Source organism: Jaculus jaculus, chromosome 6 (assembly GCF_020740685.1).
Source record: "Jaculus jaculus isolate mJacJac1 chromosome 6, mJacJac1.mat.Y.cur, whole genome shotgun sequence".
NCBI lineage: Eukaryota > Metazoa > Chordata > Mammalia > Rodentia > Dipodidae > Jaculus > Jaculus jaculus.
Genome location: NC_059107.1, coordinates 154,382,708 through 154,453,446, shown reverse-complemented (window position 1 = coordinate 154,453,446; position 70,739 = coordinate 154,382,708). Strand labels below are relative to the sequence as shown.

The following is a 70,739-nucleotide window of genomic DNA, read 5'->3' as shown; positions in this document are numbered from 1 at the left end:
CTGGTGGGCAGGGAGGTAGGGGGATTCCAAGCAGATTATGTAACCTTTATTGTGATTGGCTATATGGATCAGAGGAACTTTGAGCAAAGTTATTTTGAGCTAACTTATCTATAACCACAGGAAGGCATGGTGCAGACAATCCATTCCCTTATCAGGAAACTGACCTTGCTGGGAAGCAGAAACTTAGGCCTATTGATGATTCTGAGGCCTATTATGGCTTCCTGAGGCCTTCGTTAACACGGGTTGTAAGCCTTTCCTTCCTTTAGCAGATAGAGGATAGGGTTTGCTCTTAACTACTTCTGATTGGTTAAGCCCTTTTAACCATCTCCTCCCCGTTAAAGGATGTGCAGTCCACCCTGGTTGCTAGCTTCTGGAGGTTTCCACCCTCTGAGCCCCCCAGTTGCTCCTTGGCTTTTCTGTCCACCATTCTGTGGGATTTCATCTCTGTGAAGTTTAGGGGGGTGGTAGACAGGAAAGGGGACCCAAGGTTTCTTTCTCTTTGTCAAAGATTTCTTTGGGAAATCTTTTCAAAGGGAAAATATAGGAGTTCACCCTTCAAAAAAACAAAAACAAAATCAAAAGGTCAACGCTTATTTCCTCTGCAGAGGGGGAGGGCTTATCATTACCTCAAAGAGCTAAAGCTTGACATGGCCAGGCGTCACCTGAGCCAAACTTCATGATGGCAGGGCATGAACAGAGGCTGGACATCACAGTCTTGCCACAGCAGGTGGCAAGTAGCAGTAAGAGAGTAAGCTGGATTTGGCAAGGGGGAGCTGGCTATAACACCCCTAAACACACCTCTCAGCACATACCTCCTCTAGCAAGGCTCTACCTCCCAAAATGCTACCAGCTGGGGGCCAAGCATTCAAAAGCATGTGCGTTTAAGTGAGACATCTGATTCAAACCACCTCAATGACCTTGGACCAAGGCCGCTCTTGGGGGTCTGGAGGCACCTGAGTCTCTCTAGAAGAGGAGAAGGAGGTCTTTTCGAGAGTTAAAGGACTCGATTATGTGAGCTTTGGGGCACAAGACAGTCTTAACTCGGGACAGACGACCCCACAATGCCAGTCCTCATAGCTTGACTGCAGTGAGAGATGTGAGGAAAACTGAATGGAGTCTGATACTCAGTGATAACCTGGACTGTCTGACCATCCTGAGATAGCTAAGGAGCTTCTGTGTCCAGTCCGAGGCCTGCTTGAAGGAAGGACGTACAATAAAGGGCTTCAAAGGGGCTGAGGCGGATTTTAGACTTGGGAGTAGTATGGGATCTGACAAGTCTACTTAAGAGAAGTGTGGATGGGCCAAGACCAGAGACTTCTGATGTGAGCTTAGTGGGAGTTTTTTTTTTTTTTTTTTAATTTACTTATTTATTTGAGAGAGAGAAAGAGAGAAAGAGGCAGTTATATATAGAGAGGATGGGCACGCCAGGGCCTCCAGCCACTGCAAATGAACTCCAGACGCATGCACCCACCCCGTGCATCTGGCTTACGTGGGTCCTGGGGAATTGAATCTGGGACCTTTGGTTTTGTAGGCAAGCATCTTAACCACTAAACCATCTCTCCAGCCCTAGTAAGAATTCCACCGCCCTCCAAGGTAGGGTCTCACTCTAGCCCAGGCTGACCTGGAATTCACTATGCAATCTCAGGGTGGCCTCAAACTCATCGTGATCCTCCTACCTTTGCCTCCCAAATGCTGGGATTAAAGGCGTGCGGCACCACGTCCAGCCCTAGTAAGAGTTTTTATATGACTTGGATTAGCCCTTTTGTTGGGGGAGTGGGCACGTAGATTATGCTTACCTTAGTACCAGGTTGAGGAGAGGCAGCAGTTTAGTCTTACCTCTTAGATTATTACGGAGTCAGCACAAGCAGGTCCTTAAGACAGTTTGTAGTTTATTTTTATTTTAGTTTTATATTTTTAAAGAAAGCTTAAGCTTTTAAAAATATTTATTTATTTATTTATGTCAGAGAGAGGCGGGGGAGGGGAGGGAATGGGCACACAAGGCCTCCAGCCACTGCAAAGGAACTCCAGACACATGCACCCCCTTGTGCATCTGGCTTATGTGGGACCTGGAGAATCGAACGGGGATCCTTTGGCTTTGCAGGCTAACACCTTAACTGCTATGCCATCTCTCCAGCCCCATTTGAATTTTTTTAAAGTATTTATTTTTTATTTTTTTTACTTTTTATTTGAGAGCGACAGACACAGAGAGAAAGGCAGATAGAGGGAGAGAGAGAGAATGGGCGCACCAGCGCTTCCAGCCTCTGGAAACGAACTCCAGACGTGTGCGCCCCCTTGTGCATCTGGCTAACGTGGGACCTGGGGAACCAAGCCTCGAACCGGGGTCCTTAGGCTTCACAGGCAAGCGCTTAACCACTAAGCCATCTCTCCAGCCATAAAGTATTTTTTATTTAAGAGAGAGAGAGAGAATGGGAGCACCAGGGCTTCCAGCCACTCACACTGCAAAGGAACTCCAGATGCAGGCACCACCCAGTGCATCTGATTTATGTGGGTCCTGGGGAATTAAACCTGGGTCCTTTGGCTTTTCAGGCAAGCTCCTTAACCATTAAGCCATCTCCTCAGCTCTCTTAGGTCATTTTGGATTGTGGACTTTACAGTTTCTCACCCCCACCAAAGGCACAAGTAACTAGAATAGTTAATATCTATTTCACTAGGTTATGTGAGTCATGAAGTCTCCTGATAACCTTTGAGAAAACAGAACCTTATTGAATCTATTAGCTACATCTCTGCTAACTGGCTCACTGTTTTCTGTTTCTGTATTGATGACATTTAATTTTGGGAGAGAAGCCTCAAAGCATCACCAAGCTGTCACAGTCTGTAAGCCTCCTGCCTCCAAGCTACAGGGTCTTTTTTGTTTTAATCATGAGCTTTGGAAACTAAGGTGACAGCAATAACTTCTTTTGGGCTTTTGAGCATTCCCACCAACACCGCTGATTACTATACAATTTTTTTATAAAGGGCACATTGATGAAGACAGAGAACTTAATTGATTGATGTGTATTGAAAAGCTAGCAGTTTTACCAGTCCTGGCAGATCTACCCAAAGCACCTGGCAGTCTTCACAGTGGAGCATTTTTTTTCTTTCTTCCTTTTTCTTTCTTTCTTTCTTTCTTTCTTTCTTTCTTTCTTTCTTCCTTTCTTTCTCTCTTTCTTTCTTTCTCTTTTTTTTGAGGTAAGGTTTCACTCTAGCTCAGACTGACCTGGAATTCACTATGTAGTATCAGGATGGCCTCAAACTCATGGCAATCCTCCTACCTCTGCCTCCCAAATGCTGGGATTAAAGGGGTGCACCACCATGCCCAGCTTCAGTGGGACTTTTACCAGGGAGCTCTGGCCACATCTTTGTGGGCCGCCATCATGGGACCTAAAGGCTCATCCTCCCTTGGGAAGGTAGGATGTCATCATCACATTGTTCCCCCTCTTTGCAGAAGGAGCTAAGCCTTACTTCCTAGAACCCTTCGGAGGGCACCTCATTATTATTTTAGTGCCTTGGTTTTCCATAAGTGTGAGAAGTATTTTGCCCCTGTGTAGCCCTCTCTGTTCAGCCTGAGGTCTCTCAGAAGCGGCAGGTGCTTACCTCCCTGGGTACCTCCCTGGGGGAATGTATTATTCTCCAGGACCAATGTGATCAAGCGAGCTGGTTTCCTTGCCTGGGATCTTTTCCCCTTGGCCTTCCCAACAGCCTCTACTTGATCTCTAGTGTAGAGAACCCCAAAGGTCAAATTTAAAAGTTAACTTCAGCCGAGTGTGGTGCACACACCTTTAATCTTAGCACTCACGAGGCGGAGGTAGGAGGATTGCTGTGAGTTCAAGGCCAGCCTGAGACTACATGGTGAATTCCAGGTCAGCCTGGGCTAGAATGAGATCCTACCTCAAAAAAAACCAAACCAAAACAACATCAACAGAATAACTTGGAGTGGTTAGGGAGATGGCTTAGTGGTCAAAGGCGCTTGCTTGCAAAGCCTGAAGACCTGCCACCCACACAAAACCAGCTGCAAAAAGTTGCCTGGTGTTTGACATTCTTTTGCATAGGTAAGAGACCACACACACACACACACATAAGTAAATAAATAAATAATTTTTAAAAGTTGTTTTTTTCCTAATGTGTGGAGGAGATTGCAAAATGAACTAAGTATTTAGCAATAACCTGACCTTAAGAAAAGCAGCCTTTATTAATAGTAAACTTAATCATATCAATGCCATCTTGTAAAAGTTTTATCTCTTATAAACCTTTCCATAACTTGGTTTCTGTTACATGCCTAGGTGTTTTGGTTTTGTCTCCATTCTTTTCTATTTCTACTTCATAGTAATTCTTTAAGACAAAACCACCTTCTGAAATTGTTTCTTATCTGAATGGATAATCGCTTCTTATCAGAAATGAGTTTCCTTTTTTCTCTTTAACCTTCTTTACGAAAAACATATCTCACATCTATAACGTTTTATATCTTTTTATACTTGTTGACTGCTGTTGTCTTAACTTTAAAAAATGTTTTATGTATATATGTATATATACATATATACATACATATATATATGCATGCGTGTGTGTCTATATATACATGTATATATATGTGTGTATGATGTGTGTATGTGTATGATGATGATGATGATTGATATTTGTGTGATGTGTGTATGATGTGCAGAGGCATGATGTGCGTGTATTGTGTGTGTATGTGATATGTGTATGTATGATGTGTGTGTATTGTGTATGTATGTGATATGTGTATGTATGATGTGTGTGTATTGTGTGTGTATGTGACATGTGTATGTATGATGTGTGTGTGTATGGATGTGCACTTGCCACAGCACACATGTGAAAATTTGAGGGTCTCCTTTGATTTTGCGCAAAACAGGATCTCCCTGGTAGTTGTTTTTGTTTTATTTTTTGTTTGTTTCTTCTTGTCACGTCGTGTGTGCCAGTCTAGATGGCACGGGGGCTTCTGGATTCTCCTGGTTCCACCTCCATTGCTGTGGGTGTGTTGAGATCCAAGGCGCATGCTCCACTTTGCATCCAGCTTGACCTGAGAGCTGGGGAGTCAGACACAGGCTGACAGGTTTGCAAGCAAGTGGCCTTAGCCACTGAACCATCTCTCAAGCCCCTGTCTTATTTTAAAGAATATTTTTATTTAATTAGTTGCAAGGATGAAGAGGGAGGGGTGTAAGGTTCAGGTTGCCAAGACCACGGAGACCACTCTGAGGCAAAGATGGCAACTTTTATTCCGGAAAATGCGAGCTGCCAGGGCTGGCTCTCAAGAGCAGAGCACAGCCCACCTGAAATTCCAGATAGTGTGCTATATGTGGTTCCTCAGTTGGGGGAAGGTGAGAAAGGGAAATGCTTAAAAAAAAAGGTTTCTTTAGGGGAGATCTAAGATAGCCAGGGTGTGACAGCAGAACAGTGACCACAGATAAGGGGGCAGAAAACCTAGACCTGGGGCAATGTTAGGCAAGGAAAGGATAATCACTGGGTGGTTTTTTGGGGAATGTGGAAGACCCACTTCCTTATGTCTATTGTGACTCCATTTTGTCCTGACCTAATAGGGTATAGGGGGGAAGAATGGGTGTGTCAGGGCCTCTTGCCACTGCAAATGAACTCCAGATGCATGTGTCACCACTTTGTTCATGTAGCTTTATGTGGATATTAGGGAATCAAACCCAGGCTGGCAGGCTTGGTAAGCAAGTGCCTTTAATCACTAAGCAATCTCCCTAGCCCTGTCTTTTAAAAATAGGATTTCTGATGTAATTTAGTTTGTTTTCTTAAAGCCTAGAGACATAGGTCACATCTGACCACTTGCTTTTATAAGACATATCTAGTTGGAGGATGGTGTTAAAGCTTGGTAACATCAAACTTAAAAATTGTGTGGCCAGGCGTGGTGGCACACGCCTTTAATCCCAGCACTCTGGAGGCAGAGGTAGGAGGATCACCATGAGTTCAAAGCCACCCTGAGACTATATAGTGAATTCCAGGTCAGCCTGGGCTAGAGCAAGACCCTACCTCAAAAAAAAAAAAAAAAAAAAAAAAAAGTCTGGTGACATCATTTAGCTAATGCCAACTTTACTCCTCCCCCATCCATAAATTTAAAATAAATAATTTGTTAGACATGTTCACATTTTATGAATTAAAAGGAATTAGGACTAAGTTTACATATACTCTTATTTAATAACCAACTTGAGTTAAATCCTTTTGGAGCTCATTTGCCATGTGAACATCACACAACATACATCTAAAGGTGGATAACAAATATCTCAGATCATAGACACAGGCTAACAGCTGGCAAGCAGACAAAATAATACGTAGGCAACTGCATGAAAACATCTATGAACACTCTAACAAGAGTCTTAAAGAATCTATAACATGATTACATTTAATCTGTATGCTCCCTTAGAAACAAGGTAGATGATTTCTATCTTAAGAGCATGGCATGGAGAAGGGCCCACTGAAGGCCAAAGATAGACAGTGAGGTTTGTTACGTAGATTTTAAGTTAAAGGACTGAGCCAGTGTGGACTAGCTAGAGATGTTTTAAGGGAGGGGAGAGCAGCTTTTAACTGTTTGAGTTAGCATCACGAAGTTCCTAACCAAGTATGTAAGGCAGAGAGTGCACTCGGGCAGGAATCTAGAATGTGTGGAGAGAGCCCCGGTACCGACATGAGGGGAAGAGAGGAGAGACAGAGGAGGAGAGGTCATGGGGTGGGGGGAAGCCAAGATGTGGCTGGAGGCACAGCTGCCATCTGCGGGCTACAGGGAAGCCTGGAAAAGGGAGACCCGTTGCAGGTTCCTACTGATGTAGGGGGTGGAACCCGCTTTTGGGTTGCACTGACATTGAGGGGATACTCACAAACAAATGAGCCACAAATCAACGGCGAGGGAAAGGGGAACTCAGCTTACTGGAGAAACAGAAAGTCTGTCTACCTGTTAGTCTCTGAGACCCAGAAAGGAGACCTGGAGGTGGAAATGCCCGCCTGTTGCTCCAAAGAACTGCGGCCCTCTGGGTGGGTCTGGAAGGGAGCGAAGGGAGAAAGGAACCAGGGAGTCTTAACGTGTGCATTTGACCTGGAAATCCCTCTGTTGTTCCAGCGTTACCAGTTGAGAATGGGGCCAGGGGCTCCCAGAAGGGAAAAATGTAGCCCCTTTTGATACCAGCTAGGGAGGCTGGGTCCATTTTCTCTACCGATTAAAGAATGAAAAGGCATGGAAGGGTTTTAAAGAATAAAGTTTATTCCTTTTCTTCTTCTTTTTTTTTAATTAGTTATGTATATAGGGTGAGTATAGCAGTGATGGTACCATCGTTAGTCTTGTCCCTGTTGCAGCCCCCTGTGGATTGTGGGTGTTGCATTGTGGGGGTGGCCTTCAGTTATAGGATAGAGGCAATGTTTCTATGGCTCTAATGGTCCCCTCCCTTCCACAAATTTCTCTGAGCCTTGTTGGGTTCACTTTAGGTCTATTTCAGGGACGGCAGGTCTTGGGAGTCTCTTTCTCTGGATCTCTGATTTGGAAGGAGTTGAGTGTTCTCTGTGTCTGTCTCCTTCGCCCCTGTGCTGGTACCAGGTTCACTGAGAAAGCATCTCTTCTCATCACCCCACTAACACTATGGCTTCAGCCAGAGCCCAGGTGGGGTGGAATAAAGTTTATTTCAAAGTAAAAGAAAAAGAGAACTCCAGGAGGGGAAACCATCCATCTCACAGGAAACTGGACTTTTATTATCAAATGCGGGAAGCCGGCACTGAGCCAGAGTCCGTGATTGGTCAGCTTGAATGAAGACGAAGGCTCTGGTTGGTCCATGAGGTATCCAGTTCTGTGCAGGTCCTAGAAAGCCTCCAAGCACCCTCCAAAGAGAGAATTCACTTTAGGCCAAGAAGGAGGAGGAGGAAGTGGGGGTCACACTCTTCACCATGTTGCGTTTGAATATAGCCACCTATCATGGGGCCGCTTTCCCCTATCTGTCAGGGCTGCCTAGCCAAGGAAAGTGTCTCCCATGGGCTTTCGCTTCACCCTTAGGAGGAGCCAAAAGGAACATCTTAGCTTGTTGGGCCACTCAGCACTAGCTATTGTAAAGAGGGGCAGGGAAGTCAGGAGAGAACGGGATCCTTGAATACATAATGGGGCTGCCAGAATTGGAGTGTTAGGAGGAATTGTTTGGAGGAGTCGGTTTTCTGGTGCCGTGACAGAACGTGGGACATGGTATTTTATTTATTTATTTTTACAATTTATTTATTTGTTTGCAAGGAGAGAGAGAGAGAAAGAGAGAGAGAGAGAGAGAAAGAGAGAGAGAGAGAGAGAGAAGAGAGACAAAGAGAGAATGGTCACGCCAGGGCCTGCAGCCCCTGCAAACGAACTCCAGACGCATGCACCATCATGTGCATCTGGCTTACTTGAGTCCTGGGTAATTGAACCAGGATCCTTTGGCTTTGCAGGCAAGTGCCTTAACCACTACGCCATAACTCCAGCCGGGACATGGTATTTTCAAACGTGCACTTCCAAAAAGATTAAGAGTAAAGACAGTAATAAAGGGTAAAAAGCGTTACTTCCCATTGCCAGGGTTGGGAAGGAGATCTTGCCAGCACTAAGACGCAAGAACCTTGCAGCCGCCACAGTCGGGGGCAGGAGGGGAAGGAGATGGACAGCCTGTCTCTCCAAGGGTCAGGGAAGATACACTTTAGAATTCGTGCCAGTCCACCTGAATGCACCTACCCCGGGTGTCCCAGCTAATCGGCCTGCGGTTAGAGGAGAAATCTACCCACACCTGGGCAGGGTGCAGGCTCGAGAGATGTAACTGGGTGAAACTGGCAAACACTACATCCAATCCGGGCAACTGAAGCAGGCGAGGCCAGCTGGGATAGGTGTGGTAAGGGAGACAGAGGGTCAACCTGGGAGACCTCCCATAAGGGCTGTCCTCTTCCTGCCTAGTCCAAGAAACTGCCTGCCTGCTCCGGAGCCCTCACGGTGGCGGTTCCGCGGACGGAACCCAGGGCTTTGCTCCTGCTAAGCAAGCGCTCTGCTGCTGAGCTATGTCCACAGCATAAAAGAGGATCTCTTTTTAAATTTATGATTTATTATTGGTAGATTGATTTATATTCCTGTTTTATATACCTACATAGCCAGGGTTGCATAAAAGAAATTCTTCAGGCTGGGCTGGAGGGATGGCTTAATGGTTAAGGCATTTGCCTGCAAAGCCAAAGGATCCAGGTTCTATTCCCCAGGACCCATGTTAGACAGATGCACAAGGGGGCACATGCATCTGGAGTTTGTTTGCAGTGCCTAGAGGCCCTGGCGTGCCCAATCTCTTTCTCTCTCCCTCTTTCTCTCTGTCAAATAAATAAATAAAAATAAAGCCTGGTGTGATGGCACACGCCTTTAATCCCAGCACCTGGGAGGCAGAGGTAGGAGGATCACCGTGAGTTCGAGGCCACCCTGAGACTACATAGTGAATTCCAGGTCAGACTGGGCCAAAGCGAGATCCTACCTCAAAAAACCAAAAAAGAAAAACAAAATAAAAATACATAAATGAATATTTTAAAAAAATTCTTCAGGCCAAAAGAAATCATGAATGGAACAAATTTAAGGCCTGCTGCATAATACTCCACCGAGGGACAATGTGGTGATATCTTCATTTATTCCACTGCAAGCACACCTCGCCAGTTGCTATCACGTGTTCTGTGACCTGAAGGCCATCGGCCATAGCCTGTCTTCATTCAGCCTATTAGATAAAAATGGTCGGAGAATACTTAAGTGACTGGGGGAAAAAAATCTGAAAAAGGAGACAGTTTCGTAACCTGTAGAAATAATGTGAATTATTACACGTTCAGTTTCCACATGTAGCTTGGTGGGAGCATGCCTGCGCTCGTTCATCGCGTCCTTAGGGCTCACGCGACGTTTTTGCGCTACGGTGGAAACGTTCAATAATTGAAGCATTGACTGTATGACCTGCCAAGCCACACTTACCCTATGTGTGATCATTCATAGACAGGCTAGGCAACCCTGTTCTAATGCAGACATGTAAATGGCATCTGACAGACTGTGAAAAGAAAGGGTGACTTCCAGTGAGAGGGGCAAGGGAAGGCATCCAGAGGCAGAGGCTGGGCACTAAGCTGTGAAAGGGGATATATGACTCCGTTTAAAAATATTTTATTTGGGCTGGAGAGATGGCTTAGCAGTTAAGGCACTTGCCTGCAAGGCCAAAGGATCTTGGTTTGATTCCCCAGTACCCACGGAAGCCAATGCACAATGTGTCTGGAGTTTGTTTGCAGTGGCTGGAGGCCCTGGCATGCCCATTATCTTTCTCTCTCTCTCTCTCAAATAGTTAATTAATTAATTTAATTAAAAATATTTTATTTATTTATTTGCAATTAGAAAGAGACAGACACAGAGCAGGGGGTAGGCACTCTAGCTTCTATAAATGAACTCCAAGATGCATGTGCCTCTTTGTGCATCTGGCTTTATGTTGGTACTGGGAAACTGAACTTGGGTCATTAAGCTTTGCAGACAAGTGCCTTAACCTCTGAGCCATCTCTCCAACCCTATATTTCTTTTTATTTGTTTGGTTTTTGGAGGTTTTTTTTTTTGAGAACCTGCCTCAAAGGAAAAAAAAAAAAAAAAACCAAGCTGATCTGGAACTCACTCTGAAATTCAGGCTGGCCTCAAACTCATGGCAATCCTTCTACCTCAGCCTCCCAAGTATTAGAATTATAGGTGTGAGCCACCATACTTGTCAGGATATAGGATTCTTAATAAAAAAAAATTCTTGCCTGTAGGTGTGTGTGTGTGTATGTGTGTGTGTTTGGCATCTGCATGTGTGCCTGCATGCTCATATGTAAGTGTATACATGTGTGTAGAGGTGCATGTGTGTGTGTGTGTTCATATGGAGGCCAGAGGTTGACATCGAGTGGTCTCTCTCCACCTAATTTATTAAAACAGAGTCTCGGCCTGGAGAGATGGCTTAGTGGTTAAGGCACTTGCCTGCGAAGCTTAAGGGCCCATGTTTGACTCTCCAGATCCCACATTAGTCAGACGCACAAAGGTGAGGCAAGAGCAAGATTGCACATACCCACTAGGTGGCGCAAGCATCTGGAGTTCAATTTCATTGGCTGAGGCTCTGGCGTGCCAGTTCTCTCTCCAAAAAAAATTTTAAGAAATAAAAAAAATAATAAAAATAAATAGTCTCTTCAATTTATGAGGGAGAGATAGGAAGATGTCTGTGAGTTTCAGGCCAGCCTGGGCTACAGTGAGACTCTACCTTGCGAATCCAAATAAAGGTAATAATAAATGTATGAAAATACAAAAATAAAAAAATAATAAAAATAACAGTCTCTCGCTTGAACCCAGAGCTGGCCAATCAATTAGACTAGCTACACAGTTTGCCCTGAAGACCCTTCATCTCTGTCCCCCCCCCCCCCCCGCCAAGTCTAGGGTCACAGGCGGCCTTCCATGCCTGCACAGCATTTACATGGGTGGTGAGATCCAAACGCATCTCCTCATGCTTGCATGGCAAACACCTCACCCACTGAGCCATCTCCCCGCCCAGGATATCGGGCTCTGACGCTTGTCAATTTATTTACCCATTCAATGAGCCCCAGGCCGTGCTATATGTCAGTAACAGAGTATGGAAATGACAGGGAATTTACCATTTGAAGGTGGGTGGTACACAAACCTCCCTTGCTTATAAACCAAGAGAACCCCACTCACCGTGGAGGCCTCCAGCAGCCAGGGACTTATCTCCTGGGTGGTCTGAGGGTGATCCACAGAGGGGATGTCCACGGATCTGGGCCTGGGAGACAACAAAGCTTCTTTTCAGGTGCAGGAAAACGTAAACGTTTTTTTTTTTTTTTAAATTATTTATTTATTTATTTGAGAGCAACAGACACAGAGAGAAAGACAGATAGAGGAAGAGAGAGAGAATGGGCGTGCCAGGGCTTCCAGCCTCTGCAAACGAACTCCAGACGCGTGCGCCCCCTTGTGCATCTGGCTAACGTGGGTCCTGGGGAACCGAGCCTCGAACCGCGGTCCTTAGGCTTCACAGGTAAGCACTTAACTGCTAAGCCATCTCTCCAGCCCAGGTAAACGTTTTTGGTGGTGATGGCTTTTGTTTAGTGACTCAGCATTCCTGGGGTCTACTCACTGATCTGACTCCCTAAGGAGGACGTGAGGTGGTCAAGAGGGCATGGAAAAGGGACTGATCCCAACCCCGTACTTTCCTCTTATACTCAGTAAGTGCCCCAAAGCCACAGAGTCAGAGGCTGAGGTGAGACCAGCACTCCCTCAACATGGCCTTAGAAAGGGATCCCAGGAATAAATATAGGATCCTGAGTTTTCCATCTTCTTTGCCTGGTGTACTGCCGCTCCTGGGACTTTGTAAGGATCCACAGCAGAGGGAGGGTCAACGTGGCTTCGTGTTCAAGGGAAGCACCGAGGGCCCTGGCCCCTGCTTTCCCTCCCTCCTCTGTAGAACCCTTGGTGCCTGCCACCTTACATCTTCTGTTGTGGTCGTTCTCCTGTCCCCCTTGCTCGTCCAGCAGCCAACCAGGGACAATGACTGAAGTACTCATTTTTAATTTTTTTTTTTTTTTTTGAGGTAGGGCATCACTCTAGCTCAGGCTGACCTGGAATTCACTCTGTACCTCAGGATGGCCTTGAACTCACGGCGATCCTCCTACCTCTGCCTCCTGAGTGCTGGGATTAAAGGCATGTGCCACCATGCCCAGATATTTTTGTTTTTATTTGCAAGCAGAGTGAGATGAAGGGCTGTATCCCCAATGCTAAGAAGTTACAGGTGCCCAGTGGAAGGGCTGCTGGGTGGACGCGTGTGCAGCTGGAGTGAACGGAATGGACAAGACGGGACTGGGCCAAGTGGCAACGGGAAACACATCCCCACAGGATTCCAGCAGGACATGGTGGCTCCCTTCACGGATCCCAAAAGTCACAGGCTCTTGCTGAGGCCCTCCATGTGAACACTGGGTTCCCCCAGCACACCTTATCAAGGAGTTGACCCGTAAGCCCAGTTTGCTTCTTCTTCGGTCTTGTCGCATGGTATCTGAGTGAACTTCCGTCTCCTCTCTTGAGCAACTGCAACTACCAAACCTCAATTTGTTATCTCTGCTGCCAGGCAGCACCTGGCCTGAGGCCCATCCATTAACAACTGGTGCCATGTCGCTGTGGTCCTCTGTCTCCCAAGTCTAGGGTTACAGGCGGGCTGCCATGCCTGCCCAGTGCTTACATGGGTGCTGGAGACCCAAGCACGTTTCCTCATGCTTGCACAGCAAACACCTTACCTCCTCCGTGCTCTCAGTCCTGATGTGTCATTTTGCCCCAGTCAAAGCTCAGACACCTGTCACTCCCTACCTGTCCCCCTTCCACCTTCTTCCTAAGCCTTCATGGGGCGGTGGTTGGGGGTAGCTTTAAGACATTCCCGTTCCACGATCCTGCCGCTCATCTCCTGAGATGCCAGCCCTTCTTCACAGAGCCACCCACCATTGTCCAACTGCAGCGGCCACCATTCACAACATGTCCCATGGGATTGGGGAAGGTCAGGCGACGCCGTGACCCTGAGTCATTGCCAGCACGAACAGTGCTGCCGTGGGCCGAAAGATTCATCAGCCCGGGATTCCATTCTCCTGGGCCTGGTCTGAGCCCTTCCCAGGTACAGACACTCCACAAGGCCAATCTTCCAGGCCCACGCCTCACAAAGTCCCCAGCGAGGCATTCTCTCCAAGCCACCCCTGAGACCCATCTTCCCTAAGACCTGTCACTGTCCTTCCCATTTCCTTCTCCTATGCTTTCAGCGCTTTCCTTCAGCCGTGACAACCAAGCCACCGCCATCTTTAAAGCCCAAGCTTTAAAACTTTAGCTTTTTTTTTGTTTATTTTTATTTATTTCTTTGAGAGTGACAGACAAAGAGAAAGGCAAATAGAGAGAGAGAGAGAGAGAGAGAGAGAGAGAGAGAGAGAGAGGGAGAGAATGGACGCACCAGGGCCTCCAACCACTGCAAATGAACTCCAGACGTGTGCGCCCCCTTATGCATCTGACTAATGTGGGTCCTGGGGAATTGAGCCTCTAACCAGGGTTCTTAGGCTTCACAGGCAAGCGCTTAACAGCTAAGCCATGTTTCCACCACCCCCCCCCCCACAGCTTTAAAACTTTAAAGATGGCTCCTGGGTGAAAATGCTGTGTGAGCATGCTGACCTGAGTTTGGGTCCCCAAGAACCCACATGAAAGCTGCATATGGGAGCAGGCCTCTGTACCCCAGTGCACGTCCAGCGACACGGGAAGTGGAGACACAGAGAATCTTGGACGCTCATGGGCCAGCTAGCCTGGCGTCTGCAGCAGAGGCCAACAGGGACCCTGCCTCAAACCAGGTGGAGGCAAAAGGACAAACACCTGAAATTTTCCTCTGACCTCCGCATGCATGCCGTGATCTGTGCATGCCCACACATTCACACACCACACACACACACACACACACACACACACACACACACACACAGATTCTTTAAAAAAAATTGGCCTTTTCCCCAATCTACTTCTCAAAGGCCATCCTACCCCTCATTTATCCAGCTGGCCTTTCTTTCTTTCTTAAGAAAAAAAAAAAAAAAGGCTGGAGTGATGGCTTAGCAGTTAAGGCACTGGTCTGCAAAGCCAAAGGACCCATGTTCAATTCCCCAGTACCCATGTAATGCCAGATGCACAAGGTGGTACATGTGTCTGGAGTTTGTTTGCAGCGGCTGGAGACCCCATTCTCTCTGTCTCTCTGCTTGCAAATTAAAAAAAAAACAAACAGTGGTTTAAAGTATTTTTTTTCACATAGATCACACAAAAGCTTCGTTCCAAAGAATGACTTTGTTATTCAAAGAAACAACTGTGTAGAAATAAATAATTTTTTTTTTTGTTTTTTTGAGGTAGGGTCTCACTCTGGCCCAGGCTGACCTGGAATTCACTATGTAGTCTCAGGGTAGCCTTGAACTCATGGCAATCCTCCTACCTCTGCCTCCCAAGTGCTGGGATTAAAGGCATACGCCACCACACCCGGCTTGAAAGGAAAACTTTATAACAGATATTACATTTTCTTCCCATATTATTTTTAAAGTATAGTTTATTTATTTATTTATTTGAAAGAGAGAGAGAGAAAGAGAGAATGGGCTCAGCAGGGCCTCTAGCCATTGCAAATGAACTCCAGATGCATGCGCCCCTTTGTGCAATCTGGCTTACATGGGTCCTGGGGGATCAAACCTGGGTCCTTTGGCTTTGCAGGCAAACACCTTAACCGCTAAGCCATCTCTCCAGGCCCTGCAAATTATTTTAAAAGGTTTTTTATTTGAAGTGTTTCAAAGCTTGTTCATAAAGAGCTTGAAAGGAGCTCAATTGAGGATATCCCTGTTTGCCCAAAACATTTCAATTTGGTATTAACCTTGTATTTGATAAGCTCTGCTGAATACTGTTGGCACCGTGTACGTGTACACACACACACACACACACACACACACACACACACAAATCATGGTGCCAACAGTATCGGCCGGCCTTTCTGAATGCCCAGTGCACTCCAAGCTCCTGCTCTAGGCACATGGGATATCCCAGGGACTGGCCCAGGCCAGAGCCTCTGACTTGGGACTCCTGCGGCCGTGGGCGGATGACGCAGTGCGACGTCAGCGTGGTGTTCGGGACGGAGGCATGAATGCAGTGGGGAAAGCTGAGCGTGGGGGGGTGGGGGGAGGGTGGCGGGGAGAGCAACCCTGGGTTGGAGTGAACCTGCTCTGCCCAAAGGGTATCCCGGCCTTCTACAGAGCTCAGTCTCCATTCTCACCTCCCAGTTACTACTTCCCCCCTAGAACCTGCCCCCCACCCCACCCCCACACACACCCTGCCTTGATGGGACCTTCCTTGGCTGGGTCTGGAGCTCCCTTTGTTGCAGAAGAGTTTGTCAGTGATGAACATCAGCTTCTGGTCGCGCTGTCCCCTTGGCCTCACTGACTCCACATTCTGATGCCTTCTTCCTTCTACTCCTCCACAGACTTCTTTACCATCCCTTCTTCTTCTTCTTTTTATAACCAGCTCTCATGCGACAGCATTTCCAGGCTCAATGTCCCATATGGGTTCCACTCATCTTCACAGACATTCTGCCTAGGAATGTCACCAACTTGGGCCTCTGTGCCCAGCCCCAGCCTCAGGAGAGGCCACAGGTCTTTCCCATCGTAAAAGGGGAAGACTGCACCCCTGCCACTGACCAGCTCCATGTCACTACCTCTCAGGGATCTGGGGGTCCCCTGGTAGAGCAGGAGAAGGTGGCAGAAGGTTTGGATTAGAGGTCTGGGGTAAGAGGAGTTGAATATGCAGAGTCGAGGGCGGGCCTTGAACTGAAGCCTGAGAAGAGAGGCAGCCGGGGAGAGTGCCGAGGCGGGGCGGCCTTGATGGTCAGAGGTGACATTCTCTTCTCTTTGGATGCAGCCCCGCCGTCCTGTCCTGGTAGAGGCAGGCTGCTCAGCTTGCCCTTCCCCCAGCACAGGGTGTCAGGAGGCGGGAAACTGTCCTCTGACTGTTTCCACTGGGCGGCCACCCTGATGGAGCAGTCAGCTTGGTGCTGCGAACATGTAACATGTGGCTCCTCACAGTCCCTGGCATGGCTGTCACCTGGAGGAGCCATGGAATGGCTGGATCCCAAATTACTTATTTCTATTCTTTTTTTTTAAATTTTTATTAACATTTTCCATGATTATAAAATATATCCCATGGTAATTCCCTCCCTCCCCACCCCCAACACTTTCCCATTTGTGGCGGTAGGGTTTCACTGTAGCCCAAGCTGACCTGTAACAAACTCTCATCCCAGGCTGACCTTGAACTCACAATGATCCTCCTACCTCTGCCTCCTCTGTGGTAGGATTAAAGACATAAGCCACCATGCTCAGCTTAGGACCCCAAATTTCTTGCAGGCTCCAGACTCTGGTTGACTGTGAAGATAAGATTTTGTTTTTCTGTGGGCTAGAGAGATTGCTTAGTGGTTAAGGTGCATGCCTATAAGAAGCCTAAGGACTCAGGTTCGATTCTTCAGGTCCCACGTAAGCCAGATGCACATGGTGGCACATGAGTCTGGAGTTTGTTTGCAGTCGCTAGAGGTCCTGGCATGCCCATTCTCACACTGTTTCTCTCTCTCCCCCATCTCCATGTCTCAAATAAATAAATAAATAAATATAAAATCTTAGAAAAAAATTTTTTTTTAAAGATTTTGTTTTTTCCTACTAAATCTACTGTTCCGTGGCAGAGCAGGGAGAAGATGGCAGAAGGTTTGGGTTAACATCTGAGGTCTGTTAACTGAGATCCATCCTCTGCCATACAAGCTAGAAAAGCAACTGCCCAACTCCAGGAGAACTAGCCGCGCTGAGAGTGAAAGCACAGAGGAATCAATACAGGTCCCTGAGAGCCAAGAACACTGGGACAATTGGGCCACTGCTATAGAGTACACTCTTGTCCCCAGTCCTAGCAAGGGGGCCCGTTATTAGTCCAAGTTGTTCATGGTCATTTCCTTCCCACTAAGGGACATGTGATCTCAGTGTGGCCACGAGACATGAAGGAAGGGGCCCTCCAGGAAAGGAAGCATGCCATTTTTACCTGTGGCCATTGTCTTGTTTGTATGACACCTGGAGCCCTTTTAGCCAGTTATCAGCCACACTCTGAGCTGTCGGGGCAGAAAGAGGGGAAAGATTTAGGTTTTGGTGACGTTGGAACCCTGCATCTCCTTGCAAGGCCTGATAGCATCCCAGGTCTCTCCAGGCAGGGCTTTGGGTACCGTTCCATTCACAATGTCGACAGAGATCAAATTTAAGATCCAGCTACATCCTGCCAACAATGTTACCCTAAGTGGTATGAGCTAGCCCTGTGGTCACAACTGTGGGTAGGGTACACTGTTTCTCAATAGGTCCTGCCCAGTTCTTCGACTCTGACATAGGAAAGGACACCAGCATCTCAAGAGACAGAACATACTACCAGCCAGAGCCAAGTGTTGCTGGGACCCCCAACCCCCTGCTTTCAGGGTACAGCTCCTTTTCACCCCACCCCTCCCATTTGGCTATGTAGTGACCACCACTCCAGCAGCAGTGGAAACAGACATCACGTGCATACAAGATGGTCAACAAGTTCTAAGTGACCACTGAGGGAAAAGAAAAAAAACCTAGAGGCTGGGGAGGTGGTCAGTGGGTAAAGTGCTTGTCATGCAAACACACGGACCTGAGTTCAGATCCCCAGAACCCATGAGAAAAAGCCAGGTACTGTGACACACACCTTTTCTTCCAGGGCTGGGGCGGAAGAGACAGAGGATCCCCAGGGCTGCTGGCCAGCTTGTCCAGCTAAAGTCTAGGTTCAGAGTGAGAACCTGTCTGAAAAAATAAGGTGGAGAGTGACTGAGGAAGACACCCAATGTCTGCCTCTGGCCTCCATGTGCACGCGCACACACATGCATACCCGCACATATGAACACACATAGACACACACACACGCCAACAAAAAATCCCTTGACATTTCTTTTCCTTTCTTTATAGTCAGCTGAGAAGGTCTCTGAAAATAGTCATTCTCTGTTGAGGAACTGGTCATCTCTTCGATCAAGGAACATGTCCAGCAGTGAATCTGGGAGGATTTCACATCACGGCTAGCACCTTAAACCCTGCACCTACTCCGATATGATTCCAATTTCCACTTAAAGCACTCTTCCCCCTCAGGAGGCTGGAGCACTAGTTATAAGCTGGCCTTTTTCCCCAGCCCATCCTTGGATGGCCCATGGCCATGAGCACAGCAGTGTTTTACAGAGGCATGGGCAATAGTCCCACATATCCATGTCCACACGGAAGTAGAAAGCATGAGCTCTCTCCCTTCTCAAAACATAAACAGGGAGTTGGGTAGAGGGGCAGAGAGGCAGGAAACCATCAGCTAGATGTGTGACACAAACTTTTCAAATTTTAACCCAATGCTGCTCTTAAATCACCAACAAGTAATAATTTGGGCTGGAGAGATGGCATAGAGGGTAAGGTGCAAAGCCAGAGAACCCAGGTTCGATTCCCCAGTACCCACACAAAGCCAGGTGCACAAGGTTGATCATGTGTCTGGAGTTCGTTTGCAGTGGCAGGAGGCCCTGGCGTGCCCATTCTATCTATCTGTCTCTGCTCCTCCCTTCCTCTCTCAAATAAAGAAATAAAAATTTGAAGTATATAAATCAAGCAATAATTTCCTGAATACATTTGAGGAACCGAGAGGAGCCAAGAAAGAGCCCAGACAGGGAGAGAAGAAGAGTTGACGCCACAAGGAGATGGGGATGTGGCAACACCCCACAGGCCAAGGGGACTTTGGGGTTCAGTACGAACACTGAGTTTCAAGCCGGCGTCCTAGGATCCAATGTGCTCTTGAGAACTGGTTCCAGCCATGGTGCTGAGAACAGAGTGAGGGAAGAAAGTCTCATCACCGTGAAGAAGGAGGGGCTGACTGCTTGGTGCTCCGGTGGTCATGGTGGGAAGGGCGAATGGATTCCAGAAGTGCTTAAGGAGCAAAGTCACAGGATTGCACGGCGGTGTTGCCTGGGACATGAGGAGCTGGGAAGAGCAGCACCTGGTGAGCAGGTAGCAGTATTCTCCATGGGTGGGGAGCCAGGGTAGCTTGGAGTGGACAGAAGCTTCCAGGGCCACCGGTCAGTGCTGCCCAGGAAAGATGCTTCTTTATTACTTGTGACAGGGACCGTTTCCTCTGGCAGCCAGTGCTGGCCTCAGAATCTTACCGTGGGATTTCCTGACTCTGCGGGACCATCTCCTTGGCCACACACATCTCCCCATGACAGGAGCATCCAGGGCCAAGAATGAGGAACTGCAGGGCAGGCCCCAGTCTCTGACCCCCAAACCACCAGCTGCTCTTTAAAGACAGGTGCACGTGGGGAAGGAGACGCCAGGAACCAGGAAGACGAGAGAGAGCCTGCCGGGAGCTGAGCTGAGCTGAGCTGAGCTGAAACAGTTAAGATAACAGCTTTCAAGAGACAGGTTCTAGATTTTTTTTTCCCTGCCAAGGGGGAAGAAGCCTTGCGCTCCTCTTAGACAAATCCCAGGAGAGATTCCGGCAGTCATGGATGACTTGAGTTTGGGAGATCCAATCCCAGACTCATTTTGGGGGTGGCCCCCGGGTCTAAGCACAAAAGTGAGCTGGGGTGGAACAGAACACGGCAGGACCCCTCTGTTTGGATTTTGGGAACAGGGAATTTGTCATGGAAAGGAATACATAGGGCACGTGGGTCCCCACTTCCAGAAGCCATGCCGATACCAGGAATGTGAAATGAGGCTTAAGGAGGAACCCTAGAAACAGCCATGATTCCAGAGATCCTTCTTGTGTTAGGGCAAGCTTCCATGGGTCTGAGCTGCCAGTTGGGGGAGGGAGGGACAAGTGGTTGGGGCATCAGGGGCAAGAGCCAGGCATCACTGCAAATGCTGTTCTGTCGGATGTAAGGCAAGGAAGGATTCAGGGGCTCCGGAATGGACCCCAGGGAGCCAGGCAACTCCATGGAGCGGCCTCTGATGATGGCATTCAGGGAGGAGGTGCTGATGGAACTTGGAGAGACAGGTATGTAGGGCTGTCCAGGGAAGGCTAGGCTGGAGCTTCACTGTGTAAACAACCTGGAGCAAAGCCCTGGCTGTTCGGGGGAGTCAGCTGAGGAGATGAGAGGGAACTGACAGCCCACAGGCCCCATCCGTTCCTGGAAGCCCCACCCCGCCATCAGTAGCAGGGACCTATCCAGTACGTGCAGGGGGCCAAGGCGATGTCTCTGGTTTCAAAGGCTTCCCCCGAGAGTTCCAGGAGACCTGCTCCCCTGGGGTCTAGCTGTGGTTTTGTCTAGAGCTCTCTCTCTCTCTCACTCTTGCATAATTGATTCCTTTGAATTGATTGTTGCCCAAGCACAACACAGGAAGCGGCGAACACGTGTCCTCGATGATTAGTGGAGGGTGCAGGAGCTGGGGCACACGGCCAACACGTCAGATGGACGCAGGAGGGGCCGTTGATGTTCGGGGGGGAGGGGGGGTTAGGAGGGCTGAATGGATTCAGGCCCTGCAGTGCCACAGAGTGAGTTCGAAGGCCACTGAGACCTCTTCCATCTGGGGCTCCCCAAGGATTGGACCCCAGCACTAGGTCTTCCTTGAAGGCCAGCTAATAAGCGGCCCTCCATGGAGTTAGCCCTTCTTGAGGCTTAAGAATTCTCTACCTCACACTCCTTTCTTAGGGGTCCCTCTACTGCATCCTCTAGGGCCACCCAACCTAGCTGAGGGGGGCCTGCTTTCACAGCATTCTGCATTCTTAGGGATTTTGTTCTCCTACTGAGTACATAGGATTACCTGGTGGGGATTAGAAACCTGGCTGACTGCAGCAACCACCAAGGTTCTAGCACGGATGCCCTGCCCTTCCCTGGCCCTGCACAAAGAACTCAGCCAGGCTTGGTGTTGCCATCTGCTTCCATGGCCTTGGGGGAGGTCATGTGACCTTTATTCCTTGGAAAGTCCCTGCCCACCCAGCACTGCCTGAATCAGTACTGGACACCAGGACCCAAAGAGGCCTTCTATGGTACTTAATCTTCATTGTCACCCTGACTGGATTTAGAGTCACCTAGGAGACACACCTCTGGACATGTTTGTGAGATTTAACTGAGCAGGGAAGAGCTACACCATGCCATGGGCTGAGGTCCTGAATAAAGAGGAAAAAGGGGGACTGGAGAGATGGCTTAGTGGTTAAGGCATTTGCCTGCAAAGCCTAAGGACCCAGGTTTGATTCCACAGGACCCACATAAGCCAGGTGCACTTGTTCTTTGCCTTCTACAAGACCCTTGCTCATTTGAAGCACCTGGTGCCAGATCCCAACCCTGCCCATTGGGGTTGCTGGTACCTACTGACAATCTGGTCAAGTGCCAGTCCTGGGGGCTTTGGTGTCTAGCTGGCCATTGCCTTCCTCTGCTCAGGTATTATTTCTCAAGGCCCATCCACCCAGTACCCAAGATGGATGCAGAGCTGGTACCTCCCCTGCCACCAGCAGCCAACAGGGGACACACATGCCTGTCACTTGCACTTGGATGTCCCTGGGCAACTCTCTGAACCCTTCTGGGTTGTAATGCCTTTATCTATGGCATAGGGACAAAACTAGCTTCCATGTCATGGGGTTGTGTCAAGAGCTGAGTGAGGACACAGGAATGAGGAAGTGTAGGGTATGAGACACATATGAAACTCGCAATAAGCACTCTGTCACCATTTCCTGGATACCAGCGCTGGCCAGCAGACTACCAGGTGCCACACAGGAGGATGGGACCGAGTGAGGGAGGACCATGACTCTACACCAGAATAGGAGATACAGGCTTGGAATACAGGTCTTCTTAACGAACACGTAATAAATATAACTAACTTATACTTACTGTACCAGCCAGGACAGAGATCACACCAATTGCTTCACCAGAGAGAATTTAACTCAGAGAATGGATTAGTTAACTATAAATTTGTCAGCTAAGTAACTAAAATGGGGAGGATGGAGAGAGAAAGAGAGAACAGACCAAGGACATGATTGCACCCAAGCCACTGGACTTCACTGGAGTTACTTGGGAGAACGGGCAGCTTATGTGTATGCCAACACAGCAACTGTCAACCACTTACATATCTCTAGGGGAGGGGAGGGCACTTGGTGCCACCTTACATGGCCTTCACCCTCCCGCGAAGGAATGTTAGTGAACCCGAGCTTGCGAGCATCTCCTGTAGGACATCACAGCTGCTCTGCACTCCAGAGCGTGGCCACGCCCTGCCAAGGGACAGTGCCTCACACGGCCCCAGGTTGATCTGCATGTGCTCACGTTCAGCGCCCCAGCCCCAGCTCAACACACACACATGCACACACGCACACATTTGCACACACGCATGCACTCTTAGGTATTCACACGCAAGTTCTCATCAACACAGAGGTTCTGCGACAGTCCTGAGTATTCCCGGATGAGTTCTTCTAATGCCTATTAAGTTGTTCATTTCCTGTATGGGTGTCATGTGGCAGGGAACGTATTTCCTTATCTCCCTAGCCCACGACAGAGGGAGGTGTGATAAATTCTAGCTCATTTTGCAATAGGGAAACTGAGTCCCTGCCCCAAGGACTCAGCTAGGCAGAGGTGCAGACTGCTCTGTGTTTTCTCCCTTGGCCTTCCCCTCCCCCCTTCTCTCCACAGCGGCCTCCTAGTGGGGGCACTTAAATTTACTATTCTTTTCACCTTTCCATTGACAATTTTCATACATGCACATAACGTGTTTTAATCACAGCACTCCCATTACCTTCTTTTACCCCCTCCCCTGTCTCCCTCCCACTGGGCCCCTTCTTTTTTCCAGTTCGTTCCTCTTTTATTTTGATGTCCTTCTGTCCCTGTCCTTCATCACCCATTTGGAATGTCCACGGGCCAACACTGCACAGGTCTTGCCCAGGCAATGATAGACGCTGCGGATTTACGAAAGCAACAGCCAGCGCGTGTTTAAAAGACAGCGCTCCACAGCCTCCTTCCCACCCTCTGCCTCTGCTGCTCTTTCCTCCACTTCTTCTGCCATGGTCCCTTAGCCTCGGAGGGCAGGACACAGGCGTCTCATTTAGCCCCGAACATTCAACAGTCACTCATTCTTAGCGCTTTGATGAGATTTAAATGTGTTTGCTTTTTAGCACAAATTGCTCCCTTCCTACCCTTCCAGTTTTTTTAAATGTTTAACTTATTTTATTTACTTATTTGAGAGTAACACAGAGAGAAAAAGGCAGATAGAAGGAGAAAGAATGGGAGAGCCAGGGCCTCCAGCCACTGCAAACGAATTCCAGACGCATGCACTACCTTACGCATCTGGCTTACGGGGGTCCTGGGGGATAGAGCCTCAAACCTGGGTCCTTAGGCTTCACAGGCAAGCATTTAACCACTAAGCCATCTCTCCAGCCCCCCTTCCAGGTTTAGCCAGTCTTCTCCTCCTTCTTCCATCCTCATTGTCTCTGAAGCCAACCCTCCAAGTCACAACACCATTAAAGCTTTTCTGCACCTGTTTACTGTGAAACAGAATGCTCTCCAGAACTGTATAAGTGGAAAGTCCCCAAGTTTTCAGGCTAAGAAACAAGCTCCAAGTCCCTCCCAACAGCGGCACTGGGCTTGGACTCCTGCCTGGCCCATTCTTTTCCAAAGTAAGGCTCAGTCACCCACAGACCTGTCCCATCCTGCCTCTCAGGAAAGTTCCTCACATCCCATAAGTAGAGGAAACATATGGAGGTCACCTTCACACATTGCCTAATGCAGCTTTGGCCACCACAAGACACAGGCGTCACTCCTTCTCAGAATAACCCCACTGCAGAGGAGAAGGCCATCGCACAGACCCGCCACGTTCCTTTGGAGCCAGAAGAGAGGACTGACCAGTATCACTTCAAAACTCTGACTGTAACATTCCATAAATGGACGACATCATGTCAAGTGCAGTAAGCCAGTCACAGAGAGACAAGTGCCACATATTCTCTTTCACATGTGGAAACTGAAAAGAAAAAAAGGCAACTTGAATGGAGAAGGCTGATCACAAAAGGAAGAGTTTGTCTTAAGCTTGATGAGTCCACACTTGCTAGTACTTACGTGTTGTTGCGTTACTTTATAACCCTGTCCTACCTCGAGATTAGGCAGAGATCATTTTTATATCTCCTCAAAGAATCACTTTTCTTCTTCCACATAAATGCAGCTGAGATGGTCTGTTGAACTGAGTCGTGTGAGGCTGCCCATCCCTTTTGTTTAGTTCTCCATGGAACCGAGCAGTTGTCCTCGCTTGTGGAGAGTTTTCACGTTGCTGGGATGAATATCCAAAACCAGGCATAGTTAAGGAGGAAGAGGTTTATTCCAAGCTTATAGACCCAGGGGCACGTTCCATAGAAGCTGCTTCCCTAAATCCAAGCAGAGGTTAGAAACGGCTGCAAGCAAACACCAAAAGCAATGAGCACGAACGGGCAGCAAGCAACAAGGACCAAGGTGGAACTCAAAAGCTCTCTGTATAACTCTTTGCTGGAAATTAGATCTGCCCCCAAACACACCTCAGGGCTGGACCCCAGGGTCCACCCCCAGTGACATCTCCTCCAGCCAGGCAACTGGAGACAGGCTTCAGTAAAACCCCTGAGTCTGTGGGGGACACAGAATCAAACTACCACACCCACTGTTCTTGGTGTGCAAGGTGACCTCCACCACACAACAAACACCACGGCCCGCCCAGCGTGGCCCTGCTACCCTCTGTTCTGGCCCACTAGTGACCCCTTCCCTGTGCCCATCACACTGTTGCCATCTTAGAATCACCATGGAAGCAAATCTCTGAGCACATCTGTGAAGAATCTAGATTAGGGTAATTGAAGTGGAAAGACTTGCCTTAACTGTGAGTGGCACCATTCCAAGGGCTGGGGTCCCAGAATTGAAAAAAAGAAAAAGAAAACCTCATTCTCTCTCTCTCTCTCTCTCTCTTTCTCAAATAAAATGAATAAATAAATTGAAATTATAAAAGGAAATGGGGGCTGGAGAGATGGTTTAGCAGTTAAGACATTTGCCTCTGAAGCCAAAGGACACAGGTTCAGTACCACAGGACCCACATAAGCCAGATTCACAGGGTGACACATGCTTATGGAGTTTGTTTACAGTGGCTAAAGGCCCTGGTGTGCCCATTCTCTCTCTCCTCTCATCTCCTCTCCTCTCCTCTCTCTCTTTCAAATAAATAAAACAATTAACAAAATTAAAATTATGTAAAAAAGGGCTGGAGGGGTGGCTTAGCAGTTAAGATGTTTGTCTGCAAAGCCAAAGAAAGCCATTTTGTGTCTGGAGGGAGCACGTTGTAAGGAGTCCTACCCTTCATTTGGCTCTTATGTTCTTTCTGCCACCTCTTCCGCATTAGACCCTGAGCCTTGGAAGTTGTGATCAGGATGTCACTCAGTACTCCAGTCACTTCTTCCCAGCACCATGATGCCTTCTGAGCCAGGGGAGCATGGAGTTCTCACCTGGGTAAAGCCAATAGGAGGAAGAAGCAGGAGGCGTTGACTCCTTCCTGACAGGCCCCTCCCTATCAGCTTACTTAGGGACAGCTGTGTCCACAAGCTAAAGGCCCCTGGTCCTCTCAGGGAGTCTCCCTCCACACAGTCTTCCCCTTTCAAGCTTTTGTCAGCACTCTCTCTCTCTTCCTTTATTTCTTGTGGCACTGGATGTAACAGCCACCATGTCCCTTGTGGTTCCCCTACCCGCTGCCCCGGTCTTTGTTAACAACGCCTCTGCTATGTCCTCCTTGAATTATCCCGGTCAGAGGACGGCCTAGTCTTCGGCTGGATAACCAGCGACAAGCAGGATCCAGGTTCGCAAATGAAACGTGCACTACAACCGTGTGGCTCTTCCAGTGTCACCTGCCACCATAAGAGTTCCTCCCTGTGAGGACTGCTGCTACTTGGGCAATTCCCATCACCTCCTTATCAGCATTAACTGAAACTGCTGAGGGCCAGTGATTAACAAATATTATATAGGATGCATTGATATTGGTCATCAGTTGATGGCATCTAGTATTACCCAGGAGATAAGCTCATAGGCGTGTCTGTGAGGGAGTTTCTAGGAACATGTTGTCTGAGGAAGGAAGACCTACCTTGGACTTACAGTTCCAGGTTACACTCCATCTTTGCTAGGAAGCCTTGTTGGCAGGGCCATGAGGCATTGTTCACATTTGGTCCAAATGGTTTCTCTCTCTCTCTCTCTCTCTCTCTCTCTTTTTTTTTTTTTTTTTTTTTTCCTGAGGTAGGGTTTCACTCTAGCCCAGGCTGACCTGGAATTCACTATGCAGTCTCAGGGTGGCCTCAAACTCATGGTGATCCTCCTACCTCTCCTCCCGAGTGCTGGGATTAAAGGCGTGTGCCACCACGTCCGGTTTCGCTTTCTCCTTTTTAATTCAGAAATGACGAATTTGATGCGCTGTTCAAAGATGGATTTTCTCAGTTGCTCCTGAATGTCACCTGCAAATGGAACTGTAGCAGGTGGACATCAGGTGCAGCCTGCAGGGTTTGACCAGTTGGATGCCTCCACTCACTATTCTGAAGAGCGGTCTGGTTCCCAGTGTCAGCCAATAAGAGCTGGAGTTGTCACCAGTTACCTGATCAAATCCACAGGGACAACGTTCAGTAGCTTTGCAATCAGCAAAAGTTCTTTCACCTCCGACTCTGACATCTCATTTAGACAGACATGAACTCCAGGCGTTCCAAGAAAATCCAGAAAACCTAAGAGAATAATTACAGAGGTGGTTGTGGTCGATGAATCTAACCATTTAGTAGGGTTAAGGATCACTGCCAAGAGTGATTTGGTCCCACATTTCTTTTTCTTTTTTTTTTTTTTTTTTTTTTTTTTGGTTTTTAAAGGTAGGGTCTCACTCTAGCCCAGGCTGATCTGGAATTCACTATGTAGTCTCAGGGTGTCCTCGAACTCACAGCAATCCTCCTACCTCTGCCTCCCGAGTGCTGGGATTAAAAGCGTGCACCACCACGCCTGGCTGGTCCCACATTTCTAGGAAAGTGCATGGTGGCTCTTTGTAGATACCCTGGCTGTCACCTGGCTGCCAGGGTATATTTTCTGTACTTTTACTTTCCATGTTTCCATGCCCTTAAACATTCTTGTGAGTCTCTTGAGTACAGGACATGCTAAACAGATTTAGGTTTTTAAAAATCTAATTTGAGCCAGGCATGGTGGCACTTGGGAGGCAGAGGTAGGAGGATCACCACGAATTTGAGGCCACCCTGATACTCTAGTGGATTCCAGGTCAACCTGGGCTAGAGCAAGACCCTACTTCAAAAAAAATAAAACAAACAAAACCAAACAAACAAAAATTCTAATCTGATTGTCTTACTTGGTACACCAAGTCTGTGTATGTTTACAGAATTCAATATTTGATGCTTGTGTTTGTTTTTTATCAACTTGTCTCTAGAATCCTATTTGTTTTTTGAGGTTTTTTTTTTTGTCTCTTCTTAATAGATTTCCTTTTATTCATTTTGGTGTCAATGCTAGGAAATGTATACGTTCTGTCTCTTTTTTTTGAGCAATTTTTAAAAATTTTATGTTTATGCAGGAAAGAAAAAAAAATTTTATGTTTATTTATGACAGAGAAAGAAAGAGAGAGAATGGACTCTGACTTCCAGCCACTGAAAACAAACTCCAGATGTGTGTACCCCCTTGTGCATGTGGCTAATGTGGGTCCTGGGGAATTGAACCTGGGTCCTTTGGCTTTGCAGGCAAACGCCTTAACTGCTAAGACATCCCTCCAGCTCTCTTGGAACTATTTTTTTTTAAAAAAATAAAAACTTTTTCCTTGTGTATTTAATTTGGCGAGGTCTAACATCAGAGCATTTTAACAGCTCTCCTGCCTACAGAAGCTCCTCGGAGCACTTTGGTCTCATCAGTAAATGGTGCTATTGCCCTCCAGGGCCTCAGTTGCATTCTTTTTATTTTCATGTGTGTGTGTGTGTGTGTGTGTGTGTGTGTGTGTGTGTGTGATGTGTATTGAGTATAGGCATGTTTGTACGTGTGTGCACACACATGTGAAGGGCAGAGGTTGCCCCGCGGGTGTTTTCTTTGATCACTCTCCATCTTACCTGAGGCTAGGTTTCTCACTCAAACCCAGAGCTTGCTGATTTGGCTAGTCTAACTAGCTAGTTTGCCTCTTGTGTCTGCCTCATGAGCACTGGGATTATAGGTGAGCCACCACACCCATCCGACATTCACGTGGGTGCTGGAGATCCCAACTCAGGTCCTTTGCTACTGAGCCATCTCCCCAGCCCCTGTGTCCCTTGTTTAACCTGTACATAGGGTGGGTACGTCTGGGTTCATATGTAAGTGTATGAGTCAAAGTTTGATCCAGACTCAGAATCACCAAGGAAGAGTGAAGACAGAGCCTGACATCTATTTGGAGAGTTTGATCTGATCTCACTTGTGGGAGCTGCCACCCAAGTCCAACCTGAGTCCCGTGTGCCCCAGAATAGCTATGAATGTAGCCCAATACTGAATTGTAATCTTTCTTAAAACATGATGAAAAAAAAATTTTGTCATTTTTTTTTTGTGTGTGTGTGACTCAATTATACTGTTCTTGAGTATGAGCTCTGTAGATAACAATATCAAGTCACAATCTCAAAAGGCTGGATACCCCAAATGATACCCCTGCGTCTGGGTCAGTTCTGCTAAGCAAATGGCCAAGATTAGAAGGACGTGAAATGGGAGATACAAGAAGAAACTAGCGCTGTTAAGTGCCGTGTGATGGGGCAGGGGGAGACACATCTGTCTCTCACCATTTCCAGGTCTCCAGATAACTGGTTTAGAACAACACACTTTGAAAAACCTACGAATGTGACCTTACATGAAGATGGGGTTGTTACCAAGGGAATCAAATTAAAATGACAACCTTGCACTGATAGAGACAGATGTGCAGAGAGAAGATGACAGGACCCGGAGGACACTACCTCTGTCCAGGAGAGGGACCCAGAGCACATCCTTCCCTCGCAGCCCTCAGAAGGGATGCCACATGCATTCCAGTGTGACCCCGTTACTCTCCTTCCTCAGGAGGGACGCCACATGCATTCCAGTGTGACCCCGTCACTCTCCTTCCTCCGTGTCGCTGGTTTCAAATGCATTGCGTTTCCATACATGATAAGCCCAACAGCACAATTTCATACATTTTTTTTTTTGCAATTGATTTTTAAATCAGTTAGGAGAAGAAGGAAAAACAAAGATAGAATTGCACTATCCGTTATCATTAACTGCATTATCACCTTTTCTAAAACTCTCATTCCGTGTGTATGGATGTGAATTATCTTCAGGCGGCCCGGGCACTTTCTCTCAGGTGAAGAACTTTCTTTTGCATGTGTATGTGTATGCGTGGCTAGTGCGCATGCGTGCACATACAGATTCCTTGGAGTGTTTTGAATGCGCTGATTGGTGTTTTCCTAACCCTGGAGATATTTTCCACCACGGTCTCCTTTTTTTTTTTTTGTCTCCTTTCTTCTCTACCTGGTAATGCCATGATGCTCATGTTGCTCAACTTACTGACAGCCTATATTTTTTTCTGAGGTTTTGCTAACTGGTCTTCATCTGTTCCTTTCTTCTCGAGATTACATAATCTCGTTGGCAGTAGCTCTCTTATCAGCTCTTTTATCCTTACTTTAGCCAATTCGAATCTAGAATTGAGACCTAGCAGATTTCTCATTTCAACTGTTAACAATTTTGACTCCAGGAGTTCAATTTAGTTTTGCTTCTCAAACTTACTTTTGTTTTGATATTCTGTGTTGAGTGAGTCATTGTTCCTATATGCTCTTTTAGTTTTTTTAATTGTATTATTTATTTGCTTAGTAAGGTGTGTGTGTGTGCGTGTGTGTCAGAGTCTTTTGCCTCTGTAAGTGAATACCAGATGTGTGTGCCATCTTTTACATCTGGCTTTATGTGGGTCCTGGGGAATTCAACCTGGGCTGACAGGTTTTGCATGCCTTCAACCACTGAACCATCCCTCCAGCCCTATCTTTTTAATGTTTCAAGGTTTTGAGAGACTTATGAGATTAACAGGAGGAAAGGGGAGAAAGTACTGAGGGCTTCTCCAAGAGAACGCGGGGGGCAGAGCCTCCTTATCATCTCCCATCCTGTCAAGCATATCTGAGAAGATTTGTAACATCTGCTCTGAGGTCCTTGCTTGCTAAATCCAGCTTCTGGTGCCCCTTCAGAGGCAGTCTCTGGGATCTGCTTCCTCTTACCCCTCCACAGATGGGCCCCTTTCCCTCTGTTTGGTCATTATCATAACTGTTGACAAGAACTGACCATTTCAGACAATACCTAGATAAGGATCCCACTTCCTCCTCTAAGGGTTAGTGTTGTTATTGTTTGTTTGGTTATTGGCTCATCTTTTAAAATATTTTTTAAATATTTTATTTGTTTATTTACTGGAGAGAGAGGGGAAAAATAGGCAAGCCAGGGCCTTCAGCTACTGTGAATGAATTCCAGACACCTGTACCACCTTGTACATTTGGCTTACATGGGTCCTGGAGAATCCAACTTGGGTCCTTAGGCTTCAAAGGCAAGTAAGTACCTTAACCACCTCTCCAACCCCCTCTTAAATATTTTTATTGATTTATTTGCTAACAGAGAGAGATAAGAGACATAATGGACATACCAGGGCCTCTTGCCAGTGCATACAAACTCCAGATGCGTGTGACACTTTGTACATCTGGCTTTACATGGGTACTGGGGAACTGAATCCAGACTGGCAGGCTGTGTAACCACGGAGCCATCTTCCCAGGCTTGGTTCAACATTTTAGTGTTTTGGCTAAACTAATTTTAAACATATTCCCCCCACCCCACACACCCACACAATTTGCAGCCTCTGATGTCCTTGCCCAAATCTTTCTTTCTATGTTTTCAACTCTATTTTCTTATGAGTTCCTTTATAACTTTACCCTGTACTCGGACAGAACCTAGTACCCCAGAGCTTCTTCCTGAGAGAACAATGGACTTGGGCACACACAATGCATGGGCCTCAAGACCAGGAAACACATACAATTCCTTTGGAAAGCTTGGCTTCCTCAGGATCTCCTCTAATCAGAGCAGTTCACTGTTCTGCCATTGTTTGGTCAGAGGTTATGTTTAAGGCCTATGAGTCAGTAAGGCTGGCTTGTGTTTGCCATGGACCCGTGCTTGGTTCAGAGAATTATTTCAAGTCTGAAATGTTTTCCCATCAGAGTTCTCCTGCTGGAGGCCACCCATGTATGTAGTCCTCCATGGCCCTCAAAGATGACTATAATCCCGGAAGAGCTGGAGCCAGTCCTTCTCTGGCTCATGGAGGTATTTCTGGCCTCGTGCATTTCATTTGCTGTGATCAGCATCTTGGAGCTACCCTGTCCTCCTCACTGCCACCCACCCTAAGTGCCATGATTTTTGACAGCTTCTGCAGTTGCTTTTCTTAGAGACAACAGGCCCTTTGGGTAAAGCAATGGCATCTCCATCTTTAGGGCCTGCCTTTCCTCTGGGCAGACTCTGCACCATTACATCAGAGCTGGAAACAGGGAAGTCGGTCCACTTCTCCTGGAGTCACATCCTCTTCCTCGAGTAAGTTCTGCATGGAGATTGCCTTAAGCTTCTCAGGTTTTCCTTCTTGGCATGGAGCCCCTGCTCAGCAAGGGAGTTAAATACCAGTATCCCTTGTAGTGGAGCTGGGCGGGCAAAATGAGTGTTATATGTTGAAATGATATGTTCTAAAATTTTTTCCAGGCTGGCCCAGGCATGGTGGAGCATGCCTTTCATCCCAGTACTTGGGAGGCAGAGGTAGAAGGATTGCCATGAGTTTGAGGCCACCCTGAGAATACAGAGTGAATTCCAGGTCAGCCTGGGCTACAGGGAGACCCTACCTTGAAAAACAAACAAACAAACAAACAAAAAACCTTACCAGGTTGGAGACATGGCTTAGTGATTAAGGCAGTTGCCTGTGAAGCCTAAGGACCCAGGTTTGATTCCCCAGCACCTATGTAAGCCAGGTGCACAGGATGGCACACGCGTTTGGAGTTTGTTGGCAGTGTCTGGAGGCCCTGGAAGACCTATTCTTTCTCTATCTGCTTCTTTCTCCCCCCCCCCCCCCGTCTCTCCCTCTCTCTCTGTCTGTCTCTCACTGTTTCCAATAAACAAATAAGATATTAAACAAAATGTTTAATGTCATGCTCAAGTCTTATCCCCTAGTACTGCAGAAGGTGATTATATTTGGAAATGGGTCTTTTAAAGGCAAGCAAGTTAAAATGGGGTCTTTGATGTGGACCATTGTTTCATATGGCTGGGGCCCTGATAAAAAGAGGAAAATGGAAGACAGTTTGAAGACACAAGGGGAAGCCACACGAAGACAGATGAGGCTCCTACAAACAGAGGAATGGCTAGCAAACTGCCAGGCGCACTGGGAAAAGGTGAGGATTTCCCTCAAGTTTCACAAGGAGAGAGCCCCGTGTGCTCCTTGGTATTGGACCTCCACCCTCAGAACCATGGGGCAGTACCTTTCTTTTTTATTTTTATTATTTATTTATTTATTTATTGGTTTTTCGAGGTAGGGTCTTGCTCTAGCTCAGGCTGGCCTGGAATTCACTATTTTATCTCAGGGTGGCCTCCAACTCATGGCAACCTTCCTATCTCTGCCTCCCAAGTGCTGGGATTAAAGGTGTGTGCCACCACACCTGGCTTCCTTTTTTTTTTTTTTTTTTGGTTTGGTTTGGTTTTCAAGATAGGGTCTCACTCTAGCCCAGGCTGACTTGGAATTCACTATGAAGTCTCAGGGTGGCCTCAAACTCACAGCAATCCTCCTACCTCTGCCTCCTGAGTGCTGGGATTAAAGGCATGCACCACCACACCCGGCTTCCTTCTTTATTTTTTAAAAATATTTGATTTATTTATTTGAGAGTCGGGGGGAGAGGGAGAGAGAACGAGACAGATAGAGAGAGAGAGAGAAAGGCAGATAGAGAGAGAATGGGCGCTCCAGGGCCTCCAGCCACTGCAAACAAACTCTAGACTTATGCACCACCTTGTGCATCTGGCTTACATGGGTACTAGGGAATGAAACCTGGGTCCTTAGGCTTCGCAGGCAAGCACCTTAACTACTAATCCATCTCTCCAGCCCTAGAGACAATACCTTCCTGTTGTTTAAGTCTCCCCTTTAAAATGCTTTGTCCTAGAGCCCTGGAAAACTCAGGCCTTGACTGCCTGCAGGAACATCTGTACACCCAGCTTGTGCGACAGTGTACTCTAGTAACCCCTTCCCCACTGTGTGCCCGCCCCCCCCCCCGCAATGGTAACTGAAATCACAGGAGTTCAGAAACCAAGGGAGAGGTAGCCCCATCTTCTTGGCTGCGTCCCCCCAGAGCAGAGTGGCTGGAGTGGAATTCCCACTTCAGGGGACAAGGGGACAGGCTAGGCATGACTGAAATACCACAGACCTAACAGTTCTCACAGCTTTGATGATGCTCAGCGAGTCCTCCTCCACCAGCTGTGTGTCCGTGGAAGCTCTGGATGGCTGGTTCTGAGTGTTTTCATCTGTTACATGTACATTCCACTGGGGAGAGGGGCCACCATGCTCCCCTCCCCAGCAGCACCATTCTGGAAGAGATATCACAGGATGGACAAGAGGATCAAGCCAGGCTCCTTGTGGATGCTTAGTTGATGGCATTTTATTTCTTGGCCCTTGTCCCAAAGATTCCATCTCCCCCAGTCCTTACAGATGAAAGGCTTTATTTAATTCCTAGGGTATGTGCCAAAACAGAGGAGGAGTCAGGCCAGCAGACCCCAGCCCGGCCCGTCCTAAAGACCCTCATTTCCACGGAGGGTGAACGCCTTTTGCCAGCTGCCCCCTCTCCTTGCCCCAGGGACACTACTGGCTCAGGGCGCTGTGTTATAGACGCTGTAGTTGTCTTTCTGGGTGATGTGCAGTTTCCAGGAGAAGAGGTGCTTCTGGGAGGGGAGGCCTTGGGCCTGCCTCACCATGAGAGCCACATCTTCATCTGACAGCAGTCGAATCAGGTCCCCCTCGGCATCCTGATAATTGAGAGCGATGTCTTCCCTCTGGAACTCGCGCCTGGGTGGGAAAGGTCAGGGTTAGACCCTCAGAGAGAAGGCCCGGGCCCGGGGAGATGGCTTAGCCAGTAAGAGCACTTGCTGTGCAAGGATGGGGACTTAAATTTTTATCTCCAGCTCCCACGTAAAAAGCTGGGCATGGCCACTCATGCCTGTAACTCCAGTCCCAAGGTGGGCAGAGACAAAAGAATCACTGGGGCTCACTGGTCAGCTGGATTGATGGCAAAAGAAAGAGGGAGATAGGAAGGAAGGAAGGAAGGAGGAAGTAAGGAATGAAGGAAGGAAGGAAGGAAGGAAGGAAGGAGGGAAGGAGGGAGAAGGGAAGGGAAGGGAAGGGAAGGGAAGGGAAGGGAAGGGAAGGGAAGGGAAGGGAAGGGAAGGGAAGGGAAGGGAAGGGAAGGGAAGGGAAGGGAAAGGAAGGACAACAGTTCTAGGTTCAAGGAAACAATTTGGAAGACTTATAGAGAAGGATGCCTGGCATTCTATCTATGCTGGCCTCCACACATGTGGGCACAGGGCGCTCACAAGTGCATACACCATATACACACCTACCGCAGTACACACACACGCACACACACCAATGACTATGGACACCCCATCTCTAAAATTAGTATTACTTTTATCATAAGAAATACAGCAATGCTATTACCGTTCTATCAAACAACTGTTCAGCAATGACCTGGATCTTGGGAAGCAGTGAGTCTCTGATAGGGGAGTGTCCAAGTTCAAGTTCAAGTCCAAGTTCAAGTTCAAGTTCAAGTAAGTTCAAATTCAAGTTCAAGACTATTGGCTAGAGAGACTTTAGTTCTAACAGCAAATCCATAGCCACATACTGTGTGGCCTCACACGAGGCCCTCCCCTCTTTGGCAGCTCCGCGCTGGGTTTCTCTAACTCTGGGGGTGAAGGGGATGGTGATGGGAAGATGTGGAGCCTGCAGGGTGTGGGGGGCGGGGCTGGCACAGCTGGGAGTCACCTAACACCTCTCCAGAGCTCCCCCTCCTGCCCCACCCTGGGCTTTCACCTCACAAGCTTCAGCAGGTCCTTGAACAGCGGGGTGCTGTTGAGGTCTTCCTCCACTGCGATGTCCCTAAGCGGGGACAAGCAGGAGAAAGGGGGAGCATGAGGCTGGAAAGGAAGGAACATGCTGGAAGGGCAGGGCATGCGGCTGGACCTCGACCTCTGGCTACAGCTCCGTGGTTTGTCTGGAAGGCAGTGGGAGCCATTGCGGGCCGTGGAGTGGAGGAAAGACCACGTGGGAGGGTGGACTGGGACGGGGGGGGGTGTGGAGGGATGGTGGGGGAGCCCTGTTCTCCCCGAAGGCCACCCACTTGACAGTTTTGACAGCGTCCTCGTAATAGTAGCAGCGCAGCCAGTTGGTGGGGTCCTCCTCCTCTGGGAAGTCCTTCAGGATCTTCACGAAGGAGGCTGGGAAGATGCCCGTGGCTCCCTGAGCCGTTCCCTGAGGAGGAGAAGGGGCAGCTGGGTCTGCAAGCAGAGGCACAGGGCCATGCCTCAGAGCCCCACCTCCCTGATAAGGACAGCCAGGGAGAGTGCAGTGATTTGGATTGTGCCCAAAGGCCATGTGTTAAAGGCTCAGCCACAGGGAGGCGCGGTGAGGCTCCTTCAGTGTTGGGAGAGGGAGTCTTGAAGGGGGAAAGTGAGATTCAGGTCCTTCCTTTGCCTGTTTTCTGTCTTTATTTTTTTTTTATTATTCTTGCTTCCTGGCCATATGGTGAGAGGTTTTGCTCTACCATACTCCCATCATAATGAGTCTCCTCACCACCAGCCAAGCACAGGGGCAACCAATTATGAATGGAGCCTCCGGAACAGCGAGCCAAAATAAACCTTTTCTCTTTATAGGCCAGTTACCCCAGGGGCTTTGTTATAGTGATGGAAGCTGACTAACGCAGAGGGGAAAAGTGCTTAAGACATGAATTTGGGGCTGGAGAGATGGCTTAGCGGTTAAGTGCTCGCCTACGAAGCCTATGGATCCCGGTTCAAGGCTCGGTTCCCCAGGTCCCACGTTAGCCAGATGCACAAGGGGGCGCATGTGTCTGGAGTTCATTTGCAGAGGCTGGAAGCCCTGGCGCGCCCATTCTCTCTCTCTCCCTCTATCTGTCTTTCTCTCTGTGTCTGTTGCTCTCAAATAAATAAATAAAAAATGAACAAAAAAATATTTTAAAAAAAAGACATGAATTTGGCATTAGAACAGTTCTGAACTTGACTAGAAAACTGTTTGAATTCCATTCTCTTCTTCTGTCCCCAATCCTTCCATTTTAATTTAATTGCAAGAAGAGAAAAAGAGAGAGAGAGAGAACAAATGAGGATGGGCATGGGCATGCCAGGGCCTCTTGCAGCTGCAGATGAACTCCAGATGCATATACCACCACTTTGTGCATCTGACTTTACGTGGGTACTGGGGAATTAAACTCCTGGGGCATAGGCTTTGAAAGCAAGCATCTTCAATCTTTGAGCCATCTCTCCAGCTTATTGTTTTTTTTTATGTGTATATGTACATAGGTTCGTGTGTGTGCATGTGTGTGTGTTCATGTGGAAGCCAGCTCTTCCAAGTTTTTCATATATTTTTTGGAATTACGGGTTTAAAAAAATTTATTTATTTATTTGACAGAGAGAAAGGGGAGGTGGGGAGAGAGAGAATGGGTGTACCAGGGCCTCTAGCCACTGCAAACAAACTCCAGATACATGTGCCACCTTGTGCATCTGGATTGAGTGGGTCCTGGAGGATTGAACCAAGGTCCTTTGGCTTTGCAGGTAAACACCTGGACTGTTAAGCCATCCCTCCAGCCTGGAATTAGTTTTCTTTTGTTGTTGTTGTTTGTTTGTTTTTGTATTTTGAGGTAGGGTCTCAGTTTAGCCCAGGCTGGCCTGCAGTTCACTATGTTAGCCTCAGGGTAGCCTCAAACTCACGGTGATCCCCCTACTTCCCCCCAACCCCCCTCCCCCGGGTGACCCACTGAGTGCTGAGATTAAAGGTGTGTGTCACCACGCCTGGCAGGAATGAGGGTTTTTCACTGAAGCTAGAACTCAGCAATTTAGCTAGATTAGCTACCCAACAAGTCACAGGGATCCTCCTGCCTCTGCTTCCCCAGTGTTGGGATGGCAGGCACATGGCTCCACAGCCGGCTTTTCCAGGGGTGCCGGGACTGTAAACTCGGGTCCTCACGCTTGTGTGGCAAGCGCTTAACCCACTTAGCCATCTCCCCATCCCTGAATGGAGCTTTCTTGAGTGCCTACTATGTGCGTGTTCTGGGCACCTGAGCAGCTAAGGGCCTGTGTCCTCACAGAGCACGCACCGCCATGGAGGGTGACAGGGGACTTGTGACAGAGGCAAGCGGGTGGGAGGAAGTGGGGGGATGCAGAGGGCGTGAGGCTGCTTCCCACTCTGTCGTGTTCCCGGCTGTCGCTGAGCCCCCACACCAACCAAGCAGAAATCGAGTTCTCCAGTCCAGCTCCGTGCAAGCCAAAGCCAGGACCAGGACCAGAACTCTGCCCTGCCCTGATCCTGTGTCACACACGTGGTCACTGGACTTTAATGTCCACCCTATTATGGAAGACACCAGAAACATATACTGAGAGTCCCCTCCCTGCAACCTGAGACCTGGAGGTGACCACGACCTAGCACATAGGACTTTCCGGAAGACAGGAAGACAGGGAACAATTCTTAGTAGAGTGACCACAGCCCCTCCTCAGGAGGCAGAAAGAGCTACGGGAAGACAGCGAAGCTGATCAGGCCTCTTCTCTGTCCCTGTCGCCTCGCACTCCTCTGCAGCCTCTGGATGCCAGGGGACACGGCCTCAGCTTATCCCAGAACCTCTGTGAGACACAGCGGAGGGACCCTGACCACAGCATGGCCTTTAGCAACCATGTCAACTGATAGATAGACAGGGCCAGCCCCACTCCACAGACTCCACACGTTGCCACCAGCGTCCACTCACGGTGTCAGTCCGGAGCCAAGCAAAGAGGGACAAGTCCAGCTGCAGACCCTTACGTGTTCCAGGTACCAGACACGCAGGTTCTCTGGGGACAAGGCCTGTACAACCGCCTGCCAGGAACCAGTGACGAAACCATCGGCGTTTTCACCATTTACGGGAAAGGAAACCGTGGGGTTGGGCAAGCTCCCAGAGTGCAAGAGGCCGGCTGGGAACAGATAGGAAACTGCCCAGACAGGCGGCTGGGGCTGTGTTGCTGTTGGTGCTGCTGGGATGGAATCCAGGGCCTCACGCACACCAGGGAGCCCTGCACCGCTGAGCTACGCCCTCAGCCCGTGGCTCCTTCCAGGTTCAGGAACACCATCACCTGGGATGCTCCAGAGGTTCTCAACAGGGGACAATTTTGTCTGCAGAAGCCAATATCTAGAGATCTTCGTGACTGCTGTGACCAAGGGGTTCTGGGGACCCCTAGTGGGGAGGTCAGGGTGCCACTGCTCGACACCCTGCACTCCTCAGGTTAGTCCCCCAAGGTGCCCCTCCACGGGCAAGGGTACCACCGGTCCCTCCAAGTTAAGAGTAGCGCAACTGAGAGATCCTGGGGGAGCGCAAGAAGTCGAACACAGTTGGTGACCCCACTTTTGCCCAAGGCAATCCGTTCTGTGGAGTCAGAACCAAAGGCAAGGTCACAGGCTGGGAGATGTTCTGCTCCAATGACACACCTGCCTGGGATCCCACGGGCACCCCAACCCGCCAGGGGCTCTGGGACGGTAATCACACACACACTCACTACTGTACCTAGACCTTTCATGGTAACTGTCATCAACTGCCACATGTGGTACGACCTCACCTCCATCCCTTTTTATCAGCACCTCCACCTCACCTCCAACCATACCCTCATCCCTCCTTCACTCTCCCCTCCATTCTCTCTACGTCTTTGCCTATAGCCTCATTCCACTCACCCTTTCTTTCTTCATCCTCACGTCCATCTGTTCTCAATCCCCACCTACAACCTCACCTCCATCTCTTCTCCATTCTCACCTCTCCTTTCACTTGCCTCAACTCCGGCCACCACCCTTCATCACCTCCAACTTCATCTCGGTCCTTCTTGCATGCTCACCTCCTATCGCCCTCTTCTCATCATCATCTCCACCCTCACCTCCACCAGCAACTACACCTTCATCTCTGCTCTCCTTCCATCTTCACTCCAGTCAGCATCATTTCAAAGCTCCTCTCTGTCCTTCCTCCAACCTCATCTTCCTTCTCACCCACAACCTCATCTCCAACTCACCTCTAGCCAGTCTTTGTTGATCCTACTGAGAAGGAAGATCACGGCTCCAGCTTTGAAACTCAATTCCAGTTTGCTATTCCCAGTGAAGTCAAACAGGGCCTGAGGAGAGCAAGGGGTATGAAAAGGGGAAGCACATTACAGAGCCCCTGAAGGGCGATATCTACCTTATTGTCCCTTTTCCTGGGTGGAGACACTGAGATCAGATAGGATTCTGAGACCACCTATGTGTGAATGAAGGGGGTGACATCTGAACCCAGGTCTTCTCAACTCTAGAATGCGTGTTCCAAGGCTGGTGGGATGTACACATAGAAGAAGGGTCCAAACTCCCCCATGCCCCAGAGCCCAGGTCTCCTGCACCCAGCTGCTCTCTGCCAGGACACTGTCCACATTGGTTTTGAAATGCCCATTTGTGTGACTCTGAAGAATTGTGACTTCCTGGATGACAGGGTCTTCTCTGAGTCGCCTCCAAGGCTTCAGTTCCCAAGGCAGGACTGGCCTAAGGAGCCAGCAGCCAGTTCTCCAGATGAGCAGATGTGGGGCTACCTCCTCCTCTACCTCCGTGAACTGGTCACTTTCCTATCCTCAGGTGGGCAGGGGGTCCTGGTATCCAGGGCTGGAGCTATGACCCTTCCTTCAGGTGGTATCAAGCTCCGCCCCAGGTGTGCAGAGGCACGCAGTGGCGGGGGTGGGGGCGCTATGTGCCTGACATGGATGGCGATCTGGTCACTGGGTACCTCGGCTCGTGGGGCCTCCATGTGGCTGAGGCCAGCACCTTGTGGGGACACACCTTTGCTGTGGAGAGAGAAGAGGAGTTGTCAGCTGGAGATTCTCTAGGGCCCGGACTTCTGCACCCAGAGGCCCTCCCCACACAGCAGGAGCTGGAAAGGTTATTTGCTGTCTCCAGTGATCCCCTGTCCAGCCCCTCACTCCGCGTTCCCACCACTTTGTCAAGTGGGACGGTCTTCAGTGGTGCCCCAGGGAGCGGCAGTTTGGAGAGAGAGTGGGGAAGGGGCGCATGGCTCAGAGCTCACCAACCCTTCCCATCTGTTCTCACCTCTGCTCCCCGTAGCCAACCTCTGCTCCTGTTACCCTTCTAGTTCAGCCCAGAAAAGGAGGCTGGAAGAGGCCTCTAACAGGCACCTCTATATACTGCCCAGCCCTGTGACTTGGTAATCCTCACTGTTTTATTTTTAATTTTTAATTAATTGACTTTATTTTTAGAGAGAGCAAAAGAGAGAGGGAGAGAGAACGAGAATTGGCGCAGCAGGGCCTCAGCCACTGTAACTGAACTCCAGATGCTTGGGCGACCTTGCACATGCCCACATTTGCGGGCATCTGGTTTCTGTGGGACGCGGAGAGAGATCTAACCTGGGTCCTTAGGTTTCTCAGGCAAGAGCCTTAACCGCTAAGCCATCTCTCCAGTCTTGTAATCCTCAGTGTGAAGCCCCCCTTCCCCAGGGTGGAGGTATCAAGGGATGCTACCGCCACCACCTGCGGCCCTCAGTGGAGACCTGACCTTCCAGGCCTCACCTCCCAGAAGGAATCTGGAGTTAACCAGGTAATCAGATAACATAGGCTTGGGTCACAGATGCTAGGCTTCTCCACTTCATGAACCACAGGTCCCATGCAAAGGCCCCTTCCACACCATGCAGGGGTCCCCCTCCCCTCCCCAAGAAGCCTTTGATCACCACCCTTGCCTCACTGTGCTTTCCAGAGCTTCTTTCCTTCCCTTTGCCTTCGAGTTTGCCATTCTCTCACTGGGGCTTGAATAAATCCCGGGCCTCCAAGAAACAGTGAATCTTCTATTCTCAACCAGAAGCTTACAATGGCCCAGGCTGGAATTCAGACCAGACCTGCCCGGCTGCACAGGGAGGTGACAGGCAGGGAGAGGACACCGTAGTACTGGTTGGTGGGATGAGGTGAAGTGGAGGAAAGGGCTCTCTTTCTTCCATGGACTTCTCAGAGGAAGCCTCGGCTCAGGAAAGTCAGTGACATTTCTGTACCGGAGGGCTCGAGTGGCTATTTTCTGCTTAGGGCCAGGCCACAGGGGTATGGTGGGCTCTTTGGAGTAAGGAGCAGCAGTGGCCCCTGGGGGCTAGTGTAGGATAGCTGGCCCTGAGCAACTGTGACAAACTGGACAGATGACTTAGTGGTCAAGGCATTCTGCAAAGCCAAAGGACCCAGCTTCAATTCCCCAGGACCCACATAAGCCAGATGCACAGGTGGCGCATGCGTCTGGAGTTTGTTTGCAAAGGATGGAGGCCCTGGCATGCCCATTCTCTCTCTGATACTTTCTCCTTCCGCCTCTTTCTCTCTCTCAAATGAATAAATAAAACTAAAATTAAAAAATCTTTTTAAGCTGGGCATGGTGGCGCACGCCTCTAACCCCAGCACTCGGGAGGCAGAGGTAGGAAGATGGCATGAGTCCAAGGCTACCCTGAGACTCCATAGTGAAGCGAATTCAAGGTCAGCCTGAGCTAGAGTGAAACCCTACTTGAAAAACAAAAAACAAACAAACAAAAGCTTTTTTAAAAAGAACATGTATACATATATATATAATAAAATTTATATATATACACATATATACATACATATATATATATATATATATATATATATATATATATGTATATTTTTAAAGAATACTGAGAGAAGCCGGGCATGGTGGTGCATGCCTTTAATCCCAGCACTTGGGAGGCAGAGGTAGGAGGATTTCCGTGAGTTCGAGGCCACCCTGAGACTACATAGTGAATTCCAGGTCAGCCTGGGCTAGAGTGAGACCCTACCTCAAAAAAAAAAAAAAAAAAAAAAGAATACTGAGAGAGAATGATGACACTGCATCTCTTGCTTCCTCTCCAGCCCCCCATTCTTCCCCGACACTCAGTGCTCTTGGGTCATCCCCAGTGGTTGTTAGGTCACTGACCTGGTCTCCACCCTCCAGTCCTTACCATGATACACAGCAACCCACATACCATCCCCCATCCCCCCCCCCCCCAGCCAGGCTCTGAGCTGGACGTTCCCCGTTCATCTAATCGGTCAAGCTGTGGCGACGTGTCCAGAGATGGAACTGAACTTTCTTCTTCCAGAGACTACAGGTGGCTTTCCAGCAGGGGCCCAGGCACTGGCCAGAAAGAGGCGCAGTAGCCGCCACTCACACTTTGCGCGTGCGCGGGCGAAGCCTGCGGAGCGCCTGGGGCACCTGCTCCGCGTCATAGGCCGACTGATAAAAGAAGATTCTGACATCGGCGTCCATCAGCACCCAGACCGGCAGGCTGAGGAGGTTCTGAAGGGAAGGTAGCACGGGTGGGCGGTCAACAGAGAGATATGGACAGCCCTGCCTCAACTTCAGTCCTGCCCCCCCCACCCCTGGCAGGGAGGAGGGGTAACCCATCAGTCTTGGCTAATGTAACCCCCACCTAGTACTAGAAATGCGTCACGATCAGCCCGGGAGCCACTGGCTTGAGAGAAGATCATTTGGAAACATCTGAAGGTCTCTAGAGACAATGGTAAGGGCGGACAGGTCCTGTGACCTGGTGGTGACTGTGTCCGGTACTTAGTTAAGTACCACATGTGTCCATCTCATGACCTCAGAGCGGAGAAGAAAGCGGTCTGCCCAAAGTCACTCAGCTGAGCAAGCGACAGGACTGGAGTGTCATGCTACCTCAGCCCACCCCTTAGCTGGAGATGAGACAAAGACAGGGGCCTTTTCAAATGACACAAAATCAGACTGGTTTGGTAGCCTTACAGCCTAAAACGCTTTAGTTCATATCACAGTTGCAGAAACTACCTCTCTCCTCTCTCTCTCTCTCCCTCTGTCTCCTTCTCTCTTTCCCTTTCCTTCTCTCTCACTCCACTGGCTCTCATGTACTTCAGGCTGGCCTCAAACTCTCTACATAGCAGAAGATGATGACCTTGAACTTCTTCCCCTCTTGCCTCCACTCGCCAAGTGCTGCTGCACCATGCCTGGTTTATGCAGTGCGGGGGGGGGGGGATTGAACCCACAGCCTCGTACCCCACAGCCTCGTGCGTGCTGGGCAAACACTACCAGCTGAGCTACTTTCCAAACCAGGCAACTAACTGGTGGGAGGCAGGGAAGGGAGGCTTATCAGGAAGTGACTCTGGCCCTAATCTCTGTTCTCCAACCCATGCTGAGTAGGGTCAGCACGGTGCAGATCCTAAAACTGTGAGGGTATAGAGTGTGGGAGCCTGGCAGGGCCACCCATCGAGCCCCACCCCGCCCAAGTGCCCACCCCCATCCCGTCCAGGCACACTGAGGTTGGAGTTTTGAGCCGCAGGCACCGAGTCCTGCAGAGAACTCCTCACAGGTGGTGGGATGGACAGGGCCGGGGACTCTGTCCCAAGACGGGCCAGTGCAGAGTTTGGAGAAACAGCCGTCACCCAGGGAGGGGCAGCCCAGGTGGGGCAGAAGGAACCAGGCTGCTTCTGGGGTAGGATCCAAGCTCTGCCACCACTCACCAGCTGGGCGACTTTGAGCGTAGCCCCAGAGGCCCATGGGGCAGGATTGTGTGAGGCTTAATTAAGGGCACAGCAATAGACATATAGAAGGTCCCTGTTGCCACCATGGTCGCCGTCAGACGTTGTCACTGCTACTGTTACATGTCCACAAGCTGGCAAGCATGGCGGGTGAGAACTCAAACCCTGGAGTCACAGAGACGTGAGTCCAAGTCCCACCCTCCCGCCTCCCTGCTCCGACACTAAGCGACACCATCTCTCTGTGCCTTCTTTTCCTATTCACAAATGAGGATGGTAGTTTCTAACTCATGAGTCACGGAGGAGATTAAATAAGACAATTCATTTATCCAACAAATGTGTCTCCAGGGCACCCGGTTGTCACAGCACTGCATAGGCAGCTGTCGGCACATAATTCGTGTTCTCTGCAAGGACGGGGCGGGGGAGGGGGACCAGTGGGTGGAAGTTATGGGGAGTTGACCTTTTCTACAACTGTCCAGTGATGGTCCTCACCTGAATCAGGGCAGAGTGGCAGTAAGCTGCCCTCTCTGATGGGGTACAGATGGCATAGATATGGCAGAGTCCTGGACTTATCTACCTCTGGCCTCTCCAAGCCTCATCAGACGCAGATAGGCAGAGATCGAGCCCTATCTGCTGCTAAGACTTGCTGTGAGACAAAGATCTCAATCTGCAGCCAATCCTCCCTCCAGAGGCCCCTCCCCACCGCCTGCCTGGGGAGGAGGGCAGAGCCCCAGCCACCAGAAGAAGCAGTTGTCAAGGTGCCCTCGACAGGAGAGATGCCCCCAGTACTGGGGCTCAGGATCCCTGCCTGGCTCTTCCCTGCCCTCTGCCGCCGTCCCCCACCCCCATCACAAGCCTTGATCTTCACATTCTAAAGGCAGGTCCACAATTCTTTTTTTTTTTGGTTTTTCGAGGTAGGGTCTCACTCTGGCTCAGGCTGACCTGGAATTCACTATGTAGTCTCAGGGTGGCCTCGAACTCTCGGCGATCCTCCTACCTCTGCCTCCCGAGTGCTGGGATTAAAGGCATGCGCCACCACGCCCAGCCAGGTCCACAATTCTTAAAGTGCTTTCCTGGCCTCTTCTCAAGTCCCAGCCTCGCTCTGATACCAGAGGCCACTTCACAGGGGAGAAAAAAAAAAAACCTCTGCAGAGAGGGTGGTGCACTCGCCCCAGTCACCTGGGAGTCAATGCCAGAGCCAAGAACAGAGTCCTCGCCCAGAGCTCTCCAGCCACGGGCTTTCCTTCCCGGCTTCCCGGGGGATGCCATTGAGCCACAGCTTGCCTCAAGTGATGGACGCTCACTACCTCACCAGAGCTCTGCCCCTATCCTGTAGAGCTGTGATGAGCGGAAGCCCTTTCCTGACCACTTCGCCCTTTGCTTTTGAGAAGTTGCTGGGCTGGAGAGATGGCTCAGTGGTTAAGAGGCTTGCCTGTGAAGCCTAAGGACCCAGGTTTGATTCCCTAGAACCCACGTCAGTCACACGCACATGGTGGCGCATGGGCAGCACAAATCCAGCTGTGCTCAGGGGAGGGAGGCGGTCATCGCAGAGGGGCACTGTCTGTGGTTTGCATGAGTAGATATGATTTTCTCAGCCATGCTACTATTTATTGGGTAGGTGTAGACACCTAATACGGTTTCGTGAGCCCCCCGCCTCTGTTCTCACCAGGAAGCAAGTCTCTTGGGGGCTGGCATTGCACCCTCGCACCTGGCACAGACACTGTCTGCAGGCTTGGTGCACTTCAAGAGCTGTCCCTTCAAGGGCGCCTCCTGGCACCTTCTTTGTTGCTCCTGGCCCTGTCCCTGGGGTCCTGAGAACATACCCTGCCTCTGTCCCCAGCCAGACCTTTCAGGCATTCAAGATGGGGCCATAGAGGCAGTTCAAGTTCTCAAGGCCACACCCCGATGTAAGACCTGCCCCTAATGCTCTGTGCCCTCCCCCACATGGAGGCGCCCCGGCCTGCAGTACCTTCATGTAGGCGTTGAGGGCCGGGATCCGCGCCTCGGCGATCTCCTGTTTCACACCCATGTAGACTTTGGCTGAGGAGAAGGAAGAGCTGAACCAGAAGCCGGGCCCCGCTGCTGCTGCTCCTGGCTAGGAATCCTAGGCAAAGAGCTTCTCCCACCAGGTATCACCGGTACAACTACCTGTCCTCCGGGACACCAGCTCTGTTTCTTCTGCTTATTGCTTGTTGCCTTGAATTCAGGCACACACGGCACACACACGTGCACACACTCATGAACGCCATATGCACATATGTGTACACACACGCACTACCTCCTCACATGCATGCACATACACTCATGAACACATGTGCACACATACTTGGATATATATGCACACACACACCCAAGTGTCTTAGCTCTGAGAAAACAGAGTCACTGTCGGCGCCTCTCACAATTGTATCCCCTTTGGTCAGAGTCCTCAGCCCTAGCTCACATTCAGGTCACTAGAAGAGCTTTTAAATGTCTCCCCCAGGACAATTGCACTGGAATCTCAGGGGCTGGGGTCTCCTCAAAGTCTGTCAAGGTCCTTCTGATAGACCACCCTAGTTAGGAACCATGGGCTCTGAGCCCACCCAGAGGAGTATTTGCTGGGTGGATGGATGGGTCACTCTTCAGCCATGAAGGCTGTGCTCTGGGGAAGGGAATGATGACCAACCAAATGACCGAGGTCCTTCAGAAGCCTTCAGGAGGGGGCTGGGGAGGTGGCTCAGCTGTTAAAGGCTCTTGCTGGCAGCCAAGCATGGTGGCACACACCTTTAATCCCAGCACTTGGGAGGCAGAGGTAGGAGGATAGCTGTGAGTCATCCTGAGACTACACAGGGAATTCCAGGTCAACCAGGGCTAGAGTAAGACCCTACCTTAAAAAACAAAACAAAACAAAACAAAACAAAAAACCGATATGCTTGCAAAGCTTACTAGCTGGGTTTTGATTCCCCAGTACCCATGTCATGTAAGGCTAGATTCACACAGTGGCACATGCATGTGGAGTTCATTTGTAGTGGCAGGAGGCCATGGTGTACCCATTTTCTCTCTGTCTCTCTCAAATAAAAATGAAATTTAAGAAAATACTGATTCTTTAAGAAAAAAAAAAGAAGCCTTTGGGAGGGCACAGGGGGGCCACCACCAGAGACCCTGCCATAAGACAGATGTGACACTTGTCCCAATGACAGTGAGTAGGAAAAGCTGGGGACTGCTGGTTCTTAAAGGGTAGCATATAAAAACTGTGGCTAGATTTTAGGAGCTTGGTGTAAGGTGGCGATGTGACAGGCACGAGTCAGCTTGCCTGAGTGGGTGCCCAGAGTGAGATGGCAAGACAGAGGACAACGGTGGCCAGGAGAGTGGCCCCCAGTGGTGGCTGAGGGGGCAGAGTTTGCAATGAGAAGGGGGAGCCACAGCCAGGAAGGCGGGAGGGGAGCTGGGCAGCTTGCTACAACAGGAGGACGCGAGAGGAGAGTCAAGTGAAGCCTGCATGTGCCTATGGGAACCAGATGAGACTGGCCACTGTACCAGCATGAACGTGGGTGAAGTTGGCAGAGGCATGAAGCGTCACGGTGAGCCCATGAGGCAGCGGGTGACATCTCCGCAGACTCAGGAGAGTCAGGACAGGCCCAGCACAGGATGCTGGCTTCTGGCTCATCGGTGAGGAGGGGAGGGAAACCTGTGTAGATGCTTAGCAGAGGGGGACACGTGTGCAAGGAAAAGGACAGGCAAAGAAACAGGCCAGAGCTCAGGGAAGGGGGTGGGGAAAAGATGGAACCCCCAAGGGGCGAGCTGTGGTCCGGGCTTTGGTTTGGGATGGTGGAGCCCCGTTCCTCACACACAGGGAAGGGGAGGAGAAAATAGGATGCAGGTCCCCTGGGGTAGTGAGAGCTAGAGCTGTTTTCTTGATGGGGTTCAAGGGGGAGGACAAGGTCTCTTCTAGAGGGAGAGAAGACAAGAGAAAAGAAGAGGAGAGGAGAAGCAGGAAGAGGAGAGGAGGAGAGGAGAGGAGAGGGGAGGGAAGGGGAGGGAAGGGGAGGGGAGAGGAGGGGAGAGAGGGGGGGAGGGGAGGAGAGAAGAGAGGAGAGGAGAGGGGAGGGGAGGAGAGGGGAGAGGGGAGGGGAGGGGAGAGGAGAGGAGAGGAGAGGAAAGGAGAGGGGAGAGGAGGGGAGGGGAGAGGACAGGGGAGGGGAGGGGAGAGGGGAGGGAAGGGGAGAGGAGAGGAAAGGGGAGAGGAGAGGGGAGGAGAGGGGAGGGGAGGGGAGAGGAGGGAGGGGAGGGGAGGAGAGGGGAGGGGAGAGGAGATGGGAGGGGAGGGGAGGGGAAGGGAGGGGAGGAGAGGGGAGGGGAGGGGGGAGGGAAGGGGAGAGGAGAGGAGAGGGGAGGAGAGGGGAGGGGAGAGGAGGGGAGGGGAGGGGAGGGGAGGGGAGAGGAGAGGGGAGAGGAAAGGGAAGGGGAGAGGAGGGGAGAGGGGAGGGAAGGGGAGGGGGGAGGGGAGAAGAAAGGGGAGGGGAGAGGAGAGGGGAGAGGAGAGGGGAGGGGAGGGGAGGGGAGAGGGGAGGGGAGGGGAGAAGGGAGGGGAGAGGAGAGGAGAGGGGCGGGGAGGGGAGAAGGGAGGGGAGGAGAGGAGAGAGGTGAGGAGACAAGCCAGTGCACAACCAGGACATGGTCTGGAGCAGAGAAGCAGGGACAACACAGCAAATAGCCAGTTGTCCCAGAAGGTGAGAACCCTGCAATCGTCAGGGAAGGTGGAGGCCAGGCTCGGGGCAGGTCCAGCTCCAGGCAACAGGGCTAGGCATGGTGCCTACCTGGGAGCGTGGGCAAGCTGCAGGTGTACGGGCTGCTCTTATTCTCCGGCCCGAACCTCTCCTCCAGCGTGCTCTGCAGGGCGTAGAACTGGCGGTACCGGCGGTAGATGAGGTACTTGGAACCCCCTTTGGTCTTCACCTCGATGACAAAGACCTGAGGAGGAGAGAGGTTTGGGAAGAGCGCAGAGGAGGCCCAAGGTTCAAAGGTCCAGGCAGAAGCAGTGATGGGTGGGGGTAAGACTAGAAGTTACAGGGGCAAAGCACTGCCTGGGGCTGGAGGAGTCTGTGCTGGGGAGCCCAGTGTGTGTCAGTGGCACCCCAACATTCTAGCCAGCACATGCCCTGCCCTGACAAGTAATCGTCAAAAAGTCTCAGGGAATTGCCAGATGATCCCCAAAGGGGAAAGAGGCCTAAGAACCACCAAGACAGGAAATGAGATGAAAGTTGGTGGTTCAGGGGTCAGGGGGTGAGGAATTTGGGGGGGTGTCACAGGAGGAGGGAGTGGGGTCTTCTTACAAAGTGGCTGGTGAAGCCCCTCTTCTCCTCGATGTCTGCGATGTTGGCGGAGATGGCCACATCGTCTGGGAGCTGTTCGAAGTCACTGGGGAGGCCAGAGGGAAGGACCCTGGTTATCACCCTGTCTGAGCAGCTGGGCATGAGCAGGGTGCAAAGGGAACCGTGGCCCTCACTCACACCCCTCTCCGTGTTCAACCCTGCTGGCCCTGAGAATCCCTGAATGTGAAGGCTGTGGAGGCTGGGGGACAGTTGTCACAGCCAGCCGGCTTCTAGTCTCACACATAGTTCTGAGGTTGTAATGTCCTCTCCAGTGGTTTGAATGTAAAATATCCCTATAATCTCATGTGTTTGTGATTAAGCTTCCTAGTTGGTCCCCAGCTGGTGGAGCCTTGCTGGAGGAGGTGTGCCACTAAGGGGGGACCTTGTGCTTTTATGGTTCAGCCTCCCAGCCAGCACTGCCAGCTCATTCTTGCTGCTTCCTTCCCGCTGACACGTGACAATGTGAGCCAGCTTCCTGCCAAACTTTTCCCCACCATGGTTAAGCCTCCATGAGGCTGAGGCGTGAGAATCATGATGAGTTCACAGCTCACCTAGACTATAAACAGAGTTCAAGACCATAAGCCAAAATAAACCCTTCCCTTCCATAAGCTGTTTCTGGTCAGGAGTTTTGTGCCAACAGTGGGTCTAGGTAGCCAGTTGGAATTTACTGGGCTGGACACTGGGGAGGGCCTTCAGGCAGTGGGAACAGAGTATGTTAAGGTTCTGAGGTCTGAGGGAGAGCCTGTGTCTGCTGTGGACAGGACTGATGAGACTTGAAACTGAGTAAGTCGATGAAGTCCGTCTGAGGAGGATCTCCAACACCAAGTCAGGACCTCCCCACAGGCAGCAGGGAGCTGTGTGGGCTTCGGAAGAAACACAAGCCCACCGTGAACCCGGATTTGGGAGCCACTCAGGCAGCAAGCCATGTGGCTAGAAAAGGAGGGGCAGAGACTGTGACAGAGCAGCTCCTTTGGGAGACCCATCGCATGGTGCTGTGAGCCTAAGCCAGTTGGAGGGGGCAGGAGGAGACCCATGTGAGGGGTGTCATCCTTGGAAGGGGCTGTTAGCATCTGCCATGTCCCCTGCTTCTTCCTGGCTAGCCCTAAGGTGGTAGGAATCCTGTTCATTTCCCAGCCTCCCTGTTAGCTCCAACCCGTCCTTGTCAATGAGATCGAGGAAGAACTCTGCCATGGTCTCTCAAAGAGTGCTCACTTTCCCACTGGGCCTGGTGGTGCAGCCCTGTCATCCTAAACACTTTGGGGGTGGGGGAGACTGAGGCAGAAGAATCATGAGTTCAAAGACGGCCTAGGTTACAAAGAGGGTTCAAGGCTAGTCTGGAAAATTCAGTTTCAAAACAAAATGGGGAAAGAAAGCTGGCGAAGAAAGAAAGCTCAGTGCCAGAGTGCTTGCCTAGTCCGTGTGACCCCTGGGCTCAATCCCCAATACAGAACAACGAAAAGAGAGCTTGCTTTCTTTATCGGGAAAGATGGACAAGTGGCCAGGCCCTCCTTCCTTGGAAGCAAGTAGGGCACATGTATCTGTAGCAGCCAGAATGCACCACAAGGCAAAACTATGAGGTCGACCAGAAGTCTAGCTCAAGCGTTGGTGCCGCACTCACTGGGCTATGGACTGAGTCACCGCTTCCTCTGGACTTTTTGTTTTTAGAGAGAGACGTCGGGGGAGAGAGGGACTTGGTGCACCAGAGCCCTGGCCACTGCAATCAAACTCCAGACACTTGCACCACCTAGTGGGCATGTGCCACCTTGCACTTGCCTCACCTTCATACCTCTGGCTAATGGGGGATCTGGAGAGTGGAACGTGGATCCTTAGGCTTTGCAGGAAAGCACCTTAACCACAAAACAATCTCTTCAGCACACCCTTTTTTTTCAGGTAGAGTCTTACTCTAGCCCAGGCTGAAATGGAATTCACTATGTAGTCTCAGGCTGCCCTCCAACTCATGGTGATCCTCCCATCTCTGCCTCTCAGAGTGCTGGGATTAAAGGTTTGCACCACCACGCCTGGCTGGACTTTTTACTATGGGGAAAAAGAAACCGCTGGTCATTAAGGTCATGGCCAGTTCCTCTTTTTCCCATAGCTTCATGCATTTCCAAAGGTTCTGAGTTGTTATAAGTTATGAACAGTGTGGAGAGTGATGACCCATTTCTAACCAGCATGAAGTGAGGCAGAATGGGCAGATGCAGTCTGGGGCATGCTAATTTGAGGGACCTCTGGGCCATGGGACACATGTCTCCAGGGTGCTGTTGTGCCGATCAGTATGAGGGACTGCACTGGGGTAACCAAGGTGAGAACCACCATCCATGGCTGTGGTTAAGACATTACAACCCTCCACGCCCACACCCAGAGAAGAGCTTTCTTCTGTGAAGAAAAAGGGGTGAGAAGGGCAGACAGAGGAGAGCACAGAGGGCTGCCGTAGAGAGACGCAGATGGGGTCACAGGTCTAGTCACAGCACACAGGGGAGGAAGCAGGAAGTAGCTATAGCTGAGGTGGCACAGGCATGTAATCTCAGAAATCGCCAGACTGGAAATGGAAGATTAGGATAGAGAGCTCCAGGCTAGGCTGGGCTACATAGTGAGGCCTTGTTGTAAAAAGGAAGAGCATGGGCTGGAGAGATGGTTTCATGGTTTAAGGCGCTTGCCTGTGAAGCCTAAGGACCCAGGTTCAATTCCTCAGTACCCACGTAAACCAGATGCTCAAGGTGGTGGCATGCATCTGGAGTTCATTTGTAGTGGCTGGAAGCCCTGGTACACCTCTGTTCTCTCTATATATCTGCCTCTTTCTCTCTCTCAAATAAATAAATAAATAAAATATAGTTTTTAATTTTTAATTTTAGAGAGTGAGAGCGACAGAGGGGGAGAGAGAGAATTGGCACACCAGGGCTGCTGCAATCGAACACCAGACTCTCACACCTCCTAGTGGGCATGTGCAGCCTTGAGCTTGCCTTGCCTTTGTGTGTCTGGCTTATGTGGGATCTGGAGAGTAGAACACGGGTCCTTAGACTTTGCAGGCATGTGCTTTTACCACTAAGCCATCTCTCTAGTCCTAAATAAAAATATTTTAAAAATAACTTCTTATTTTTACTTATTTATTTGCAAGCAGAGAACAAGAGAGATAGAGAGAAAAGAGACAGAAAGAATGGGCATGCCAGGGCCTCCAGCCACTGCCAACTAACTCCAGACGCATGTGCCCTTGTGCATCTAGCTTACATGGGTCCTGGGGAGTCGAATCTGGGTCGTTTGGCTTCACAGGCAAGTGCCTTAACCACTAAGCCATCTCTCTAGCCCTAAATAAAAATATTTTTTAGGGCTGGAGAGATGGCTTAGCGGTTAAGCGCTTGCCTGTGAAGCCTAAGGACCCTGGTTCGAGGCTCGGTTCCCCAGGTCCCACGTTAGCCAGATGCACAAGGGGGCGCACGCGTCTGGAGTTCATTTGCAGAGGCTGGAGGCCCTGGCGCGCCCATTTTCTCTCTCTCCCTCTATCTGTCTTTCTCTCTGTGTCTGTCGCTCTCAAATAAATAAATAAAAAATGAACAAAAAATATTTTAAAAAAATAAAATAAAATAAAAATAAAAATATTTTTTAAAAAGGAAGAGCAGGAGGAAGATGAAGAGGTGGAGGAGGCGAAGAAGAAAAAAGAGGAGGAGGAAGAGGAGACAGGAGGAGAGAACAGAGGAAGAAGAGGACAGGAGAGGAAGAGGAAGGGGAGGGAGAACTGGATTCTTCTGAAGCAGGTCAGGGTCGTGTGTCCTTGGCCTCACAGCAGGAAGGGGCCCCAGGAACCCACATACTGTGGTCTCAGGCCAGTCTCATGTTACCTGGCCTGCCCCAGGTGTGGGTGCATGAGAACTCGAGCGTCATGGGACAATGACCCAGGTGGTGGGTCAGGGGGAGTCCCCCCGTCCCGAGGTACCTCTGTGGCTGATGTCAACTTTGCCACTCACTTTGCACACATGGCCCGTGGGGACACCGTTGGGAGGAGCAGCTTCATGCCATGTCAGTTCATGTGCGGGAAGACGGGGCTGGGGCGGGAAGGAGCTGACGGGGAGAAATGGCCCTTGGGCAGGGAGCGGCAGTGACGCTGACAGCTGGGACAGCTTCTCAAGTGTGCACCGCTAGCCAAGCGAGGAAACCGAGGCACGGACTAACTGGCCCAAGGAAGCAGGGAAGCTGGGATCTGAGATAAAACAGTTTGCTGAATGAACTTAGGTAAATGTCAGGGTTCCCAGCATGCTCCTGGCCACAGTGGTCACAAGTTCAGCAAATGTCCTTTGGCCTCCACTACAGGGTAGACGCTGCTTGGCCCATGAGGACGTGGATTCAGCCTTCTTGGACCCCGTAGCTCAGAGGAGTGGAAAAGTTGGACACCCGACATGAAATGCAACAGGTTAGCCCCTGGCAAAAGCATTACCTACTCAGGACAGGCATGAATGTCCAGTGCTACAACAGAGCTGGCCTTTGCCGTATCCCCTTGAAGACCATGGAGATGGTGCTGATGCCGGTGGAAGGGAGAATTACATCCACCAGAGAGAAGTAGGGGATCCCTTGGGCTGAGGGTGGGGGGGGGTAGGGAAAACGAAGAGATGTTGGTGATCATGGGAGGTAGGATAGATTTAAATAATTTTATTTATTTACTTGAGAAAGAAAGAGAGGAAGAGAAGGAGAGAGGGAGAGAATGGGTGCGCCAGGGCCTCCAGCCACTGCTAACGAACTCCAGATGCGTGTGCCACTTTGTGCATCTGGCTTACATGGGTCCTGGGGAATTGAACCTGGGTCCTTTTGTTTCATGGGCAAACACCTTAACCGCTAAGCCATGTCTCCAGCCCAGGAAGGGGTTTTTTTTTTTAGGCAAGGGAGCAGTTAGTGCAGAGGCCCAGGGGCCATTCAAAAAAAGCATGGTCAAGGGACCTCAGGGAGGCAGACTTGACTGGGAGCATAGGCAGAACGTGGTGACTGATGAAGCCAGAGTCAGGCAGGTCCCATGGGCGCACCCTTCCTGCCTTTCAGAGGGAGCTCAGCTTTCCCCTGAGGTAGAAGGGTCAAGGTAGGCAAGTTGGAGCTCTGGACCAGTACTGAGGAGATAAGGATGGGGTTCCTGTTCAGCCACTGCTGGGAGGGGTCTTGGGAAGCCCCTCCCTGTGCTCACTCCTCTGTGGAATGGGGACAACAGAATATTTATATCCAGTGCTCATGAAGTCGCCTCTGTGACAAGCACAGTCCTGGATTCTCCAAGTTCTAGACTGTGCTCATACTGCCCCGAATGGCAACAGGCACTTAGTGGGTGCCCAGCACATGATCAGTGTGTTTAGCTGTGCCTAGCTAGTGCCCCGGAAGGCGGGGTGGAAATGTTCTGACTGCCTGCTGGACAGGCCTGGAGCTGCAGGATGGGGCTGGGGCTCAGAAATCCACTGGAACCTCCCATGGGGAGCCCCTCCCCCAGGTCCTGTCCAGGCGATGCGGCGTTCGTGTCAGACTTGCTGCGCTTAGATTGGGCACCTGGTCAGGGAGGCCGGGGGCTGGAAGGGCCAGGAAGATAACAGGTTCATGTTTTACAGTGCTCTGCCCACAATGGGCATTCACATGTGGCTGTGAAAGCCAAAGTCCCCCACTACCTGAGGTGGTCCTGTCCAGCTCTGGGTGTCTGGCTTCAAGATTCTAGAACTTGCTGCTGTGAGCAAGCACCATCCCCTCCTGTGTGTCCTCTGCTGGGTCTGCTCTCAGAGGGGCTGCGAAGGTGCTACAGATCCAATGGACTTGTGGCCGTGGCCTCATGGAAAGTAGAGGATTGGAACCAGGCATGGTGGCACATGCTTTAAATCCTATAGTGAACTCCAGGTCAGCCTAGGCTACAGTGAGACCCTACCTCAAAAAAACAAAAAAGGAAAAAAAAAAAAAGCAGAGGATAGGGCTAGAGAGTTGGCTTAGCAGTTCAGGCACTTGCTTGCAAAGCCTGAGGACCCCTGTTAGACTCTCCATGTAAACCAGATACACAAAGGTAAGGCAAGTGCAAGGTCGTACATGCCCACCAGGTGGCATAAGTGTTTGGAGTTTGATTTCAGTGGCTGAGGTCCTGGTGAGTCAATTCTCTCTCTCTCTCTTTCTTTCTTTCTCTCCCTCCCTCTCTCAAAAAAGGGAGGACTAGAGAAATGGCTTAGCAGTTAAGGCATTTGTCTGCAAAGCCAAAGGACCCAGGTTCGAGTCCCCAGGACCCATGCAAACCAGATGCTCAAGGAGACGCATGCGTCTGGAGTTCGTTTGCAGTGGCTGGAGCCCTGGCATGCCCATTCTCTCTTTCTCCCTCTCTTTGTCTCTGTCAAATACATTAATTAGTCAATTAGTTAAAAAAGAAAAGCAGAGGATGGAGGGTTAAACGGGGGGGGGGGGAGTGGGTGAAGGAACCACAGGCCTGCACTGGCGTCATCTGAACCTTGCACCCAAGAAGCAGGAAGTAGCCAAGCCTCAGGCAGCTGCAACTTCCGGAAGGTTCAATGTGCGTGTCTCCCAGGAGAATTTATGGGCAAGAGGGTTGGAATTGGGTCCCATGGCCTCGCCCAGCCTGCCAGGACCCCTTTCTGTGGCTGTGGAGGGCCATTTTGACCCCTCCTCCAAGCTTGCCTGCTGACCTTCAAACTGGGAAAGTTCTGCCAGTTTCCCTTCTGTTTCCGTGGACCCCTTTGCTCCCCACCTGGGCTCTATCTGCCCAACCCTGTCCTGACGTCCCTGGAGTGGGGCGGTCCAGTGGACGCTGACTCATGATGTCACCCGCTGTTCCAATCCAGAAGGACAGGTGCTAGGCTCGGTCATCGGGGCACCTGCACTTGGGTGGGCACACCTCTCTCCAGAGGAAACACTGTGCAAGGGCTGGCAGAGAGAGAGGGGTGGGGGGCAGGCCCCAGGGAGGCTGCTGTCACCAAGCCCCAGCCTTGCCCCTCCTGCGTGACCTCAAGTAGTCCTCTCTGGACCTCCGTGTTCAGATCCGTCCAGTGTCAGCCCTCCATGAGGTGGCTCCGGGGCTTTTACCAGCTTGAGCGACCACTCACTAATTCCGTTAGCAGCACTTGTGGAATGCTTAGCGTATACCAGAGCTGCTCTACCTCCTAGGGGTGCAAGGGCTGTCACAAAAGAGCAAAAATACCCATAAAGCTTGCTTCTGTGGGGGAAGGGGCAGTGAAGAAGAAGAAAAGTAACAAACAAATGTGACTAGGGCGTTCTTAGGGCTGTGTTGACAAAGAAACCAGGGCCAGGGGGTCGGAGAACAGAGATGGGAGTGGCTATCATGGAAGGCTTCTTAGAGGAGGTGGCATGGAGCCTGGTCCAGGACGAAGAGAGGAAACGCAGAGGTTGTGGTTCCCTCTGGATAGAGGGTCGAAAGCCGCCAGCTGCTGACCGTGGTGGGGAGCAGACCATCTCAAACCTAGAACCCAGACATCTGTATTCCCACACTCTGCCACTTCCCTCCTTTGAGCCTTGCAGTTCTCAAGGCTGCCTGAGGCTGGTGAGCCACAAGGGTAAGTTTCCCAAGGCAGTTCCAAGCGAAAGCGCATGTTTCTATGTATTCTGATTCTGACTTAAGCCGGCCCTGAGTATAAGTCACGAATTGTCTGATGCATTGATACCAGGTTACAGGAGGGCCTCTCCTCCACAAGGCCTGCGGGGAGCAGTGAGGAGGCCTGGTGGGGAAGGGGGGGGGCACCCCACATGCACTTACCTCTCCGCCCGCAGTTGCTGGGCCTGGGCCATGGCAGCGGGTGGTCAGGGGAACAGGTGACCACCAAAGGTGTCACCCGACCAGGCCCAGGCTGAGTTCACCTCTCACTTCCTCCGGTGGACCAGCATCTGACGGCTGCCTGAGGTTTGGGAAGTCCCCAGCAGCAGCCTTTGGGGAGGTCCCTGCCCTGCTTCTCTGGGCTCCTCCCCCCGGCCAGCTCCTAGCTGCCTGGGCCCCCACACTTCCTCTTACCGCACCTCCCAGCTGCAGGGCCACTGGGGAAGTGGCCATCCTGGGTGACGGGATGATAGGAGTCCACCGGCTTCGGGGATTTCCTGGGCGCCTGGCCCTGATGTCCAGCCTAAGTCAGGAATCAGCGGGCACCCACCCTGGCAGAGATGCGGCGCCAACACTGGCTCAGGCACCAAGGGGTCCTGTGGCCTTAGTGACTCACTGCTCGTGCCCAGGTCTTCACTGCTGAGCCCCAGCCTGGGCTTTGTCCATCCCTTCACCATCCCTTGGGCTCAATGCAAATGCCACTTCCTCCAGGAAGTCTCCTCGTTCCCCTCCCTCCATTATGGTGTGAAGGTTGGCTTATGCCCCGTCTTGCCCTCACTTTGGCACTCTGGGCTGTCCTTTATCATCTTGAGAATCCCACATCCAGCCAGTCCTCTCCTGATGCTTCCAGCCACCGTGAGCTTCGCTCTCACACATGGCTCACCACCCCTCCCTCCACACCCCACTCAGGAGAGACCACTTCCCCCCTTGCCATCTCTGCATCTTCAAGGCCCCCCGCAGGCTGCCCCAGCCTGCTCTCCCAAGCTCTCTCTCCCCTCATTGTCTCCTTCCCATTTCCACAACGCTGCACCTTGGGGCCTTCCAGCAAGCTGTTGCTTCTGCTGGACCACTCTTCCTGCCTCTCGTAAGTCCCACTAGGAAGACCCCCCCTCCCCGGCCTTGAGCGAGGTCTTCCCTGACCTCACCCCTCCCTGGGACAGTCTCATGAATTGCTGCGCTTTCTCTGCAGTGAGTTACTCCTCCTGGGGCTCCCTATCTGCTCGTGAGTCCCTGCATCACCCTCCCATCTCCAGTCCATGCACCCTGCAGATGAACGAAGAAGCACTTTGGATTGGCTCCTAACACACATGTCTGTCTGTGTCTGTGGAGATTGCTCAAAAAAAAAAACCAAGAATCCCACATTGAGGATGGATGCAGCCTCTCACGGGACCTCCACCAGGTTCCCCACACATTCACCTGGTGTCCCACCCGCTGATGTGCAACAGATGCCGAGCAGAGGGATGTGGGAGAGGCGAGAGCATGCCTTGGCTCCCTGGCCACCACCGAGTGAGTGACTGGTCCTTTCCGGCAGCCAGGCCCTTCCGCCCCCTCCACCTGAATTAGGACTCTTATCCTCCATGTGGAGAAGGAGCTGTGGGGACAGTTCCCCCACCCAGTAGAGCCTGGAGCCACCCAGATTTCTCATCCCAGGCAAAGGGGACATGTCGGTTGAAGCCAGTGTCAGGATCCCGAGGGTTTATGGTTCTGAGAGGACACGGTGCCAGCAGCCCAAGGCCTTTCCACGGATCCTCCTGGCTCCACCACCCCCAGGGAGGGATCTTCTTCTCACCCCACCCTGTAAGTCCAGGACGGAGCCAGCATCTCAGCCTAGTGCCTGCCCTGACCCAGTGAGAATGGTCCTTATGTGGCCAGGCAGGCAGGCCGTGGACTCCTGCAGAGCACTCTCCTTCTCCATGGATCAAGTTGGAGGAAGTGAGAGGACAAGAGAAAGATAGAGATACTCCACCACCGGCAGCTGGGTATTCATTATGACATTTGCAGCCAGGCGTGGTGGCGCCTGCCTTTAATGCCAGCACTCGGGAGGCAGAGGTAGGAGGATCGCTGTGAGTTCGAGGCCACCCCTGAGACTAGAGTGAATTCCAGGTCAGCCTGGGCTAGAGTGAGACCCTACCTCGAAAAAAAAAAAAAAAAAGACATTTGCACTGAGTGGCTAAAGTATGGATGGATGGAAGGGCAGAAGGTGGAGGATCCATCACACCCCAGGCACGTCAAAATGCCTGCAGTGCGTGGGTCTAAAAGTACATTTCCCTGCCCAAGACAAGGTCACGTGACCTGCAGGTTCTAAGGTGGGCGCAGTCGCTGCATCACTGGAGTACACACGGCCCTTGGGCATTTGCTGTCAGCCATGAGAGTCTAGTGCCTAACCCAAGACCACATCCAGACGCTGGGGTCCCGTGGTTGGCAGGAAGTTAACCCTAAGCTCCAGTGGGAAGCTCAGCGGTGGGAGGAGAGCGTCTCAGCTGTCCGTGTGGCTCCCCATCGTGGGAGTTGGGGAGCTCTTCCAGCTGTGGATGGAAGGAGGGGGAGAAGGGACACCAGGGTCCCAGGCCTGCACTGCTGTGAGGCCCAGACCTGAGCTGCCCGCAGCTTCCGAGGCGTCCAGCAGAAGCAGGCTGGAGTCGTGCGCCAGGAGAGGCTGCCCACGACTGACATGCCCGGGGAAATCCAAAATCAAAATCAAAACAAAACAAACCCTGCGTGCCAAGTCAAGAATGTTAATTGCAGCTGGGCGTAGTGGCGCACACCTTTAATCCCAGCGCTCGGGAGGCAGAGGTAGGAGGATTGCCATGAGTTCAAGGCCACCCTGAGATGACAGAGTTAATTCCAGGTCAGCCTGGACCAGAGTGAGACCCTACCTTGAAAAACCAAAAAAAAAAAAAAAAAAAGAATGTTAATTGCATGGTGCAAGACAGCCTGGCCTCCAGCTTCTGAGAGGAGAGACAGATCTCACGAAACCAGGCACCCAATTCGGGCACTGTTGTCTGGGGCTTCCAGACCACAGGAGGAATGAATAAGCTCAGCAGATGCCGGTGTCTTCAAGGAGCCAGGGGTGTGGGCTCAGAGTGTGGCCAAGGAGGAGGAGGAGGAGGAGGACATTGGTCAAGAGGCGGTCAGAAAACCCAGGAAATGACACACCTTCTTTGCTAAGAGAGCCTCCCCGCAGCATCATGCCGCGGCTGCGCGACAGCACACGATTCCTGGGTGAACTTGAATCGTGCAGAAGCGCAGGCCCTTGTGGGGGGGGGGGGCGGCGTCTGCAAGTGTTTCCGGAGGGTCTTTAGAAGATCTCAGGGCTCAGGGCTGAGACCCAGTGAACAAAAGGGAATGCACCTCGCCCCTGGAGTCTGTGTTGTGACTGATGACAGATGCAGGCATCCCACAAGATGACACGCCGCCCTCTTTGAAGTGTTCCGATGATACTTTTGGAGACAGGGTCTCTCTCTGTAGGTCAGGCTAACCTGGAACCTACTGTGTAGCCTAGCTAGGCCTCCAACTTAAAGCAAGTAGTCTCCCAAATGTTGGGATTACCGATGTAAACCACCACACCCAGTAGGAATTTGCATTGTTTTTGTTTGTTTGTTTATTTTGTTTTGTTTTGTTTTATTTTGATGTTTCAAGGTAGGGTCTCACTCTAGCTCAGGCTGACCTGGAATTCACTATGTAATCTTGGGGTGGCCTCAAACTCACAGCAATCCTCCTACCCCTGCCTCCCGAGTGCTGGGATTAAAGGCGTGCGCCACCACGCCCAGCTAGGGCATCTTTTCTTTTGAAGTTTGAGACAGTTTTGCCTCGAACTTGTCATTCTTAGCTTCCCACTGCTGGGATTAGAGCTGTGAGCCAACACAATTGGCCAACACTTACAAGTCTTTAGTCTTCTTCCGAGTGCTCAGTGGTGGGTGTGTGTGTGTGTGTGTGTGTGTGTGTGTGTGTGTGTGTACCTGCCCAGGTTCCCCTAGCTCTCACCCTCACACACCCAGCCCCGCCATCCCAAGGACACCCTATGGCCCTGTCTCAGCCTGGGCAGCCACATCAGCAATAGGGGACGTGGGTGTCCAAGGAGGGGGCCTGTGGAGTCCACAGTGGGCCAGCCCTCCCCCACTCTCCTCCCCCTGTCTTCTGCCCCTCCCTGCCCATGGTTCTGCTGAATGTGGGCATTTCTCTGGCTCCTCACTCAGAGCACACTGCTGCTAATTTGATGCCCCAGCTCTGAGACAGTGTAATTAGAAACCAGACACAATGTCAGCAGTGGGCTCCCCTCCTGGGCTGCAATTGGTTCCTTGTCCCTGCGCTGGGTCTCCCGCTGCCGCCCGCCCATCCCAGGGACAGAAGGATCACCCACGACTCCTTATGCATTCCTTAGGCAAGTATTTCTCAGCTGCCCCTCACACAGGTATGAAGAAACACCTGGGGTGACCTCTCTGAGATCGAGACCTGACTTTTGATGGCCTCCACTCTCAACCGTCTGGACAGAAACAAACAAAGGTTCCAGGAGGTCATAGATTGGAGGTTGACCCTAGCCTGGTCTGTGGAGAGTTGTGTTAAAGACAAGCAAAATAGTAATAATAATAAAATAAAATAAATCAATGGAGGGGCTGGAGAGATGGCTTAGCAGTCAAGGCACTTGCCTGGGAAGCCTAAGCACCCAGATTCAATTCCCTAGGACCCACATAAGCCAGATGCACAAGATGGCACACGCATCTGGAGTTCTTCACAGTGGTGGGAGGCCCTAGCATGCTCAGTCTCTCTCTCCCTCCCTTCAATGAATAGATAAATAAATATTTTTTAATTTAAAATAATATATATCAATTGAATTAGAAGCTCAAAGATCACATGATGGCGGGCAGGTTTTGCTCACAGAAGAAAATCCCCAGATACTCCCTTCCCTCCAGGCTTCCTCCAGGACACAACCAAATCTCTCAATCTAGAGACTAGTTAAGGGATTTGCAGCAAGTAAGAAGGATGAAGAGACTGCCAGGGGAGGTCAGAGGCATACACAATTAAGTGATGGCTTACAATGACAACGTCTGGAATGTGGAGTTCACACGTATACAGTCAAGAACTCAAAAGCAGATGCCATTCAGATAGGGGCATGTTGGCATGGCCCAAGTTTGCTAATGTCTACCCATAGCCGCCTCCTCAGAACCAGGCTGAATACACTCTGGACGTATGTGGCATTTACTGAGTCAGAATAGGGAGGGGCTATGCCTTCCTCGTGCAGGCCCAGGGCACACAAGACAGGCGACGGCCCCATTTAAGGGGCGGGGATGCCTGCCAGTGGTCAGGGCTGGGAATTCCAGCAGTTGAGATACCCGGGCAGCTTCTTGTGAGCTTGGCGTGAGCCTCAGCTGCTGTCCTGGGAAAAGAAGAACAGCCCTGATTAAATGGAGCAAGATTCCTGGGGATCCCTTACGCACCCAATCCCCCATTCTGACCCACATATGTCTCCCTTCACGATTTATGAGGGGACTTTGCTGGATCACCTCCCTGAACCAGAAATAGCTGTCCCTGGCTGGTTGGGCATGAGGAGGGTACGGGGAAGGAGTGAGACAGCAAGCTCCCTGAAGGCAGGCACCACGTGCCTCCTGGAAACAGCTGACCTGGGCTCGCAGGGACTCTGTCACACACTACCTACCCACCTTCCAGACCATGAGTCTCCATGTTCAGTTTTCTAAATCGAGAGATTAATATCTGCCTCGGAGGACTACATCAACCATCAACTTGCAATGTCTCAAGCACTGGTACTGTGTTCAAGACTCTAAGCGCGCCGTGTGGCACCTACCTACTTGAGGTGTGTTAAATAAGGAGATGAATGCCAAGTGTTTAGCACGACATCAAACACGTAGTAGGTGGTGAGTTACTTACAGATGATGTTGTCAGTGAAAATTTCCTTGGTGTGATTTGGTCTTTCCTGTCTCTATCTCTCCTGCACATCCGTCTCCCTTGTATGCCTGACTCTTGTCTATTATCCAATCTATCATATTAAATTTATTGTATTTTTTTTTTCTCATCGGTATCTGCCATCAACTCTCAAACCCTGGGCAAGTAGGACAGGCTCAGCCTTGATTACAATACTGACGGACAGAGAACACCAGGGGGCGCTGTGACTCGGCATTGATATTTCCACTCTGCAGCGCCCGCCCCCCCCCCCACGCTGGGGAGCAAGCGTGATGGAACCACGCCATCCACCAGGACCATCTAACTGAGGTAGAGTCTTGTTCTAGCCCCCGCTGACCTAGAATCTCTCAGAGTGGCCTCCAAATCACGGTGATCCTCCTATTTTGGCTTCCCAAGTGCTGGGATTAACGGTGTGTGCCGCTACACCCAGGCAAATTTATTTTTATTTATTTATTTAAGAGAGAATGAGTGCCCTAGGGCCTCCAGCCACTGCAAATAAACTCCATACGAATGTTCCGCCTTGTGCAGCTGTCTTTACATTGGTACCTGGGAATCGACCCTGGGTCCTTAGGTTTTATAGGCAAGTGCCTTAACCACTGAGCTATCTCTCCAGCCTTGCTCAAGCATTCTTTTAGCCTCCACACTGCAGCAGCCAAGAGCTTGTAGAGATCGACCCAGCGTGCTGACGCTGTGGGTAGCTCCCACTGCTGTGACGCGCACACATGAGCCACGTGGACCACACACACGCATTCGTGCATGCCCACTGTTACGGTCAGCTTCGCGTGACTGGCAGAAAACACCCCACCAAGAGCAGCTTGTGGGAGGAAAGGGTGTATTTCCGCTTTAAAGACTCGAGGGTAAGCTTCATGTTGGCAGGGGAAACGAGGGCATGAGCAGTGGGTAGCCAACATCAGATGGACAACAGCCGCAGGACAGTGTGCCAAACACTGGCATGGGGAAACTAGCTATAACACCCATACGCCCGGCCCCAACAAAACACAACCTCTAGGACCCCATTCCCAAATTGCCACCTAGCATTCAGAACATAAGAGTTTATGGGGGACACTTGAATCAAACCACCACACCTGCCTTCTTCACACACGCACACTTACAAACATGCACCCATACATAGGCATATACAACCATGTCACATACATGCTCAGACACATGTACACGCCACACACAGAGAACCAGGCACGGGGGGTGGGGGAGAGTAGGAGACACTACTCAGCACCCGTCTTCCCTGGTCTCATCTCCCATTTGTCACCTGAGGAGTTGCGTGCGCACATTTGCACAGGGCTGGCGGGAAGCCTCACTGAGAAGGAGCCTATGGCCCAGCATCTGGCTGTCAGTAGCGTCACCTTTTGGCAATGGTCTCCTCGAAGTCCACAGATTCCCACTTTGAACCCTGGCTTTCCAGGTTGTCCCCAAGAAGTGTTTGTCAAGGTAGGAGGATGAAACTTCCTTTTGGGGTTCGTCTGTCTGACTACAAGCTGTTAGCAAGGTGGCCCCTGGGCTTCTGTTTGCATACCGCTCCAGGCCCTGGGAGAGCAAGGAGGGCGTCTGTCCCAGAGAGGCTGTGCCTGAGGGCCACAGTAATCTTCTGAATTTCACTCAACGAGGCTAGAGATACCAATCAGCATCTTTTAAATATAGTGATGTCACTGAATTTGGGTCATTTTTAAGGTCCCTTCATGTGCTGCTTGCAGGGGTGTGGGGGAGGCTCACAGGATGGCATTGGCAAAGGAAATGCCACTTCTTTTTTTAAACTTTTTTTTTTTGTCTTTTATTATTTGAGAGAGAAGAAAGAGGAGAGAAAGAATGGGTGTGCCAGGGCCTCCGGCCACTGCGAACAAACTCCAGATGCATGCGCCATCATGTCCATCTGGCTTAACGTGGGTCCTGGGGAGTTGAACCTGGGTCCTTAGGCTTTGCAGGCAAGCGCCTTAGCCACTAAGCCATCTTTCCAGCCCTTCTAACAGCATCCTGATTCTGGTCCTCAAAAGTTAGCTCTATCAAAGCAAAGCTTGCCAGGACTGTGGTATGGCTCAGTGGATAAAGCACTTGCCTCACAAGCACGGGAATCCGAGTTTGGGACCCCCTGCACCTACATAAAAGTCCAGAACCTGTGGCTGGTGGTCGTCCCAGCCACAGCTAAGGGTGACAAGGGAGAAGGGAGAATCTGCTGGAAGCGGGGCCCAGTGAGTTTCTCAAAAACAACAGTAAACAACCTGAGACCCTACCTCAGTGAGGGTAGAAGGTGAAGACCAACTCCCAAAAGTTGTCCTCTAGTCCTCACACACACACTGTGTCCGCCCCCCCGCCACACGAACACACACACACACACAAGTGAACGCACATACACACACCAAAAATGAATAAATAAATAAAAAGTAAAGCGTGGTGTGTCAGTGCATGCCTATCGTCCCAGTACTCTCCCCCTAGAAGTGATTCTGGGAACAACACTCGTCCCTGTTCACTCGGTAGACTAGAGGAGAAGGGGGTTGAGAAAGAGGGAAGGAAGGGAAGAAGAAAAGAGGAAGTCTGGTGACAGAGCAGTAACGTGCATAAGGGCTTTTGTGTCGCACCCACTCTATCGTGGGCACATGCTGCTCCTACTTACTTTCTTTTATTTTTGTTTTGTTTTTCAAGATAGGGTCTCACTCTAGCCGAGGCTGACCTGGATTTCACTATGGAGTCTCAGGGTGGCCTCGAACCCATGGCGATCCTCCTACCTCTGCCTCCCGAGGGCTGGGATTAAAGGCGTGCGCCACCACGCCCGGCGCTGCTCCTACTTTCTCCATGTGTAGTTGACCATGCTAAGGACTTCTTGTATCCACTGAGGTGTCTTCCTAGGTGCTCCGACATGCAGGGCACACGTTGAAAATATAGGGGTACTCAGAGCCCTCTGGAGGTGGACGCGCGGTGTGCCCTGGGTCTTGGGAGGATAAGCAGAATGCTCAGCCAACGTGCTCACGGTGAGGGAGGCCGTTGTCCCATGTTGCTTCATGTTGCTGGGGGCGCAACACATATCCTAATTGGACAGCACCTAATTGGACAGAATTGTTTTAAATAAGTTTTTATTTATTTTATTATCAATTGTGGTAGCATGACTAGATGTCCCCCATAGACGCGGGTGTTTTACTGAAACTCGGAACTTGGATCTCCAGCCTGGCTGCAGGAGGTGTCGCTGGAGGCGGATCTGAGTTCCAGCTCAGAGGTGTGCAGGGAGGATGGAGCTCAGGGGTCCAGTTTGCTGCAGGCTTGTGCTCGCTGCTTTCTGGCGTCTGCTGCTAGTTTCTCTCTGTGCGTGGATGTATGAATGGGAGCCAGCAGATTCTTCTGCCACTGAGGGAACATTCCCTGAATCCATGTAAGCGGAAATTAATCCCCTTCCTCCCTTAAGCTGTGTTTGGCTAGATATTCATCCCAGCATTGTGGAACTGTTTACTACATCAATGAGAGTTGAGTCTGGAACTGGAGAGATGGCTTAACGGTTAAGGCACTTGTCTGTGAAGCCTAAGGAGCCAGGTTCTATTACCCAGTACCCATGTAAGCCAGAGTCACAGGGTGGTGCATGCATCTGGAGTTTGTTTGCCGTGGCTGGAGCCCTTGGCATGCCCATTCTTTCTCTGTCTGCCTCTTCCTCGCTCTCAAATATATATAGAGAGAGATTTAAAGGTGAATCTAGGCCTGAAGAGATGGCTTAGTGGTTAAGGCGCTTGCCTGCAAAGCCTAAGGACCCAGGTTTCATTTCCCAGTATCCATATAAGCCAGATGCACATGGTGGATCATGTGTCTGGAGTTTGTTTGCGGTGGCTCCAGGCCTGGGTGTACCCATTCTTTTTCCTCTCTCCTTCAAATAAATAAATAAAAACAATCTATTTCTTTTAAAAAGTTGAATCTGTATACCTATTTTTAAGTTTTTATTTTGGTGTATGCGGTGTCAGTTTGTGGTGTGTAATGTTGTATACATACAGACTACATGTCACCCGTACTGAACATGTGTGTGCAGATGTGTGTGCACAGATGCACACACATGTGGAAGCCAGACACGTCGGCGTCCTGTATCACGTGCACATCTTCTTTCTCTGAGAGAGTCTCTCACGGAACCTTGAGCTCCCATCATTTGGTAGGACCAGCCGACCAATGGGCCCAGGCGCCCTCCTGTCTGTGGCCCCCTCAGAGCTGAAGTTACAGGTGTGTGTGGTCCTGCCCAGGTTCTCAAGCCAGCACCGGGACTCGAGCTGCGGTTCCCGGCGAGCGCTCGAACCCACTAAGCTATCTGCTCAGCCCTGAGCGCTTGCTTTATATGTCTATATACCTGAAGTCACGGACAATTTGCTTGGGCATAAAGAGGTCAGGTGTGGAGAAAGTTTAACTAGTACTGCTGCACATCTCAAAGGTGCACATTCTAACTCAGGAAGCTCTGGGCCACAAACCAAAGCACATCGCCAACCTGCCTTGCAGCTACATGGGGCCAGGAGGCCAAGCGCCCACCAGTGGACTGGAGGGGAAGCCAAGGTCTCCCGGTCTACTGTGCCTTTAAAGGGGCGGAGCCTATCCTCCACCCCTTCCTCTCGCACCGCCCTCCACTGCGGGGGCCACAGGGGAAGATGGCTGGGTGACCCCTGAGGGAGCTTGGGGGGTCTGTGACCCGCTCTCTTCAGTCAGTCCACTGAGGAGAAAGAATTGTCTACTGCTGACGTCACTGACGCTGTCACGTGCATCTCGGCAACTGGCGCTGTGTCCTGCCTCGCTCGAGGTCAGGGCTGGCAGGTGCTTTACAGCAAGGGGCCGGACAAGTAAATATTTCGGGCTTTGCAGGACGTTGCTCTGTCACAGCTGCTGACGTCTGCTGTCGCGGCACAAAAAGAGCCATCGAGAGTAAATACATGAGTGGGCACGGCCATCTTCCAATAAATCTTTATTTATAACGACAGGCGGCAGGTCAAACGGGGCTCTCCAGCCCGTACTTACCCCACCAGCTGCAGAGTTAAGAGCAAAGGGTCTCCCAGGTGGCAAGCCACAGAGCTTCCGGTTAAGAAGCACCAAGGAATGTGGGCAGGGCAGATGTTGGGTGAGGTGACGGTGAGACAGAGCAGCTGCCCTGAGTGTGGCCAACCACTAGCTCCTGCCACCATTTCAATGTCACCATCCCTTAACACTGTGCCTTGCGATACAGGTAGAGCTCATGGTAGGGAGCTTGCCTAACATGTGCAAGGTCTTTGGTTCTATCTCAGCCCCAGAGAGGGGGGGGGGTGATTTTGCACAGCCCAGACATGTTAGAAATTGACTTTCCTAAGGGCACCCAAAGCGGGGGGGGGGGGCGGGAGACAAAATGAAACCAGCAGGAAAGCCACAAGCCAGCAGTGGCCCCAGCTGTCCAGGCTGACTGCTCTGGCCTCTTCATGCCAGCATGGGCTGTAGACAACAGCTGCCAAGGATCACCAGCCTTCCCTTCCAGGCTGCCACCTCCTCCTCCTCCTCTCCCTTCTCTTTCCTCTTCTGTCCTTCTACACCCTCTTCTCTCTCATCCCCTTCCTCTCCCTCCTCCCTCTCATCCTCCTCCTTGTCCCTCTCTCCTTCTCCACGTCCTCTGTCCTTTTCCACTAGCTCCTCCTCATTCTCTTCTCCCTCCCTTTCCCCTCTTTCTTCTCCTTCTCCTCCTCCTCTCCCTCCCTCTCCTCGTCCTCCCCCCGCCCCTCCTCCTCCACTATGTAAGTGCTCTGAGGTTCCTGCCCACACTGACTCCACCGGCCCCCTTTCCTACAGATCACCTGCTTCCAGAACGTTCCCCCACTTGCTCCACCTCTAGGCTGTGACAGCTTTTCTTCACCTGTTGGATGCACGGGTCACCTGAGGCTCAGTGTGGCTCAGTGACCTCTTGCCCAGCTTCTAAGTTCTTCTAGTAGGTGGGTTTTCTCAACTTTCATCCGTCCTTGCCCGGCCCCTTTCTGCTAAGGATTGAGGTCGAACATGACGCCTTTGGGACAAGTCGCGTGTCATATTCATCTACGAATTTCCAGTGTACAAAACAGGTTTAGTGCATGTTTGTGGGAGCGGGAAAAAAGAAAAAAGAAAACAAGGAGGAGAGGGTGGAGGGATGAGCAGGAGGTTAGACAAACAGTTGGACTAGGCTTCTGACCCCACGCAGGGCCTCCTGTTGGGACGGAGGTCCCAGCTCCACCTCACCATGGGCCCTGCCCTGGGTCTCAAGGGAAGAACTTCCACCTACAGCAGTGACTGCCATGGTCCCCTCCCAATCACGCAGCCAGCGCACAATGAGCTTTGAGCCACCAAGGCCAAACATATAACCGTCTTTCCGCTCCTTGCTCTGTGCTGAGCTGCTGGCTACCGCCCCCGGGGCACCCCACTCTAGAGCCCAGCTCTGGCTCTGGCCCCTGACCCCCAGCACCATCTGCTCCAGCCCCTTCTCCTGCACCTGCGTCTCCTCCCCAAATGCCCTCCCACCCCTGCCCTTGGTCTCCTCGCTACACCTGTTCTACCTTGATGTGTGTATGGGAAGGGTCATCTCCCCCGAGTCTCCTGTCTGCCCCTGAGCCAGGCCCACATGTCCCTGTCCCCAGCCTCCCACTACCTCTGGTTGTCCCATAGCCCTCAAAGCCCACAGTTCACCTCCATAAATAGCAGCTCTCAATTTGTATCTTCTCATTCACCAGGAGTCACCTTGGCCTTCTCTTCCTTCCCTCCTCTCCCTTCCCCTCCTCTCCCTTCCCCTCCCCTCCCCTCCCCTCCCCTCCCCTCCCTCCCCTTCCCCTTCCCCTCCCCTCCCCTCCCCTTCCCCTTCCCCTTCCCCTTCCCCTTCCCCTTCCCCTTCCCCTTCCCCTTCCCCTTCCCCTTCCCTTCTCTTCTCTTCTCTTCTCTTCTCTTCTCTTCTCTTCTCTTCTCTTCTCTTCTCTTCTCCTTTACCTGCGCAGCCAATCTGTCAGGAATGCACCTGACCTCCTTTTGAGCCCTCCAGCCCCAGCTCAATGAAGACTGCCCCTCCTCCCTTGCCTGAATGATGTCCAGAGCCGTTTGCCAGCCTTCCTGGCCATCCTTGGCCCTGCCGGCTCATGGACTCTGTGCAGTGTTTCTTCAAATCTAACTCGTTCTCAAGCTCCTGTCGTTCCCTCCAGCCTCTCCATGGGCAGAGGAGTCCTTACTACTTTCAGGGAAGCCAGGTTCCAGCCTTCTTCCTCTCCCTTCCAGGAGCAAGCACCCCCTGGGGTGCCTCCACCCTATCATTGGAAAAAAATATCATCTCTGCTTTAAACAAGAAAAAAATTTACTCTGAGCCAAGGATAAGTGACAGCAGCTAGGGAATGCAAAACCAAGTTGTCCCACAGCAGAGAAGACACGTGGACTTTTACAGTCATGGAAAAGTCCTAAGTCAGTATGTTTGGAGAATATTTAGGTGGACCTCATTCTTAGCTGTAGTGTTGGTAGATGCTGGAGACAGGTCAATCACACCAGGCACTCTGAGAGCTGTATGGAAAAGTTAAAAGGCCATTAGGTCCGATAAGGAGGTGGATAAGAAATGGCTATTCAAAGAAGCCA

At 50.8% G+C, this 70,739-nt stretch overlaps 1 protein-coding gene across 1 annotated transcript; it reads right to left on the bottom strand.

Moving 5' to 3' along the window:
• Positions 1 to 34,194: 34,194 nt before the first annotated feature.
• Ncf4 (neutrophil cytosolic factor 4) lies at positions 34,195 to 57,575 on the bottom strand. Its single transcript, XM_004650275.2, has 10 exons — positions 57,423 to 57,575; positions 49,661 to 49,745; positions 49,145 to 49,298; positions 46,321 to 46,391; positions 43,016 to 43,143; positions 40,595 to 40,652; positions 39,861 to 39,959; positions 35,951 to 36,081; positions 35,644 to 35,709; positions 34,195 to 34,623 (listed from the first exon to the last, which is right to left on the bottom strand). The coding sequence occupies exons 1-10, from the start codon at positions 57,452 to 57,454 to the stop codon at positions 34,428 to 34,430; spliced, it is 1,020 nt and encodes a 339-aa protein (XP_004650332.1). The 5' UTR covers positions 57,455 to 57,575; the 3' UTR covers positions 34,195 to 34,427.
• Between the last annotated feature and the right edge of the window lie 13,164 nt (positions 57,576 to 70,739).

Coding starts and splice junctions, on each gene's coding strand:
- Ncf4 (XM_004650275.2), bottom strand. CDS start 57,454: ATGGCCCAGGCCCAGCAACTGCGGGCGGAGAG. Junction 49,299..49,660: donor GGGGCTTCACCAGCCACTTT/GTAAGAAGACCC, acceptor TCTCCTCCTCAG/GTCTTTGTCATCGAGGTGAA. Junction 43,144..46,320: donor CCCTCAACGCCTACATGAAG/GTACTGCAGGCC, acceptor CCTTCCCTTCAG/AACCTCCTCAGCCTGCCGGT.